Source organism: Paroedura picta, chromosome 14, assembly GCF_049243985.1.
Source record: "Paroedura picta isolate Pp20150507F chromosome 14, Ppicta_v3.0, whole genome shotgun sequence".
Lineage (NCBI taxonomy): Eukaryota > Metazoa > Chordata > Lepidosauria > Squamata > Gekkonidae > Paroedura > Paroedura picta.
In genome coordinates, this window is record NC_135382.1 from 27,626,151 (window position 1) to 27,698,239 (window position 72,089).

The window sequence follows — 72,089 nt, forward strand, 5'->3', positions numbered from 1 at the left end:
GGACAGTGACTCTTTCTGACCCTAACCTGCTTGATAGGGACAAGTGGCAGCATGTTGCGTATTGCGGCAGATGCATTTCTTCCCATGCTGAGCTCCCGTAGCCAAAGAGATTTCTTTCCCTTGGCCCATCATATATGTCACTGCTGCTACTGAAACAGAGAGAAGCTGAGTTTCACAACACCAGCTGGTTGGTATTACAAATAAATTTCTCCTCAGGTAAGAAATACAGAATACGTTCCTGCCTCCAGAGTGCACTTCTCTCTAACTAAATCCTCATCAAGCATCTAGAGAATGACAGGAGTGTCATAATGATATCTCTCTGTCAAGTACAGCTAAAATCATACTCCCCTCCGTACCCTAAGGGAAGGCAGATTGAATGAAACCATTTTAATGCTCCTGAATTGCTCATGAAAACGAAAGCAATCAGAGTCGCTATCTTCTTATAGTGCTCGAGCTGGCTTGGAAGCCGAAATTGGAATGTGGGGCTTCAAAATTTGCAACCCAACGAGCTGAATTCTGTCTGTCAGTGGCAGATAGTGGCCAAAGGGGGTCTTGCTAAAACCATCTTTCTCTACTGACCATATACACATTTTCATTGCCTTCATCTTAGGGTAGTGGTTAAAAATGATGGCTTCCAATCTGGAGATCTGGATTTGAGTCCCCTCTCTTCCACATGCAGCCAGCAGAGTGACCTTGGGCTAGTCACAGTCCTGATAGATCTGTTCTCACAGAGCGGCCTTGTCAGAGCTTGTCAAATGCAATTTGGATTGCGGTTCATGGCAATGTCCAGTTTGTGAACAATAAACCAGCATGAATGTTTAGGGGCTAAATGAACTGGTTTGATTCATGAGGTTCGTGATCCCATGGAGACACCAACTTCACAGGAAGTCTCCAACTGATGCTCATCTATTTGCCAACCAAGAATCTTGAAGTATAAAAAGAATTTGGATCAGTGATCTTTTTAAATTATGCTTGCAGGTAACACCTGCTATTTGAAAACAAATCATTTTCTGAAGGGGAGGCAGCTTGTTTCACACCCAACCTGAACTTGGGGGAGCTTAAACTTTGGAATACACCAAAGTGAATCTGTCATTATTAAGGCAAGAACATCTGACACAGGTAATAAAGGCATATCTCCTCTCTTGCTCCTGACTATGATTCCTGACAAACCTTTCATTAGCTTCCATTGAAGGCTAGTGAAAAATAAGCCGTGTTCCCTATTTCTTATCCCAAGGAACAGCACTTGCTGTATTAGGCAGATAATCTTAACAGGAGAACTGAAGACCTGCGTCAGACGCAGGATGACGGTAAATTTGAAACAGAATCAGCAAATGGATTATGCAGCCTTTGCATTATCCAGGTTCTACTTGTGGGCTGGGAGAACATTACATCCAAGATGAAAGAGATGTCAGCTTTCTATATCATGAAGCAGGTAAGGGGGGGGGGGAGCTGCAGTTAGTTTCAGCCTGGAGAAAAGGAGGCTGAGAGGGGACATGATAGCCCTCTTTAGGTATTTGAAAGGTTTTCACTTGGCGGAGGGCAGTTAGCTGTTCCCATTGGCTGCAGAGAAAAGGATGTGCAGTAATGGGTTTAAAATACTACAACAATATAGGCTAGATATCAGGAAAAATATTTTCACAGTCAGAGTAGTTCAGCAGTGGAATAGGCTGCCTAAGGAGGTGGTGAGCTCCCCCTCACTGGCAGTCTTCAAGCAAAGGTTGGATACACACTTTTCTTGGATGCTTTAGGATGCTTTGGGCTGATCCTGCATTGAGCACGGGGTTGGACTAGATGGCCTGTATGGCCCCTTCCAACTCTATGATTCTGTGATTCTATGGACTATTATATCTTTCAGCACAGCCTTCAGTAAAACATAGGTTTGCCAACTTCTAGGTGGGGCCTCGAGATCTTTCAGAACTGTAACTAATGTCCAGTTTGATGGAGTGGTTAAAAGTGGTGGCATCTAATCTAATAATAATCACATTATTCCCTCTGTCACCACCTCTAGCCAAGATTTAGCTACTTCTCTGGGGTGCTGGGTACAGAGGAAATAAAGTAAGTTTGGGAAGAAATTTTTATAATGCCCAAATACAGTGTGTATGTGTTATATTTTTTGTATATCCTTGTAGCCAACTTAGCATGACAGCCAGTTTGGTATAGTGGTTAAAAGTGCAGGCTTTTTAATCTGGCAAGCTGGCTTTGATTCCCTGCTCCTCCTCCATATGCAACCATCTGGGTGATCTTGGGCTCACCACAGCACTGACAAAGCTGTTCTGATCGAGCAGTGATATCAGGGCTCTCTCAGCCTCTCCTACCTCACAGGGTGTCTGTTGTGGGGAGAGGAAAGGGAAGGCAACTGTAAGCCACTTTGAGACTCATTTGGGTAGAGAAAAGTGGCATATAAGAACCAACTCCTCCTCCTCCTCCTCCTCCTCCTCCTCCTCCTCCTCCTCCTCCTCCTCCTCCTCCTTCTTCTTCTTCTTCTTCTTCTTCTTCTTCTTCTTCTTCTTCTTCATTACAGTCTTCAGTCAGCCATCCTTTGGCTATCCTAGTACTTTGGTTGGCCCATGTGGTATCCACCAGAGCCCACTGCTTTTCCATTGTGGCTACTGCTGTGTGGAATGGGTCCCTGGAGAAGTGAAGGAGTCCCCACCTTGAAGACCTTCAGGAGACACTGCAAAACATCTGTGCTTGCCAGGGCATCTGAGTGGATGATAGGCATATTTAAAGGAGGGAGATCTGTGGGGTTATAATTTTATTTCCGGCTTTCATTGGAAATGTTTTCATCAAGAAGAAGAAGACCCATTCTGAATGTGGTTTTGAAGGAAAGGTTGTACCATTGCAGCTTGGGGGGGGGCATGTAGTAAATCCAGAGGGAAACTGGGAGATGACAGAAAGACCCTCAAAGTCTTGCTGCCTTTCTTCAGGGAGTGGATGATGCAAATCCTCCGGATGGAAACTATCTGAATGTCCCAAGGAATTCAGTTTTGACTTCAAAGTTCCAGGTTTGAGAACCAAACAGGGGCTTCGTTCTCTTGGATCCTTAATCCCCTCAGCAATGGAACATTCCGATGTATCACACCAGGGCAGCTGACCACCCACGGGCTTCTGTGCCACCCATGCCTTCTCCTGGATGCTTGCTCCTTTAAGAATGCCAAGATTGTATTTCACGTTTCTAGCAACACAACAACCCAACATTCCCATTTTACATATTTTGCTGATTCCTCTCCATCTCTTCCTGCACCCTGCAGAGTGCTCGAAGGAGGCTGCATGTGTTTGTTATCATATTATGATTCCAAAGCTGCCATTTTCCTGCCCACGTTGGATAATTAACATCAAATGCTTTGTGTCTGCGTGACAAGCGTGGCTTAATCAGGTAGTCAGAACAGATTGCTTTTTCCCCGAATAAGTTTTAACAACAACTTTGAGATGAGAATGGTTAATGAGAATCTCCTGGCTGCCCGTGGCACAGCCTTTTCCCTTCCCTCCTTTGTTTGTTCTTCTCATTGCATGGTAGAGCCATAGAAGAGGTTCTCAGGGCAGAGTGGTCTATTTAATAAAAAGATTACACACATTCTTATTTCAGGATATTTCCCTGGGAATAATCCCACTGAAGAGACCGAAGGAGGATTCTGCGTAGACATGCTTAGGATTGCTCTGCCAAGTAACTGCCAGGTTTGGGAACGTCAGTAACTTGAAGGGACCCTTTATAATTCATGCCAGATGTTCTATGCTGGATTTAAGAGGTGCAGTCCTCAGAGCTGCTCCTTGTTGTGCACGCGTGCTACATGGCCATTTCGAGCTTCTGCCAACATGAAGAACACCACCAGCTGCTCCAACGCAAAAGCAGGACCTGTTCTCAAAAGATGGGTGGTGTTCAGTGATGCAGGGCTTGCTTGTGTTGAGGCCTGGAGAGTTGGGTATGTAGTGTGGGAGGGTGGAGTGTTAGGAAGGGACAGGGCATAAGGCCATAGAGTTAACCATCCAAAGTAGCTGTTTTCTCCAGGGGAACCGATCTCTGTAGATGTCCCAACATCACTTGCAGGTTGTCAAAAGAACTTAAAATATAAGTGGGGGCTAATTTAAGAAGGAAGCATAGGGGATCAAGGAAAGACCTGCATACACAAAGCCCAGGCTTAGACAGCAGAACTTAATGTTGGAACCAAAGAGGTAAAAAGGGTCTTTGGCTGTCTCTCTGAGACTTTCTGCATGTTTCTAACTCTGTTGCTGATGCTGCAGTTGGGACACTTGATGTTACTATGGATCTCCAGAGACTATGGCTCTCTTAGGGCCTCTTCTCAGGCTATTCTGTTCTCCACACAGAACATGATGTTTCCTTTGGTGGCTTTCCTTTCTCCTTTCTTTTCCCCATTCAGAAATATTTCCCCCTCACAAATTTCTTTTCCCTCAGGCCACTCCTGCATCTTCCTCCAGAGGCAGAAAACCTTCCCCTCGTCTCCCACAAAGGGCTAGACCCAAAGAATAAATGATGCATCTTTGAATTGAATCAGACTACTGGTCCATTTTCCCCATCTTGAAGAAGGGCTATGAGTATCTCTTTGAGCAACTGCCTTTTATGCAAAAGATTCCATGTTCAGTCTCCAATATCTCCAGTTAAAATTATCATGGAGTAGGTGACGGCAAAGAACTTTGCCAAGACCCTGGAAAGGCACTATCAGTCAGAGTAGCTCATGCTGGTATTCACCTGCCAGTGGTCGGGCTCAAGATAAAGCAGCTTGGTGCACTGATGCACCCAAAGCTGTCTACTCTGATTGGCAGAAATTCCTAAGGCTCAAGTCAAGAAAAGGTCTGTAACCTGGAACACTTTAACTGGAGGTACCGTGAGTATTACAAAGCATGCACTCTGCAAAGCAGAGCTACAGCCCCTACTCATTTCAAGGAAACGTCATCTCAAGACATTTCACTTATTTCCAGGTAGGTGAAGGCTTCAGCACTGAATGATGGTTCCTTTGGATCTGACACGAGCAGAGTAGAATCCAGTTCAAGCAAAGTATCCAACGGCATAAAGAAAAGAATTTTTAATGATCCGATTAGCTCGGATCATTTTGTCTTTCTATTACGTTGGGGAAAATATTTTAATTTTTTTTTAAACAATGTATCTCTGCTTTCCCTGCAGAGGCAGAGTGTCACTAACAAATACATATATATATTGTCACAGAGAGCAGAAGCTATTAAACAGCAGTGCCACAGTATAACAATCCAGGCTTAATGGAACATTTTTTTAAATGTGCTATTACTGATATTGTTCGTTTAAATAAGCTATTACTGATATTGTTTCACTATCCATTTTCTTGCACATGGTTTTCATGCTTAAGTGACCCCTAAATTGGACTCCGGAAAATTGTTGTTAATGGGTTTAGAATGTCGACATGCTGTATAACATTGGTCAGGGAAAACAGGCCAACAAATCTTTATCACAAGAGTTTCCTCTCTCTCTAATTCTTTGGGAATGCTATAATACAGCAGTATTATTCAATGGGTCAAATCCAGACAGGTTTTCCACTAGATTTAACCTGATTTCCTTCTCCCCTAGAAGATCCATCTTGCATGGCTTTTGTCCATGGGGGCCCATGAGCCCTATTGTACTCTGAGTAGAGGTCAAGAATGGCCCTTCCTTCTTCTTTTGCTAATGGGAAAGCTGGTATTGAACTTGAGATGCAAACTGAACTTTAGATGCAAGCTGCAAAGTTTGCCTTTAGATGCAAACTGCAGGTCTGCTTGGTGAACACTGTTGTCACCACAGTAAAGTAAGCATATTGGTCACTGGAGCAAATTGGTGCCATGGGAGGCACATCCCAAGGCCATCAAGGACCCATGTTTATGTGTGGAAAGTGTCATGAAGTTGCCAAATTATAACAACCACAGCAAGGGGCTTTCAGGGCAAGCAATTAAGTAGAGGTGATTGGCCATTGTTGTCTCTGGCAGAGTCTTCCTTGGTGGTGTCCCTTCCATGTACTGACCCTACTCAGCTTCCAAGATCTTACCTGATCAGGCTATTCCGTGCCACCTCCTCTCCCCTAGAAATACACCAGTAGCCAAGTGTTTGATTCGAATGGGAATGGCACACAGAGGACTCCCCCCCCCCTCTGTCTTTTTTCTTTTTTTATCACACAGGTTGCTCCGTCTTGCTCTTCTGCCTTTTCTGAGGCAGACTCCCCCCTCTTTTTTTCAAAGTCTAATCACTTCAGCCAGATTTTCTTTCACAGCAGACATGCTGAGCATGTCAAAAGCCATGTAAGTAGGAAATGGGAAGATATCACTGCTAAATCCCGAGCTAGGACATGTAGCTGTGGAGTATCTAGTTCTTGCATAACACCAAATGGATTCATATTGCATTTCAATACAGGCCCCCTACTGCTTGCTCAGAAGTGGCTGAGGCAAGAGTCCCCCCTCCCCAATGCCATTTCCTCTAGCCATGCCTCAGCGATTATTTCCGCCATTTGAAAAGGGAGGGGGGATATTTAATATGTTAAGCATGCAGTTTTGCCCAAGACTTGGCAAATTTATTCAACAGACACATTGTCAGTCATTTGCCCGAGGTAAGATTTACTTCCTTCTTTTGTTTCCCATTAAGTGTAAGCATAAAGCAGCTCCTACCATTGGCTTGCCCATACATAATGTATGGTATTTTGAACCCCCATCTCTACCTGGGGTGGGGGTGGAAAAATCCTTATCCCTCCCAGGAGAGAGTCTCTCACACCAGAGCATGAGTGTATTTAATGCACAGATTATGTTACCTCGTAACCACATACCTCGTAACTTCTCCCTGGCAGAGAAGGCCAAATTTGTTGCCATGTCTCAAAATGACTTGCTTAAACACACACACACACACACACACACTTGATCCAGTGCATTCCGGCATGTTTGGTCAATATTTTTGAAAAGTGAGATACAGAGAAAAGAGCTATAGACTTATAATAACAGCTAAAGATTTGCCATGACTTCCAGAAATCTGAGGGAAGCCTGATTCTGTCAGCTCTTGGAAACTAAACAGGGTTAACTTTGGCTAGTAGTTGGAGGGGGGGGCTTCCAAGAAATACCAGGGTCATGACTCAGAGGTGCAGGCAATGGTGTACCACCTCGGAATATATCTTGTCTTGAAAACCCCATGGGGCAACACAAGTTATCCATAAGAGAGAGAGAGAGAGAGAGTCCTGACTGAGAGAGAGGGTTGAGTGGGGGGTTTTCATACATATATAAAGGAAAGCTTTATCTTTTGATCTGAAGCTGAAAGGTTGTGAGAAGGTAACAAGCCTTACATGCACTCCTAGGTGGCAAAGTGGTTGTCTTGTTTCCTGTGAAGGGAGCAGGTTTCAACAGGAAACCCTTACACTGATTTGGCAGCTGACAAGGCCTCTCTTTATATCTTATTAATGGCCCCAGTTAAAAAAAGAGCCTGCTCTGTCTTGTACAGAACATCCCGCATGTCTGCTGCAGCTCCATCTCATGACTTTTCTCCTTCCTCCTGAGCTACTGTACATTTGTTGGCAGGCCAGGTGCTACTGGAAGGATGAGAAACTGTAACAGCCCGTGCTTGGGGAACACACAGTGAGGGATGAGCTTTATTGCTCATCCGCGCTTCCAGCCCCAAATCCCCATTTCGATATGCATTCCCCTTCAGCGAAGCAAGCTTAGAGTCATTATGGTTGCATCTGTCTGTTTCCTTGTACTGCCCCCCCCCCCCGTAAAAGGTACCTGTTTTCCAAGGTGGTGTGTCAGTAAATCTTCATTATGCTTATAAAATAAGGTATGTGGCATGCACAGAATTGTGGAAAGAATGTAGGGGGGGAAACATGCTACATGCATGCTAAATGCAGCCTGATCTGTGAAAGAAAGAAAGAAAGAAAGAAAGAAAGAAAGAAAGAAAGAAAGAAAGAAAGAAAGAAAGAAAGAAAGAAAGAAAGAAAGAAAGAAAGAAAGAAAGAAAGAAAATGAAAATGAAAATGAAAATGAAAATGAAAATGAAAATGAAAATGAAAATGAAAATGAAAATGAAAATGAAAATGAAAATGAAAAGTATCCTATTAATGAGAAAGTATAAATACATTCTTAACAAGAAAGAAATGAAACAGGGAACGTTCTCTAACCACCCCTCTACCACCACCACCTATAAACTTTTTATTTAGCAAGATGACCTTTTACTTTAGGAAGTACAACTAGGAATATTGTGAGTCTTTTCTTGTTTTAGGTAAGCAGACTTTGTTACATCCAATCCCACTGCACAAATCCCGGCATTCTCTCGCAGTGGGGCCAGGCTAGCAACCAACAAACCTTGTGCTACAGAACAAGGTGCCAGAGACCCCTTGGCAACTGGCTGGCTGTGGAGTGAGGCCTTACTGGCAGGAAAATCAGGCCTAGGCTTTTATTGCTGGTAATGGGATGATGCCATTTTGGCTATTTTAATTCATGTTTTTTCTTTAAAAAATCATTTTTTTTCTTTGTTAATTTACATTGTAAACTGCCTTGCATTCCAAAAGGAAGAAGGGTGGTTAATAAATGCTTTAAATAACTAAATAATAGATCTTCCACTCCATCAAATCTATAATCAGTTTTCCCCCCTGACAGTAACTAATTCCTGTTATCTATATGTTGATGGAATTCATATAATTAAAGTGGCAAGAAAGCAGACTCTGAGATTCTGCTCATACACCAAGAGCTACAGGAAATTATGTGAGGCTTTGCGTGAAGAGTCCAGGGCTGAATCTGCATGGAGCTTTTATTCCAATCCCATGTCGATTCAATCCCTGCCATCTACACTGAATGTGATTTCCATTTTGATTTGGGCCGATTTAAATTTTCCCTCTGCAACAAGCATGCTTGATCCGGAGTGACTCGACCTTTCCCCCGCATTATCTTGGAGTGGACATAGCCCCCTGAGAAGAGGAGGAATATAGAAACCACAGATCCTATCGAACTATAGACACTGTTAGTTTCTCTGTGGGATCCGAACCCCCGCTCCCTGGCAACTCAGTCAAGGAGCTGGTGGAGGACTGACATGCCAGACTCTGCAAAGCCATTGACAAGATGCCCTCTCATCTCCTGCCAAAATCCAGCTCCTTGGTATATATAGGAGCTGTGCAAGAGGAAACAGGAACTGAGATGGCTAGAGTGAGTCTGGTGGTAAACCCCTAACGAAATATCAACAACATCTTATAAGACACTGATGAATTCTGATGATATGGAATTAGTAAAGGCCACGAAGAAGGAATTCTAACAGCCACCACGATCTCATGTCCAGCATAATTGTATAAAACAATTAGATCACTGATGATCCTTAGTTTCTTCCCAAAGTTTGAAATTGATCTCTATCATCCGGAGTTCAATTGTAGGCGTGGGATATCTCTAGGTCCCACTTGGAGGTTGGCAACTCAGCTACTGAGCTGGCTTCCACCGAGTTCATCGAGCTGTTTGGTAACTTAGAATAGCAGCAGTTCAGAAAGCATAAAGCTGTTTGATTGTCAGGAATGTTCTCCCAACAGTGTGCCTATGGAAGGTAGCTGGATTTATTTTCCTTAGCATCAGTACGAAACATTTTTTCTGAAACTGACAGTCAAACAAATGGGGGATTTTGCCTATAGTAATGCAATTTTTAAAGAAGATTACTCACATGCAGAACACCTTAACCAAAGTTTTACTCGTTTTCTGTGGATTTTCCCTAAAGCAAACAGGCACCTTTCTTCACAGAGAAATAATCTGAGACATTTTGAGGGGAGCTAAAGAGTTTTGATAAGTCTTATGAAATGTTATTTTTTTTTCATACATAGGGTCTAGCTGATTGCCAGCTATACGCATGGTACACTGAGTAATGTTTGGGAAGCTATGTGTAGATTAAATTTTTCACAGCAGCTTTCTGATAGAACTCAGCAACAGAACAAATTGGTTCAAAAGCATGTAGGTTTTTCAAAAGCTGGGTATCCCGGCTTGGTTCCCTTTCCCATCTTGGTTCATTAACCAAAAATAAGTCATTCACTCATTTAAGGTGAGTTGCACTAACACTGCTGCTAGTTTAAACAAAGATGGGCTATCTTTGGCTTTCATAAGGATTCTAGGCAATGAATATCCCAAATGTTTACCACCTCTTTTTCTTTTGTACATACACACAAATCAATATATGCATGTGCTTAAATGCATATCCAGGTGCACAGTGGACAGTGGACTTCAGCAGGTGCTTCTTCTTCAAAAGAAGAAGAAGAAGAAGAGTTGGTTCTTATATGCGGCTTTTCTCTACCTGAAGGAGTCTCAAAGCGGCTTACAGTTGCCTTCCCTTTCCTCTCCCCACAACAGAAGAAGAAGAAGAAGAAGAAGAAGAAGAAGAAGAAGAAGAAGAAGAAGAAGAAGAAGAAGAAGAAGAAGAAGAAGAAGAAGAAGAAGAAGAAAGCAACTAGCTAAGCCTGCTTCATCATGCAGGCTTTTCAGTGCAGCCATTCAGGCATAAATGTTGGTCTGCAGAAGAAGACCAAGATTCAAGTCTTGTGGTGCCTCAAAGACCAACAAGATTTCCAGGGCAGAAGCACCCTTTGCAAGATACTTTACGTCCTTATTTAATTTTATAACAGGGGTCCCCAGAACAGAAACCATAGAAACCATGGGGACCATGGACACCTTTCCTGGTACCTGCCAAAAGTTTTTAGTAAGTGAGAGGGGCCAAGTGGGCTTCTTCCCAGCAAGTCTTATGATTGACCATTGAGGTTTTGATTGGCTGAGTGACTGAAGGAAAGCTATGGCCGCCATTTTGGGGCTGTGCTCACCACCCTGTATCAGAATTCCAAAGTTGGTGGAGCTGCTGGGGACACTGTCATGTCATGTCATGTCACTAGCATGTCATGGTGGGATGGAAATAGTATGTTTTCTTTCAGCTGCATAAACATGAGAAGACTTACTCCAGTGATGGTTGTACATATGCCAGAACTGGCATTTAATAACTGTGTACCTAATGTCAGTGCTTTCCTTTTTACGCAAACATACAAAAGGCAGAATGAAAGCTGTCAGCTCCATTTTAACTTAAGCAGCCAGCTTCTTGGCTTGAAGCCATTGACTTTGCATTAGGAAAACATTGTGTCAGGATCAGATCTATAAAGATTTACCTCTCCTCCCTTCAGTTTCTATGTCCTAAGAGAATTTTTCCATTATATGATTTGCTATTTCACACCCTCTTTCCCCCCCTAAAATAACCGACCCCTATATTTCTGCAACAGTGTTTTCAAGATATATATTTTTGTTCCGTTTCTTTCACATATTCAGTGGAAAAAAAACCCAGTTCCAAACTTCCAGCAGTTCAGTACAATGCATCCATAACGAACAAGTATTGGTACTACGAATTTCAGAGTCTCATCTAACAAAAGAAAGCCTTGGAAAATAAAATATAAAAAATTAATAGAATGATTGTAGAGGCACACAGTGCAAAGAGAATAAAACAAGAGAACTTACTGTAGGCCTATGCATTTCATGTTTATTTAATTAAAAGCAAAAGTCAAATTAGCAAACAGATAAGGGGGGAAACCTGGGAAGATAAATAAAAAATAAGGAAACAATGAAATTTCAGAATTTTCCCCCCTTTTTTACATTTTCTTTGATAGTTTTCAGTGTCAGTTTTCTTTCCTTCCCTCCCCCTGAACAAAATAAAAGAAGAATTAGCTCAGATCATAGAATTTATGTTGTGTTTCTTTGTACAAAAAGATGGTTTATATCTTAAGGGAAGTATATTTTACATGACAAAAAACCCGAAAGCTTCTGGGAAAAGCAATAAACACAATAGCAAAGCCGGCGTCACCCTTTTTTAATTTTACTGCAATATGTAGTCTAACGAAGATGCCTTAGATCAAGCAAATAATTGCTTGTCTGGAAAGTAGTCACAAATCTGGTCGCAAAATTAAACAGCCCTGCAGTATTTCACGTTGGCTTCTATGGATCTATAAATCACAGGAACGTTGAAAGAACTTTATATAAATAGAAAGCAGCCATAAATTTCAGCATAGGCTTCTGACTCTCATGTCTATAAATATACATTATGGATTGGGGGACATGTCTCTGACCGATTCTGCACCAGCGACACCTCTCCAAACCACTGCTGATACATTGCAGTGCAGTAGCATGCTCCACCACTTCCTACATCTCCACATGGAAACTATTTCCATGGTAAACACTTATTTCCATGGGTCATCCCAAATTTCTACATCACCACAATGTAGCCAGGGCAGAAATGTTGTGGCATGTGGGATGGGGTGGGGGTGGGACATTATTTGCACAAAGGTGGGATTGTGTTGTTTAAAATCACCTCATCAGGTATTGACATGGTGGTGGCCTTCTTGCTTGGCCATAAGTTGCATTAGAAAGCCACGTTGGACTCAAAGGTACATTTCCTCTTAGAAAAGAGATCTGTTTTTAGCAATGGATGGGGTAAGTCTCCACTGGAGGCAGGAGATCCTCCACAGGTCTTGTTCCCTGCTGCCACTCCGAGTGGAAATGCAGCCTCATGTATTCACTGGAAGTTGACGCAGAACGTGACAAAATTAGTTCTAGGAATTGCAAAAATCTCTATGGCAAAACCACAGAATTCCTAGTGGTTCCTAGGGCAACCTTTGTCACTTCCTGGGTCAACATCAAATGAACACATAAAGCTGTATTTCCCCCCAGAAAGCTCTGCCCTCCCCTGTCTACCTACCCACCAGTTCCATGGCAGCTCTAGGAAGCCTCCTGCACTTGTGGCTGGACACTTGCTATGAGTGGAAGCACATCCTGGAATCAAATCTCACTGTTCAAATGTTGCCACCCCATGTTGTCGTATTTGAACAGGGGAAAGAAGAGAAATTATTTAGTTATGCAGTGTCGCAGGGACCAATGTGATTGCAATGAAGGATGGTGTTTTTACTTGTTCCTTAACAAGTCCATGGGAAATATCCCCTAAGAAATGCAATATCAAGTAACGCGAGTTGTGACTGTCTCTGTATTTACAGCAAAGTACCATGTTGTTGCTTCCCCCCAACCCCGTGAAAAGGGCTGTCATCAGAATACTGCAACCATAAATGCCAATCAGTTGGGAGAACTTGCCTATCCATCACTTCCCTTGACAGCCCATATTAGAGAAAGGTAACATGAGGGGTAAAGATCCTATGGATTAATTGGAATTCCTGGATGTGTTGACAGATTTCTATGGGAAATCCACTTAGATACTAGCTGAAGCTCTCTGGAGAAGAGAGAGAGAATGGTTAATCAATGGGACAGCCTGACTGTTCTGACAGACTCCCTGATCCTACCAGCTTTTCTGCTGACCAAGGAGACAGGCACACAACAGACCATAGATGCTAGGAATTGTGGGACCCATGTGGACAAAACCCAGGTGGGACAAAAGCCTGAGGAAGGGAAACCAGGTGAAATTTGGTACAGTAATTGATAGTTTGTCTAGAGCAGGGGTAGTCAAACTGCGGCCCTCCAGATGTCCATGGACTACAATTCCCAGGAGCCCCCTGCCAGCGAATGCTGGCAGGGGGCTCCTGGGAATTGTAGTCCATGGACATCTGGAGGACCGCAGTTTGACTACCCCTGGTCTAGAGCCTGTCTAGTCAGAGTTGCCAGTTCTGGGTTGGGAAATACCTGGATTTTTTTGGTGGGGAGGAGTATGGGGAGGGCAGGGTTTGGGGAGGGGAGACCCCTCATCAGGATACAGTGCCAGAGTCCACCCTCTAAAGCTGCCTTTTTATCCAGGGGAACTGATCTCTATTGCCTGGAGATCAATTGTAATATCAGATCTCCAGGCCCCACCTGGAGGTTGGCAACCCTACCTAGAGCCCTCTATGTGTCAGGGCATGCAGCATCGTTATCCCAAATTAATGTCTGGAGGTTGCAAATTGCTCTTGTCATCCCGGAGGATACGTTTAGGGGAGGAAAGCAGATACCCCCCCCCACACACACACACACATACCTTTACTATTTAAGCCACAAGCCCTGAATGCTCTTGTGCATCAGCCAAACACACACACACACATATCCAGGGCATGCGGCATCATGGGAAATGAGGTTTCCTGCAACCCTTTCCCAGAGGATTCCCAACATGACATTCAAGTACGTGTTGACTGAACAGCAGAATTCTAGTTAAACATTCATCTTCGCCACACAGCAAATTTAGACGCAAATCTCCATTACCCGACGACAACGGAATGCACTTCACCATGAAATAAACAGCGATGTGCGTCAGCCCCTGGGCAACATTTTAGCTGTGCTAGATGAACGTAGATCCTGAAGGGGGAAAGGAAGAGGGGGAAAAAAACACCTTTGTGATGTATGTACACTAATAATTGTAAAAGGGAGCGAACCGTGCGAAACATAGGCTTGTGTGTCTTTAGCTGCGGTGGAGATTTCAGAATTGCCTGTCCGGAGTTTTCATCACATTAAAACTGAATATCCCATCCCTGCAGCCTCTCTTTTCCCAACAAGCGTCATGAGCGATGTGCACTTTAAACAGAAATCAATCATGCCAATCACGAATTGGGAAGCCAATTGGCTGTGATTGCAAATCCCATCAAAGCAGAAAAAGCCGTCCCTCTCTCATCCCAGCCCCACCCCGTCTCTCTTTTATTTCGGACGGCTGGTCCAGCATGTCCGTTTCATGTCGGTGGATGGGCTTCGGCTTGTTTATGTCACCACAAATGTCTTCTCATCCTAGCCGATTGCTAATGTAGCCCAAGATCGCACCAAATATGTAAGTTTTGCTTATCGGGGATGGTGCAGAGCCTCGGGTTTGTCAAGGCTGCTGGCAAAGAGTGTGAGTTCATGGTTTTGCTAGATAAATGGTGTCTGAGCTAACATTCAGGAGGATCCAGGAAGACTCATTTAAAGCAAGCCCCGAGGCGAAATGCTTTTTTGGCTTGCTAAAGCGCACACTGAGTGTCGGCTGTTGTGATATGCATTCGCAATGGATTGCCAAGATATCACAAAGATTATGCAGAGAGTTATCAAGACGCTTCACTGGAAAGGAACTTGCAGGGTCTGGTAGGTTAGCAGGCAACATTCTAGAGGAGAAGACCCTTGGTGATGTAGGGGATGAAATATCAAACCAGGAGGATCCTGGGTTCTAATCCTTGAGGACTCTTCTTTGAGTGGAAAGTTGGTATAGAAATTGTTTAAATGCATTTTTTTTTAATGAAGTGTGGTGGTCTTGGTCTGGTTGCTCTGTCAGCATTGGTTTAAGGATAAAGATGACATTGAAAGGAACCATAGAGCAGAGGTAGTCCCATAGAGTCCCATAGAGCAGAGGTAGTCAACCTGTGGTCCTCCTGATGTTCATGGACTACAATTCCCATGAGCCCATGCCAGGAAATGCTACCCCTGCCATAGAGGAAGAGTCTGATAAATGTGTGATCTCTGGATAAAGAGAACCAGATTTAGCCACCAAATTTAGACTACAGCATTATGTGGACATAGGATTGCCAGGCCCCTGCCAGATCAAAGTTGGGAAGCACCTAAAGATTTGGGGAGGGAGTCTGGGGAAGACAAGGATCTCAGTGGGGTACAAAGCCATAGAGTTCACCATCCAAAGCAGCCATGTTCTCCAGGGGAACATATCTCTGTAGTCCGGACATGAATTGTAATTCCAGGGGATCCCCAGGTCCCACCTGAAGGCTGGCTAACCCCAATGTGGACAGTAGGATGAATCAAAAGCCTAAAATATAGAACTTGTCCCTACCATTCCTACTAACTTCTCAGTAATTTGCCAGGTTTCTACAACTGTCACAACATTTGGTGAACTAGTTGTCATTGCTGTTATTATTGTTTACAAAAATGTCGCTTTCGTCAAAGAATGCTGTCAGTTTTGATAGCAAGATACTTTGGGACCCAATCAGGCTACCATGTAATAAAACAACAGCACCAACCAAATGTTGGGCTCATTCAATCTTGTTCCATTTCAAGAGGTAACACACACAAATACTCTCGTTCAGTCTCAACCCACCAACATGTGCTGAGGAAAACATTGGCCTATTGCACAGGTTTGTTGTGACGTCTGCAGCATCTAATGGGAACTAAAGTACTATGCATATTTTTTAAAAAAGTTTTGAGGTAAAGCTCAAAATTTACCTAGCTCTTCTTCTTTATGTAAAGGCAGGAGAATGAATAAAGGTAAAGGTATCCCCTGTGCACGGACCGGGTCATGTCTGCCCCTTGGGGTGACGGCCTCTAGCATTTTCATGGCAGACTCAATACGGGGTGGTTTTCCAGTACCTTCCCCAGTCATTACCATTTACCCCCCAGCAAGCTGGGTCCTCATTTTACTGACCTCAGAAGGATGGAAGGCTGAGTCAACCTTGAGCCGGCTGCTGGGATTGAACTCCCAGCCTCATGGGCAGAGGTTCAGACAGCATGTCTCCTGCCTTACCACTCTGCGCCACAAGAGGTTCTCTGCGCCACAAGAGGAGAATGAATAGTAAGTCTCAATTATGCCAATATTCAAAAATAGCCATAGATGAAAATGTTAAACTTCAGGAAAAGGAGCTTATAAGAATCTCTAATAAACAGCAACAGGAGCTCTTCTGCCAGGCTTTTGGCTGAGGCCAAGCTGTGTACCAGCTGTATACCGGGTGATAAGAATGGGTCCTTCCCCTGGGGCCCTACCATTGCCCCAGGTTTACATCGGGTGGGCACAGCCAGGGATAGAGGAATGGAAGAAAATGGGCCTATTGTGAGTTATTGTGACCGCCATCTATCTTGTTTTATTTGATTTATGTGTTATGCTGTGTTTTATATATTTTATTTTATGGGGTATTATATTTTATTATGTTGGGAGCCACAACGAGCCAGCTTGACTGGGAGTGGTGGGATGGACGTCTAATGATAAATAAATAAAGATAAACAATCTATAAATACTTTTTAAATGTTTGCCTTCCGAGCAATTAAACGTAACTAATATATAACAATTAGTTCTGGCTTATAGAATTCAAGTGAATGCTAAGCAATCATCTTTATGTTAAGCGGGGAAATCAACCGCCCTCTCCAAACAGCCTTCAACATGTTGCCCAGGGCATGTATCATTTTATCAGAGCGATCATATGTTGATAATCAAACATCAATTTGTTAAAAGCCTTTCCTAACCGGAGTAACAAAAGCACACTTTCATATATAACTGTCGGGAGTTAACATTTAGGTTGTTCCTTGGCATCCTTCGTAAAATAAAAGTCAAATATAAGAGATAAGATTCCCTGTCAATTTATTATCACAATTTCAACCCAAGGGAGGGGGGGGGAGTCAAAATGGCAATCAATTAAATAGTGCAGAAAACTGAAATAGCAAAAGCATTTAGAATAACATAAGACATGAACTGCATCATTCTTGGTTGTGAAGCATAAAGATTACTCTTGAGAGTCAGGACAAAGTCCTTCAGACAAGTGTAAGATGATTACTTTGGCAAAATTAGATTCATAAAAATTAGAATCATAATGGACATACAATTCTTGAATTTTCATCAGCTGATTAGTACTGAGTGGCTTCTTAATGACAATTTACTATCAGGTTGTATCAACCACTTCTTCTAAGATATGTTCCTTAACACCCGCAAACAAGTCTAGCTTAGAGATGGGAATGAACCACAAACCATACAGTGTGCTTCGTGTTGATTTGTGAGCCATTTAAAGTTTAAAACCCAGATTTCTGCTCCCCACAACTTTTCATGGGGAGCAGAAAGCAAGGATGTAAATAACTCCCAGACAGTTGAGTGATGGGAAGTGCTCCACTGCTCAGCTGTTTTTTTCATGAAGAGCAGAAAGCAGGGGTTTATTGATACCCTTCTTTCTGTTCTTCACAAACCACCATGAACTGCATCAAAATTCATGAACGTTCACAGCAGTTCTTCAGTTCATGAACATTGCTTTGTCCATATCCTTCCAACTAGCTTCAATTTTGGTGAACCTAGTTGGTATACATAAGTATTTCCCAAACTTTTTTGGATTGCTCCCCCCTTGGCTCCTAGGCCACATTCCTAGTCTCTCCCCCCTCCCCCCCACACACACATACAAAGACACAATTATTTCCTGGTGGTGTTAGGGCTACTTCAAATTCTAAACACACTACATTGCCCACATTTCTTTTTGGGTTGTTGTGCAGCAGCGGAATTTTATTCAGGAAATAAATATAAGTTCTTTGTAAAAGTCATTTGTAATAGCTGCTTTGGGTCCTAATGGGGGGGGGGGAGAGAAGTAATAGAAAATCCCATGGCCATGAGCAAGCAGGAGAGGGCTTTTCTAGACTCCCAAAGATGTAGCCTTTTGGAGAAAGGATGCTAACCTGGTATTAAGAAATTCCTGGAGATCTGGGGTGGAGCCAGGGAAGGACAGAGTCTGTGGAGGGGAAGGAATTCAGTGGGAACAGGATCCCATCCAGCCCACCTTCTGAAGCTGTCATTTTCTTTGGGAAGCTAAGCAGGATTGGCCCTGGTCAGCCTTGGGATGAGAGCTCACTGAGTAAGTCTAGACCCACTACTACCCAGAGGAAGGCAATGGCAAGCCACCTTGGAACATCCCTCACTTGGAGAATGCAGCTAAAACAAGAAGAGTAAGACTGTTGCCCCCCTACTGCCCCCAGATTTCTCACTGCCTCCTCCTGCCCCAAATTCCTCACCACCCTCCAACTGCTCCAAAAAGCCTCATGCCCCTCCCCTGGATCCTTCCAATGCACCTGGGGGGGGGTGTTCTGTCCACTTTGAGAACTGTTAGTATAGATTCCTGCACAATTTGCATCTGAATGCCAAATTTACAGACGTTAGCTGTGTGTTGCAAGCCATCCTTTTCTAGGTTTTCCTTAATAAGAATGGGTATCCGTCTTCATGCCTCCTCCCCTCCCCAATAATCTGAAACATCCCATAGGAAAATGGGTGAAAATATGTCGTTATTGTTGTTTTTAGGTGCGAAGTCGTGTCCAACCCATCACGACCCCATGGACAATGATTCTCCAGGACCTCCTGTCCTCTACAATTCCCCAGAGTCCATTTAAGTTTGCAGAAAATTATATGCATGGATTTATTTTATGCAACACTGCCGACTTGGATCAAAGCGGTGTGTTCCTGGGAATATGCCCAATCAACAAAGAATTTGGAAGCATCCCTGCTGGATTAGGAACTCTTCAGATAACCCCTTTCCACGGCCAGTCTGTGGCAGAGTGAAAAAATTGCCACCAGATAGGAAGACAAAGGTTGAAATCCCTCTTTCGGTCCTCAATCAAATTGTTTTTAATGAGCATTTCCAGTTGGGTGTAAGAACACTGTTTGTTCCCAAAGCATGTGTCAGCTATTTCTTTCCCCCCGGCATCCAAATATGCTTTTGTCCTGAGCCAATTTTCTTTTTGAAAGTCAAGATTCTCCAGTCGTACAAATAGACCGATATTGGCAGCTCTCGGGCGGCTTTTCTTCCCAAGGAGGATAACAGAAGTAATTCCGAACGTATTTCCCAGGGATGCCTGGAGGGGGCTTATTTGCCAGAGTTTGCATCTCTAATAAAATGTCTCTTTGCTATTTCGAAGACCTTATATTTAACATTGGTTGATGCATGTCTAGGAACAAGGTAATAACAACAAGAACAACAACAAAGGGCCCTTAAATGGGAAGGGCTGTCAAGGCAGGCTGTTTACAAGGGTTTTCATCATATTTAAGAAGCATCATTCTTCCTATTTCTCATGAAATTGCGGTATGACAGAAAGGGAGAATGGCTATTAGAGGAACTCAATATTTCACAAGGAGGAAAACACCCTCTGGTCAAAGTGGAAAGCGGATGTCGGTACATACAAATCCTTCGCTCTCTTTTTTTAAATCTCTAGCAAAGTGTCTTGCCTCATCCGTTCCTGCCACTTTGATGCGGCAAAAATGGGGAATGATGGGCCATGAAGGGACAAGTACCTGAAACACAGGCTGATGATGCGGTGGGGGGATAATTAGCATCTGCAAGGCTTTGTGTTCATTTCCTATTCCCCAGGGTCCCTTTGCAGTGCAGAGAGGGTGCTCAACCATGTTTAAATCTAATTTGTTTTTTTCAGAATGACAGTGAGAGGTAGATAAATATCGGTTGATTTAGTCTGTCTCGTTTTTTAATTCCAGCCAACCTTCCAAGAAATTCAAGGCAGCACAAGTAATTCTGGATTGCTCCCCTTAAGACTCACAGCAATAACAACAACGACCACGGGAGACTCTGATTGGCCACACGTGATCTCAGGGGAGGGTGGTATATAAATGTGAAAAATAAATAAGTGTATTGGGAATTTTAACTCACTGGTTGGCTTTTGACCAGCTTTTCCTGCTGTTAAAGAGGAAGGAGGGATCTCTTTTGACTGCCAAACAGGCAATCATGGGATCCACATGGATATAAACCATATGAAATGGGAGGAAGATTGTCACCTCTCTGTTTATGCCACCCAGAGGGCATTATGCTCTGCAAACACCAACAAGCTGGTGATCCCTGGCCCCAGGGAGGCTTGCTTGGCCTTGACCAGAGCCGGGGCTTTTTCTGTCCTGCCCCCCCCACCCCACCCCAGTGGAACAAGCCCCTAGAAGAGCTTGGGGCCCTGACAAAGTTAAAACAATTCCACATTTCCACCAAGCACCTCCACCACTCCAGAGCCCAGAGACCCCTCCCATTACCATCTATGTCTTGCCGATGGAAAAACTGAAATTGCCAGGCAGCAAACAACGTACAACTGCTGTATTGTGAGGCTGAAATGTTCTAATTCCAAGTGTGTTAAATATTACAAATTCCACTGTTTGAAATGTTATATGATGATGTTCCTTGTACTGTACCATGAAAAAAATTAATTGTAACCTGCCCTGAGCCACAGGGGAAGGGCAGTATATAAATAAGATAAAATAGAATGAATGAATGAATCTAAGTATTTATATTCCACTTTTCTCTGAAAAGGGTGTGATGTGGCTTACAAGGAAAATTACATAAAATAAAGCATTGGACAGCAATGGGAAGGGGAGCTAAACAAGGATATCACAGGTGCATTTGGGATTCCTTGGGAGGCTTGACTGAAATTTGTAGGGATGCCAGTCTTCAGTTCACCCAGAGAAAATACATATTTTGGAGGGTAGATTCTATGATAATACACCCCACTGAAAACCCTATCCTCCCCAGATTCCATCCTCAAATCTCCAGAATTTTTCCAACCTGGATCCGGCAACCCTATCCCCCATCCATCTCCATCAGTGGCCAGGCTAGACCTGGCCACCCAAGTGCAGACTGCAGGCCACAGAGATAGGAACCAGAGGACCAGGAGACCTTTTGCTTTTGCCCTTCAGCTCACTCCTCTGGCCATTCCCAATAATGAATATGAGACAGGAAGAAGGAAAACAATCCTCAGGAAAGGTGTTCCTCTTCTGGCTCCTTTTCTCCCGTCCTTCTAAAGAACCTGCAGCCACTCCCAAGGCTGAATCCTCAACACAATTTTTGCAGAGACGCCAAAGATGTTCCTCCTCACACCCTTTCCCTCCCTTCCTGAGACCTGGCCAAGACAGAGTGAAAAAGCTGGCTGAATCCAACCCTTTGCTTGTGAGTGTTTTCTGAGGTGTATTTTGGGAAGGGATTCAAAGGAGGAAGAGGAGGAGGAGGAGGAGCTGGTACTTCTATGCTGCTTTTCTCAACCCGAAGGAGTCTCAAAGAGGCTTACAGTCACCTTCCCTTTCCTCTCCCCACAACAGACACCCTGTGAGGTGGGTGAGGCTGAGAGAGCCCTGATATCACTGCTCGGTCAGAACAGCTTTATCACCGCTGTGGGGAGCCCAAGGTCACCCAGTTGGATGCATGTGGGGGAGTGTAGAATCGAACCCGGCATGCCAGATTAGAAGTCCGCACTCCTAACCACTACACCAAACTGGCTTGTGAGGAGTGTGGTATTTCCTTCAAGGAGGCAGTTCCAGGCATGTGACTGTGAGGGAGAAAGAACAGAAGCATTTGAGGGAGCTTGAAACTGAAAGCTTGGCTGTTTTAGTTGGTATTAATTTAAAAGCTGCGGTATTGGAAGGGGTAAAAAAAAAAAGGAAAGGAAAAGAAGCAAATAAAATAAATAAATCATAGGCCACAATATTTTCACTGTTTCTTGGATGTGCTCTGCTGTTTCCAGCTGCCACATTGTACATTAAAAGTTAATTTACATTGCATTATTTCGTTGCTTGATTATTTTCTCTATGATTCTCTACCATTCCTCTTCATAATGTTCAGGATATGATCCATATGGAACAGCCAGCAACTTTCTTCTGGTATATTGAGGAGAATAAATAAATAAATACATAAATAAATACATCAGTCAGTCAGTCAGTCCGTAAGTAAGTAAGTAAGTAAGTAAGTAAGTAAGTAAGTAAGTAAGTAAGTAAGTAAGTAAGTAAATAAATAAATAAATAAATAAATAAATAAATAAATAAATAGTGCATCTTAAAGCCGAACTGTTTTATCTTGCCGCTGCTTTCCTCAATAATGGAGCATAGACAATCAGCTACGTCCTTGGAGATATATTTTATACAACTTTTTTTTTTCTAGCTTTGGGTCTGCTGACATTAATTTCCTTGAGTTGGAACAATGGAACTCCATGAAACAATTTCTTCCAAGCCAAACCTCCTTAGCTCAAGGTAGAAAGAAGTGGTTTATTTCTCGATTATTTCTTTGTTTTCATTCTAATCAACCCTGTTATCATCTTCAACAGTAAGAACTGAATGCTCACTACCCTGTGAGGTAGGTCGAGCTGAGAGATCTCTAAGAGACTTGTTCTTCAAGAACAGCTCTTTGACTAGCCAGCTGGCTGGAGGAGAGGGGACTCAAACCCATTTCTCCAGATCAGAAACCACCGCTCTTAACCACTACACCTTACTGGTTATGTAGGTCATGTGATCTTGGAGAGAAAACAAAAGCCAGAACTTCCAAGATGTCTTTTTTATCCTGCTAGTATCACATACAGGGCCAACGAAACAAGCTGAAGTTAGGGTTTTCAAGGCATGGTAGATTTGTTAGGGAGTGGGGCACAGTTTTGGGACATGCTGACCCAGTACAAAGAGACTGAAATGGAACCAGAGTGCTAACAGGCTGCAGACTGGCTTTCATGGAAGAAAGCTGCCAGTAGAGCACCAGATTCACTATGTCTTCTTCACCCTACGAGGAGATGGACTAAGTTGTCTGTGTAGTCTACGAGGGGATGGATTAACAACTGAGCATGAAAGTGAGCTCGGACTTTCCAGCCGGTTAGAGACCAAAGGGCCAAAAGGTTATGTGTGCATATTGAAAGAGCTGGAAGAAAGAAACAAATATAGGTGTTTGTATGCAAATAACAGAAGCCTCCAAGCTAAGATGAGAAAGCAGCTGCAGGGGTGTTCGCTCCACAATTAGAACATAAATACAGGGGGCTACTTTCTATTTCAGAAACCTTGTAGGATGCCGTGGGGAAGTGAGACACAGCCATTCCTAGAGATAAACTTTATAAAAACAACTGAAAATAGCATATTAGAAGTGTCTGCAGTGTATGTCCGAGAGGACATAGAGCTCAATAAAAGCTTAAAAGGGAGGGTGGTACAGCGAGCAGGAGCTGATGGGGAAGGCATAATTGACACATGCAGGCTCATACGGGGAGAGGCAGCCCTTCAGATGTTCAATCCACTTGGGAATAGGCAATAATATAATATGGGATATGTTAAGCGTACGTTTCAAAGGGATTATTCTAGGTATTACCCTACTTCTATTTCACTGTTTGCCACCTCTGTAATTCCACTTACTGCATTGTTTATCATCTATTGCCTTAGGCAGCATGTTGTTCACGTTGTCTTTTAATTCTGTACCATTGCACTGCTCGTTGGATGTCTTATGACAGGGGTAGTCAAACTGCAGCCCTCCAGATGTCCATGGACTACAATTCCCAGGAGCCCCCTGCCAGCATTCGCTGGCAGGGGGCTCCTGGGAATTGTAGTCCATGGACATCTGGAGGGCCGCAGTTGGACTACCCCTGTCTTATGACATCGGAGCACATTACTTTCATTCCATAACCTGCTTTGAATCACATGCAAGAAAGGGAGGCTATAAGCAAGCAAGCATACAAAGAGGGTTGCATTTCTGATTCATTTGGGTTCAAACCCTCAGAAAGACCAATGAGCCCTTTATGGGGTGCACAATTGGATATGGAGTCCCCCCCCCCGCCATGTGAAATAGTCCTATGCAAGTTGCAGATTTGCCTCAGTTCCCATGTTTGTGGCACCCAGTTTAGATTGTGACTGCAGCACCCATGGAAAAGAGCTTCAGCTTTGCCTCTGGTACAGTTTCCTGACTTGAACCAGTCTCAAGGAGTACTACTCGGCCTGTGAAGCAAACTGATGTGCATACTTATAGGTTTTCCTAAGGGGAAATAGTAGCCATTCCTTCAGGCTGTTTTGGATCTGAAAAACTATGCGAGGAGCTGAAGTCCCTCCTCCATGCAGGCTAGAATTGTGAGTTGAATAGGGCACTGCACATGGGGAAGCTAAGGAGAAATGGACTCATGTCCAATTGATTTGGGTATGTGTGTGTAAAATGACATCAAATTGAAGCCAACTTATGGTGACCCCTCATAGGGCTTTCAAGGCAAGAGATGTTTAGAGGATGTTTGCCATTGCTCTCCACAGCGTATGGACTTCTTTGGTGGTCTCCCATACAAGTATTAACCAGGAATGACTCTCCTCAGCTTCTGAGAACTGACAATGACAGGACAGAAAGACTCTATACTGTGTTCTCTGTAATGTCTTATTTGACAAATGTTTTATATCCATCCATCCATCCATCCATCCATCGTAAGCTTATTTCCAGAACTAAGGTTACCAACAGGCCTGGAGAAAAATCCCCTGTCCCTTTACTAATGTGTAAGAAAAGGTGGCTGGAACTAAATAAAATTATTTGGTAATAGCACCCATTTTTTCTCTAAGTAATTAGCATTAACTAACAGAGAGCTTCTCAAGCCTAATGTATATCCACAGATTGATTAAGATGTGGGATTTGCTGCCAGAGGATATAGTGATGGCCAAAGGAACAAATAGATTCATGGAGGATAAGTCTATCAGTTACTACAGACCATGGTAATAGGGGGAACCTCAACATCCAGAGACTGAGCTGCTGAATTACAGAGCCAGGAGGCAACATCTAGGGAAGGCCTCAGCCTCTATGTTCTGTTGTTGGCCATCCAGAGAAACTGGTGGTGCACTGTTTAAGACAGAGTGGTGGACTAGATGGACCATTGGTCTGATCCAGAAGGGTTCTTCTTATGTTCTTATCCAGAAATAGACAATTGAATGCTAGTACAGGCATTGATGGTCTTAGCGAAAATATATCAAAGGAATCATAATGTTTATTTATATATTTATTTATTATTTGATGTATTACTCCCAGACTCCCTGGTGGGTTACAAGGAGGACCCCCACAAAAAAGCATTAAAAAAAAAACATCCCTTAAAAGATAAATCTGTTTTTATTCCTCAGGCATGTTATTGTTATTGTTATTGTTATTGTTATTGTTATCGTTATCGTCATCGTCATCGCCATCGCCATCGCCATCGCCATCGCCATCGCCATCGCCATCACCATCGCCATCGCCATCGCCATCGCCGTTATTATTTTCAGAGCCAGATATCTGACTGCAATTTGAGAACTAGCCAACTTCTTGGGAATTGCACAGGTATCTTCACAGGACTCTTGCTGTTCCAAGTGACACTGACTTTGGGATCTGAGTTGATGTTATTTGCTGAATGGCCAGGTGTTTCTTGAGACTTCTAGGCACTGCTCCAAGGAATCCAGTGACAGCTGGCACTATGGTCACCTTCTCCCAGAGGTGCTCTAACCTCATGATCGTCTCTTTTTTTTTCTTTCCAATTTGTTTTATTACTAACAATAACAATCTTCACAGATGGGGGGGGGGGAAGCCCCATTAGGAGTGTGGCAAAATTGTTCCTTTAGTTTCCCCATGGCCAAGGGGATTACAAGCTTGTAAACTCAATGTGAGCAAGCTTCTCCTTTAGAATTCCCCCCCCCAAAGTAATTGGAATACACATTAATGGAATTTGAGGAGGAGATGGATAGGAGACTCTTCTGATTTCATTAATCACTTTACCAAGCCCTCCCCTAGAGGAGAAAACTTGTGTAGTAGGGGGCACATGCTATTAATTACAGACTGGGAGAAGCTCCTTCCAGCTGAAATTAATTAATCATGTTCCATTGGAGGGGGGGAAGGAATCTAGTTTAGCAGTGGAAATTCAGGGTCGTGATTCCCTTCATCACTTCTGAAGCAGAATGTATTAGGCTTGATGAGATTTTCATTGAAAGGAGACTCTCACTCAGCCAATCATGAAGCTGCTCTTTGCATATTCCCGGCATAATTTACTGACAATTAGAACCTTTACAAGCTACTAGGCATGGAAAGAGACACCTGCTTTATTGGATCCATTTATGCCAGAGAAATTGCTCCAGACCTGCATATTTTGGGCCTGTTTCTGTGCATTATTTTTCAGTTTCAATTACAGAGCAGACAGAAAAAGAGGGAGGCTTCTTAGTCCACGTGCTTCCCTTGCAGTTGTGGTGAAGTAGCAAACAACAAGTTACTTGAAACTCTACTAAAAGAACATCAAATACTAAGTATTCCAAAGGACCTCTCTCTTCCCGAGTCTATGGGGAAGATGTTAGAGAAAATACCAAGCTAAATCAGCCAATGACCCTGTTTTATATAAAACAGCTTTATATGTTTCACTAGTGATAGCAGAGAAACCTTTCTTCATGGAAAGTTGGAAGTGAATTTGGAAACCTCCTCTTTGAGAGAGATCATAGAATCATAGAATCATAGAGTTGGAAGGGGCCATACAGGCCATCTAGTCCAACCCCCTGCTCTATGCAGGATCAGCCCTAAGCATCCTAAAGCATCCAAGAAAAGTGTGTATCCAACCTTTGCTTGAAGACTGCCAGTGATATCACATGATCTTTAAGAGATTGGGAAAGGGGGCCTTCTGAATCATTGCTACCAGTCTTAATCTTCAGTGAAAAGTGGTGGATGCTTTAAGATTTATTGTTCAAGGATACACCTATTAATAAAACCAGGTCAGTTTTAGTTAGCAAGGATGGATATCTGAAGATTTAGTCCTCGGTTCTTTTGGAATTCCACCCTGCACCAGGTTTCATTGGTCCTTTTTTCTGGTTTCACTTGAACAATGGATAAAATTCTTTCTTGATTTGGACTGTGCTCATTTTTACCCTGGCTTGAAATGGTTCAGTTCAATCACATCTTTCTCTGTCTATACTGTGTCTGCAAACATCATAATTCTCTTTGCAATTTTTTTTATTGAAATGCATCCCGACAAGAGCATATAATCCCATGCAAACGTTGATACAGCCTCAAGCAAAAGTAAATAGACCACCTGAAATGGTTTGTTCACAAACACACACGTTGTTGTTGCAAAGGGTATGGAAAGATGCAAAAAGGAAATGGAATTGAAAACGGACTCCATGTGCAAAGCGATAGTTCTGGATAAATGAAGTATTCCCGGTGCATGGAATCCATGTTGGAAGTACTTAGAATAGACTAAGATCTGCAGAAATACAGGGGAAAATTTAGATAAGGAGAAATGCAGAAACATCCAGTTTCAATAGCACTAGCGGAATGATGGAATGATGGAATGATATGTCACAGCTCAACTAGATAGATCAGGCTTTCTAAACCAAGGTTTTATTATTGTTATTATTATTGTTATTATTATTGTTATTATTATTGTTATTATTGTTGTTATTATTGTTGTTATTATTATATCCCACCTCCCTCCGAAGGCTCGAGGCGATTTTGTGAAACCCTGGGGTTTCTTGATGGCCCTGGAAGGGTTTCCTGAATGGGTGGGAGCTAATTAATTTTCTATATATTTTTAAATATTTGTTGAACATTTACTGTGATATGACCAACTCCCCTCCTAAAACGGCCAATGATGGGCTAGGAGGGGCCCCAGGTGGGTGTGTACACAGCCAATCTTCGCAACCATATTCTTCATGATCATGCCACTTCTGGGGTTTCTTGAAGCCTGAAGAATGTTTCAAGGGTTTCTCAGCGGTTAAAAGAAGTTGAGAAAGGCTGAGTTAGATCTCAAAAGCAAAGCAGGGGCAGTACTTGGATGGGGAACCAAAAAGGAAAGCTCTGCAGGGTAAGGTAATAGAAAACGACTTCTCCTTATCCTCACTTGGTTTGGAAACCCCTTGCTTGTGTTGCCGTAAGTCAATTGTGACTTAATGGTAGATCCATGCATAGTGAAATGGCTAAGCTGAAGATCCATTGCCACCATAAGGAACCTCAAACAAAAATTTAGACTAAGTTCGAAACATCAGTAGAAACATCAAAGGGATTTCAAGGGAAATCAGAAGAGTTTGGGTAAGATTACAAAAGTTCTCAGGAGGGTAGTGCACATCTCTAATTGAAAGCCTCAGCTGGTGTGATCAATAATTAAGTTTTAGGGAGTGAAAATTGCATATTCACATCTGTGGATAAGTGCCCTGAATGGAACAACAGGTTTCCGAACACTGATGGGAGATTCTATTTTTAAAAAGGCTGCCTTTAAAGCATACCAGAATGATACCTCAATGACATACTACAAAAAAGTTCCAGCATGTCAATGCTTTGAATAAAGTTTAACAAGCTAGTATAAAACAAAAGCCATGTTTTATTGGGACCAGCCAAAATGGCACGAACCAGGGTGCATGTTTCCAGATCCTCTAGCTTTTTTTATAAGGCTGGATATTAATGGGTGGGAGGGTAAAGTGGGGGTATGCAACCTTATAAGAATCCTAGGTGGAATCTCAAACAGCTACATAGAAAATAAATTGGCAACAATAACATTTCTCTTTAGCACCAAACACTGGTCTCTTAAACATTTGCAAACAAGTCTCATTTGGAGAAGGGTGGGGGGCAGTTCCTGTTGGCAGCAAAGAGGACCGGCAGTAATGGGTTTAAACTACATGCAGAGTGGTGCAGAGCCTCTTGTGGCGTAGAGTGGTAAGGCAGCAGACATGCAATCTGAAAACTCTGCCCATGAGGCTGGGAGTTCAATCCCAGCAGCCGACTCAGCCTTCCATCCTTCCGAGGTCGGTAAAATGAGTACCCAGCTTGCTGGGGGGTAAACGGTAATGACTGGGGAAGGCACTGGCAAACCACCCTGTACTGAGTCTGCCATGAAAACGCTAGAGGGCGTCACCCCAAGGGTCAGACATGACCCAGTGATTGCACAGGGAATACCTTTACCTTTACCTTTTTAAAAAGCTGCATTTGTAGTCCTTAAAGGCTCATACCGAGGAGGAGATATTATATTTCCTTTGCAGGCATAAAATGGGAACAGGCTGGGGAAAATGTCAAACATCCTTTTCTTTTCCTCGATGGTTATAGTGTGAATTGCTTTGTTTCAGAATGTTTTGGGTGTGTGGACTAAGAGTTTTCATCAAGGAGCTGACACATTCAAGGGGGAAAAAGAGATTGAAGATGCAGCCGCTGGAAAAAATCTTCCTTTCTCTGAGAGTCGGGCTGCCCACTGGTAGCCACGGTCCGTGGAGAACGAACGGCCGAAAGTTCGGAATCCCTCGAGATGGGGACTTGGGCTTGATAATGGAAATGCTGGCGGAGCCATTGTGAGAGCGGCGTGACTTCTGCAGTGATTATTCTTTATTGCAATGGCATTTACTGCGGGAAGTGTGGTGGGCAGCTCCTAACACTCAAAATTAATGTGCAGTAACAGCCTTACGTGAGTAGTAGCCCAAGGTGCAATGTCTTACAGCCGAATATATCAAAGAGACTGCACTTCACCACTGAAGATGGTCCGGTCGCTCTCCAGATAGCCTGCTGTTGCAAAGTTGCTTTGAATAATTTGCAGAATAAATCTACCAGAAATGGTTAGATGGGGGGGGAAACAAAATATAAGACATCTGCATGAATGGTGGCGCCGATGCTGTCCAGGTTTTTTGTTTTGTTTTGTTTGTGTGAGAACTGTTCAAAGCCCCGAGGAAGAAGACACTGCTATTCATTTGAGATGTTCAAGTGTGGATAGTAGAACTCTAGCCAACTGAGAGAAAATTCAGCTCGATGAAGAATTATTTGAATGTTCTGATTGTGGGAAGATGCATCCAGAAGTGAAAGCAGGGGAACATTGGGGGGGAATATATATAGGTATAGGCTCATGACAGTATTTGGGAACCTTGGCTTTTTATTTTCTGTGTATGGTTGTTTATATGCCATCTCTCAGCTATTGAGCTCCCAGTGAAATTAACAACACATTGACAAATCAATAAAAATGGAATCAATTCATAACCCAGAGCAGCACCTAGTATTCAGCAACAAAACCCCCCAGTAAAACCAGAACCAAAACATATGAACCAAAACATATATCAAAGAAGAATGGGGGGAGGGGGGTCCTAGAATCAGATACGGCTGTCCAATTGCTATACCACACTGTGTATCAAAATGATCTTACTGGACCTCTGAAACATAGCTTGGGCACTCGCCCCCACAAATGAAGATGCCAGAAGGAGAGATGGAATAAACTGGGTTGCATTTTCACCAGTCATTTTCACCTGTTTCAAAGCTCTGGCTGGCAATGTTGTCACACCTCATATTTCCTCCCCTACACACCAGCACTGTGACAAGAAGAGATTGTCCTCACCTTCCCCACCACTATTATCCCAACATTGAAGCTTGACTGATGGCACATTAGTCCTGAAGGTGTCCCTTGTCCACCACCATCCACCCCTGGATTCAGATGGCAAAGAGATGCTACTTTCTAGATAAGTTTTCCAATATGAGATTAGGAAATTCTGGAAATATGGGAACAGTGCCAGGGAATAAGAGAGTCTGAGAAAGGAAGGGAGCTCAGTATAGATGTGTTGTCCGCCCTCTAAAACAGGTATTTCCTCCAGGAGGATTGTTCACTGTAGAATGGAAGCCATTTTTAATTCTGGGAACTCCTGGTGCAATATTCTGGTGGTAACATTAATTGTAGAATTTATTTCCATAATTCAATGTTTCAGAACGCTTGCTGTTTCCCTCTCTTTTGTAGTCAAACATTTCAGTGTAGTGAATAATAACAGCAGCTTCTAATCTGGAGAGAAATGTTTCATTCCCCATCTGCTCCACATTCAGCCAGCTGGGTGACCTTGGGCAAGTCACAGTCCTGTTAGAGCTGTTCTGTCAGAACTCTCAGCCTCACCTACCTCACAGGGTGCCTGCTAGAGAGAGAGGAAGGGAAAGTGCTTGTAAGCCACTTGAGATATAAAAATCAACTCTTCTTCTTCTTCTTCTTCTTCTTCTTCTTCTTCTTCTTCTTCTTCCAAACTATGACTGAATCCTCCAGCAAAAGCCTCAGCGGTATAAAGAAACAGGCCTAATGAGCAACAGTGAATTTTACTCCAATCCTACAGGGTGAAGCAGGCAAATCATTACCATCAAGTTCATCCCAGCTGTAGAGAGAGCGCCTTATGATACAACCTGAAGCCGAGTTATAACTTTGAACTCTATAGGTTGAAAGGCATGTATCTCCACTTGGTATGGTACTGAGAGTTACCTGTCGAGATCAAGTGACAGGCAATTAAGACTAGAAAGAAAGAAACTCAAGAAACACACTTATGGCAGATCCATATTAATTTGATAAAGTCACGGTCCTTAGCCCAGCCATCTGTCTCCCATGTCTTCTTACTGGAGGTCTGTGGAGAAGGAGAAACGAGAAAAGAAAAAAGACCTTCACTATCACAACAACCTGACAATACAATCCGCACAGCTAGATCAGAGCTAACTCAAATACCTTACGTGAAAACAGTCGCTGCTATGTTTTAACATATACTTTGCCCTTAATAAAGTATACTTGTTTGCTTTGTAAACCAGATGGCTTCATTTAATTAATTCTTATCAAGCGAGATTTTTGTTTTTTTGCATGGTACATCTATGACAGATGAGCAGAATTACAGACTTTCTTTTGTTTATAGGGTTGCTAACTATATTTTGAGCGAACCATCCTGTTGTAGTTTTCTCTTAATCTCTTCCAACTACCTTGACATTTCATCGAAGACATTTTAATATCATTGTTATTAAATTTTAATTAAAAAAATGATTTCAATGCACACTAATGCTCAGGAGGTCAGATTTTTAACCTTATTGGATATACTCCTGTAAAATTAAAACATCGAATGCATTCGACTAAAGTCAATTCCTGAATGTGAAGGTGGAGGTGGAGAGGGAGAACCCTGTTTGTTTAGAAAGGGAGTGTATTATCTGTCCCATGTAAGAAATATTTAATTTCTGTGTAGAACAGCAAAAGAATTATTATGATATGCATAAATTATGCATAGTACTCTCGCCTGACATCTGACCTTGATATATTAAATATTCAGAGTCTCTTTTTAAGGGAGACAGCATTCCTATATGTTGCCAAACTCTACACAACCAATAGCAGTACTGCCCATAAAGGTTTCCAGGTTCTGAAAAACAGCAGAGGATAAACGTCTTGCGGGATGCCAACTGCAACTGGAAATGTGACGTTTCTTTTTTGTAAAGTCAAGTTCGTATTAAAGGGCATTCAGTCAGAAGTGCTATCATTGTGTTTGATATATTGTGCAAATGGACTACATGAGACCATTTGCATGAACTGGACCATCTCATAATATAGGTCTGCAAGGTTGTTTTCCACTCCCATTAAACTATGCCCTGTTTCCCTTCTTAGTGCAGTCTCCAGATGATGTGGTTCAGATTCATGAACATCCTGTTATATCTAGCATAGGCCTTTGAGGTGGTCAAATGTGACCAACCATCCTTTCCTTTTGCACTAGCAGAAGAGCTGGCTGGACCCAATCCAGTGTTTCCCACACAGTGCCCTCCTATGTTCTGGACCTACAATGCCAATCTAATGCCATTTTGCAAGTGCAACCTAAAGAAACACTGGTTGATAGAGGATGTAATAATCGATTGCCTGAGGACGTGGTGAGCTCCCCCTCACTGGCAGTCTTCAAGCAGTGGCTGGACAGATCCTTATCCTGGATGCTTGAGGCTGATCCTTCATTGAACAGGGGGTTGGACTAGATGGCCTGCATGGCCCCTTCCAACTCTATGATTTATGTATTGATGGAAAGTGGAGAATTATATCAGCTTTCTGAATCATAAAGCATAAATTAGGTTTTTTTTCCCCTCATCTTTGCAGCACATTACTTAGTTTTACTTTTCATTTGCTTATTGACTATGGCTATATTGCAATCACAAAAAAATCCATGAGAAAAAAAACCACAATAATTTATAGACTATTATGCAGAGCCTTTGTAGCTGTATCCTCCTCATAAAGACACACACTGCTATAAAGTTCACCAAATTCAATTCAGTTTATCCTGCATAAATCAATATTAATACTTCTCCCATCACTCAAAAACAATAATCATAACTTACAAGCACTGCACTCGGTGAAATCTAAATTAACCGGAGCATCTGACACATGAAGCATAAAATATAAAATGCAATAAGGCATCTAAGTTGGACTCCTTTAATTTGAAGAATAGGTGGATGGATGGGCAGGTAAACAGATTAAAGAATTGAGCAGGTGAACAGAACCACAAGGGTATGTAAAAGGTAGATGGGGAAAAAAGGGTGAGCTGAGGTGGACTTCTTTGGTCAGAGCACAATGAGCTTGCAGTCTCTTGTAGATAAGGGAGGGATGCCTTAAACTGTAGGTAAGAAAAGGCAGTAGGTAGAGTTGATAGGCTGGGTCTTGTCAGCTTTTTTGCTGGTGAAAAAGGAAAATGACAGCACTTCTGATCACCAGTTATTCTGTGTTAACAGACTGTGCAATCCATGTAGAGAATCACCTTGCAGAATATGATTCAATGATTCCCTTCCGTGAGGATACCCAGCAATGAGAAAAAGAATCATGAGAAAATGAGTGAAAAACCTTATGAAAATCAGCCAGATTCTGGTCTGGAAATAATTTAATGGTTCTCCAATTTTCTTTGTCATTTTTGGTGAAATGCCTTACACTGTCCATGTTGAATGTGGGAATCACCATGCCAGTCTTTGAAACTTCAGAGTCCTAGAGGGGTTAATAAAATTTTAAGAGATGAGCATAAACCACATTTTTGCAGTTCGGTTCATGTCAGCTGTTTAAAGCTTAACCCCCTGCTTTCTGCTCTCCATGAAAAATGGTGGGGAGTCGAAAGCAGGAATTTAAATGGCTATTAGCCATTTAATCCCCAGGTTTCTGCAACAAACAAAAAAGCAGGGGGGGAAATGGTGGGGAGACATTTAAGCCTCTGCTTTCTAAAGGTAGCAGAAAGTAGTGATTTAAATTGCACCAAGCCATTTATACCCATTTTCAGTTCTTCATGTATCAATATTCATGGTGGTTTGTCATGGCTCAGTTCACAAACATTGTTTTATGAACCATGAACCAGCCAAATTTCATGAGAAACTTTAATTCATGTGCGGGTTCATGCCCATCTTTAGCAATTTTGCTTTGAATGAAATTAAAAATGAATGTGAGTTCTATGTGAAGCATGTTAATGGAGGGGGAGAAGACTAATTCTTCATTAGAAGGGCTGGAGAAGTTTATATAGAATAGAGATTTGAGCTGCTCAATTTTCAGGGTAGGGCATTTTAAAGAAAACTAACCCAAATGCCAGTCTTCATTAGGAATATAGACATCTCACCCCATTTCATCTTCAGAAATATTTTTTTATCTTTATTTTCCTTATAACATGTGTTTATTTTCTGTAATGCATTTTTCATTTTTATTGATTTCAATAAGGCCAACAGCTGCACTTTCTTCCCCTCGACCTGGGATACATTTCTTAGGGAGTGTAACATTCTCCCAAGAAATCCTTCCTGCCAAATTGCCAACAGAGCAGAAAAAGCATCCCTGTTTTACAAAGCTATTACATTTCTCCTTTGCAAACCAGGGACATGGAGGTATGCAGATAAGTAGAGTAGTAGTGAATAAGTACACGGCAGATGGCATGAAAAGCTCACTAAACACACCTATTTCAGCCAACAAAGACCCTAAACATTGTTGCAACATTCTAAGTCAATTGAAATCACTGTGCTTAGAAGGGTGAAATTCTATTTAGTATTGCGTTTTTCAGCTTAAACAGGTGGGATCTTCCTATTATTGTTGGGAGCCATACCCAGGTTTTGAACAAAACACTTAAGCTGATTTGCAAGATCTGTAATATAAAGTTAGAGCTAGTTCCCTAATGGCTTTTATTGGATTTACCTTCCCAGAAGGATATTGATACACCAAAGCTTCAGCTTATTTCAGTTTTATTGGCGATGACACATTTGTGTATTGCAACAAACTTGAAAAACTTGGGAATTTATGGTCATAGAGACGGTTTCTTTACTGGTTAACCCTACAGATACAGATTCTACATTATCTCCCTTTTTTTGGTAAGTAGATGCCTCCTGTTTCCTATTTGGAGGGAATGAAATGTCGTAAAGGTCAGAAAATACACTCTTGTAATGATTGTTTAATCTATACTTCCTGAAACCCTGAGTCTAACATTCAAACCCAAGGAGGGAGATAAGCTCACAATCAGGAAGGTATAAAATGTGGGTCCACACTCCGTCAAAGCTTCCAGTATCTAAACCCCCTCGGCTCAGTGCTGAGCAGAGAAATGGGTTCAGCTAATGTCTAAACCCTAGCAAGGAAGAGGCATTCATAGTCAGGAGGGAATAAATGAGCGTGCTCTGCTAGTCAGCTTTCGACAAGTTCCCCGCTGCTCTGTGTAACTGCAATGCAAGCAGCCAACAGACAGCTTTCTGATCCCACTGAGCAGAATGGGAACTCTGTTATTGGTAGCCAGGAGTGCCTGTTAAGCTACTGGTGTTCCAAGGCTAGAGAAGTCCTTGTTGCCTTTGAGTTTTGTAAACAGTTTAATTCCATGGAGACCGTCTGTCTGGAAACGTATCCAAGGCCAATGGTACAAAATAGGTACACATATTTTATTATTCCGTTTTTAAGTCTCCAAAATTTCCCTAGGCATTTCACCAGCAAAATAAGTCTTCCTTAGAAGAATCTGTTCCTCTTTCAAAGAGTCCTTTCTGATTAATCCCAAAAAAACCAAACGGATTCCCCTTAAAGAAGTGTTTTTTGGTGAAACGAGTAGGAAATATTTGGAGATTTAAAAAATGGAGTAATAAAATAATTTAAATTGGGTGTTTTTTTTGTATGACTGGCCTAATTTTTTTATACTCAGTGACTGGTGTGGCTATTTTCTTAGATATGTATTCATTCATCAACCACAACAAACAGTGCTGGAGCCCCTTCCACGAATATCACTTTGCAAACCGCGAACTGGCCAAAATTTGTGATGAACTTTACTTTGTGGGCCAGTTTGAGCCCATCCTTAGTCCGTTTACACTCTGGAAGTTTCATGCCAGGCTGCAGACTGGAGTTTTAGTCATGGCAGATTGCCCCACCTCTTCCTGCACCCACATTGGGGAGCATTTAGCTTGGTGCATCTCATCCGCCCCCGATTTGTGTTCTTACATGGAAGCTGGGGCAGTGAAGTCCCCAGTGCATAAACGGTCTTAGTTTCCCTTGCAGCGTTCTAAGTTTTGCTGGGCTCCACCCTCCTACATGATGCACCAACAGAGTAGCTCAGGGCTATCCCATGCAAACCTCTTCTGTAATCAACATTAAGAATCTTTCAAAGAAACTCAGCTTTCTAATATGTGAGAAGATTGTCTATTTGAAAAATTCAATACAAAGTTAATGAGAAAAAAATGATTGGAAGGGGTTTTGCAGATGTTTTTATATGTTATTAATAAAATGTTCACCCATAGGCAAATCCTGCTTTTTATTTATAAAATGGGGGGGGGGAACGCTCCACAAAATTATATATTGACATCTCTCAACAACCGGCTCCAGATCTTTCTAAAGATCATTTCCTCTGTAATTCCTGACAAGAAGTTACAATTCTGCTTAAATACAGTTCTATTTCCCTTCCGGCTTGCCTTATTTGTTTGAACATGTTGAAGACCCAATAACATGGTTTGGGGTTTCCTTTTCACTGACATTGATCTCAGTGGAGACACATTCCTTTTCTGATGCAAACAGCTGATATTTCACCTTGAACTTGTGTCAAGTTACATGCAAAAATAAGTAAATAAATAAAGTTTTCGGCTGGTATTATGCATATGAAAGATGAATGAAGTTTTTGACCTTCTCAGCTGCAGTGATTTATAAGGAGATACTGTCTACTGTATAAATCCTTTATTAATGAGACATACTGCCTTCTGTTGATCTGGTTACTGGGCAAACACATAGAACAGTGAAAACATTCTGACCGGTAGGATCTTTAGCAACATACATCAGCACTTGCCCACCAATTATCACATTAACCAACGAAGAGATAAGCTACATAATATTTACATCTGGGGAGGCTGATGGTCTGATTCAGTATAGAATCATAGAATCATAGAGTTGGAAGGGGTCATACAGGCCATCTAGTCCAACCCCCTGCTCAACGCAGGATCAGCCCTAAGCATCCTAAAGCATCCAAGAAAAGTGTGTATCCAACCTTTGCTTGAAGACTGCCAGTGACGGGGAGCTCACCACCTCCTTAGGCAGCCTATTCCACTGCTGTATAAACCCACTTTGTTTATATTTAATTCATTAAAAAAAATCCCAGCCTTGTCTAAGGAGTTCAGGGTGGAGAATATTGTTTTCCCTTCTCCATTTTATCCTCACTACAACCTTGTATGGTAAATTAAGATGTGTGTGTGTGTCTGTGAGAGAGAGAAGTGACCCAACATCACACACTTAGCTACACAGTCGAGTAGCAATTTGAACTTGGGGCTCCCAGATCCCAGGCAGACACTCTAACAGCTACACCATGCTGACCTCTTGTCTGTTAGTGAGACTTAGGGCCATTTCGCACAGAGCTCAAAGTTGCTATTTGGTTGCCGTTTGTGAAAGCGCTACTTCAAGTAGCGAAATGTAACTAGCCGTGCCCGTAACGCACAGCTGCGGTTTTTGCGGAATTTGGCACTTTCACTTCTCGCCACTTTCGTAACCCACAGGCTTCCGGTTCTCCATCTTATCGCTACAAAGGAGGTCCCTTTTTAGCGCTTCTGGCCTCCCGTGCCCGTCAATCAAACTGCAGGCACACCTTTGACCTCGACCCTGAAGCCGAACTTGTCGGGGTTCCCTTTTTTTTTAAAAAACCCAGGAAACCCCGTAGCAACGCGTTATCGTCCAATCATTGGCGCCCTTGGAACGTGTTTTCTATTGTTTTCTAGGAACCAGATGCATTGACATGTTTGATTGGTTAATCCCCGCCCACAGTACACGCCCACAGGTTACCTGCTTATATGCACCTGGGCAGACACGCGGTCGGCCTCACTCTTTTGTTTGCGTAGCCTACTGCCCGCAGCACAGGTCAACGTTGCAATGGAGAGGCTTATTTTTCAATTGCTGGCTTACATGCTCGCGGTGGTCCAGCGCATGAATATCGCCTTGTCGCGTCGGACGTCTGCTATCGCGGAGTACCGAGAACGGGTGGCCGGAACGCTGACCAGCAGCAGAAGACGTTCTGTAAGGGTAACCATGGCGGCCAAGAAACGCTGGCAAGCTCTGGCAGAGGTCCGGTTCCCCAGACAGTTCTGGGTGGACGAACGATCCTCTGACTGGTGGGAGAATTTTGTGTGGACTCGCTGGGATGATGACCACTGGATTGCCAACTTCAGGATGTCGAGGGGGACATTTTTTGAACTCGTGGAGGCTCTACGTGGACGCATGGAGAGGCAAGTCACTGGCATGCGGCGCCCCGTTCCAGTTGAAAAAAGGGTGGCTGCCGCATTGTGGTACTTGGCCACCCCTCAGTACTTCCGGACAGTAGCCCAGCAATTCGGACTCGGAGTCACTACGGTTGGCGATATCCTTAAGGAGTTCTGCCTCGCCATGGAGGCGGAATTGTTCAGCAAAGTCGTGTGCCTCGGAGACCGGCTTGGAGCGGTGAGTGTCATTCTATCCCCTTTGCCCTTTAAATTTTTTTTCTTGTTTGACAGGTCAGCAACGAAGACGCGATACACCCCACGCTGACATGCCATGGCTTATATTCTTTTCTTTCCCTTATTCCAGAGTATGGACGGGTTTGCCAGGCTTGGATTCCCGCATTGTTTTGCGGCCGTCGATGGAAGCCACATCCCTATCCGTGCCCCCGGGGGAAGCATAAAAGAGTACGGGAACAGGAAGGACTTTTGCTCTGTTCTCCTGCAAGGAACAGTGGACTTCTCCGGCCGGTTTATCGATGCCGAGGTGGGGTGGAGTGGCAGGAGGCATGATGCCCTTGTTTTCAGGGAATCCAACCTCAGGAAAGCCATGGACGAAGGGGTCTTTGTTCCAGGAAACCCCACCGCCACCATTGAGGGCGTGCGTGTGCCGGCGTTGGTCCTCGGGGACGGAGCCTACCCATTACGACGCTGGCTCATGACTCCCTACAAGCGGCCAAGGACGGACGTGCAGAGCCACTACAACCTCAGTCACTCCCGGGCAAGGAATGTAGTGGAGCGTGCCTTTGGACGTTTGAAGTCACGGTTCCGTTGTTTAATGTCACGACTCCATGTACATATTGACAATGTGACTCCGCTGATAATCGCATGTGTGATTTTGCACAACATATGCGAGGACAAGGGACATAACATCCCCTTCCCTGAGGACGAACCTGAACCTGTAGTCCTTCAGGATACACAGGACATCCCTGAAGCAAGGAGAAAAAGGATATATGCTGAGGGGTGCAAGGTTCGGGACGCCATAGCCACCCACATCTACAGAAACAGGAGGCGTGTTTAATTGTTTTTCCTACTCTGTTGTTGAATAAAGTTTTGTGTTCTTTGTTTAACCTTGTCTTGTGCGGTTTGTGTACTTTGCCAGCAAAAAAACGGGGATTCTCTGGTCCAAAAGCACTTTGACAGCCCTAAATGCTAACTCCCCACTGAAATTGACAAACACAATACGGAAGCGCTGAATGGGGAAAGTTCGGGGAGGCGGGTAGCCAGGAAGTATTGGCGACCCCTGTCAAACCGGAGGATCAATCCACTCATGTTCCAAGGAATAATTTTATTGGTGGGCAGCTTTGATACATTTAAAAAACGGGGTGGTCGATCGGAGCAACGCACGTTCGTTCCCTAACCGTCATTCCGAAGATGCCGAAGCCACGGAAGGGCTCCTTCTGGCAGCGCGCCGAGGCTGAGGCACTTCTGGAGCTTGTGCTACAATCAAAAAGTGTTGGCCGCCTAATGGCCAGCACCCATTGCCACACCAAGGGTGCCTACCTGGTGTTGGCTTCAAAGCTGAGGGAGAGGGGCTACGTCCGGACCTGGGAGCAGGTCCGGACAAAATTCAAGCGCCTTAAGCTGGACTTCCTAAACAGTCTGGAACAGTGGGGGGGGGGATCCCGCAGCCAAGTGGGAGGACGGTCTTCCACGACCAGATGGTTAAAATATGGGAGAAGGCTGGGAAGCCCCCCCTGGACATGAGGAGGCATATGGGTGAGTGCTGCCCTCGTTGTGTTTTGCCCTTAAACATGCATGGAATGACTAGCTGCCTCTTTCCCCTACTGTCCCCAATGAAATTCGAGAAAGTATTTAGATGCTGTCAACCCCCTCAGACTTAGCCAGCCAGTACTGTAGAACCACTTTGGTTATGCGCTTAGACTCTAACTGTGGTGTGTCCACCAGCTGTGTTTCATCTCTGTTTTGTGTGCTTTTAATTATGATTTGTCTTTTTCTTTGCCCAGCCACACAATCACCATCCAAGCTGGCAACAGCACCTGAGCGTGAGGAGGGGGAGGAAGAGGGACCTTCCACCTCGGGACAGGCTGCAGGTGAGAGTTTTATGCCTGTGCGGGAGACCCATGTGTGTGTACCCCCATGGAGCCATATGGGAGCCTGCTGTGATGCTCCCATTTGAAGTGTTATTAAATTCTTTGTTTGATTTCTATAGCTGAAACTGTGGAGGCAAGGCTGCGTGCCATGGAGGCCAGAGTTACTTCCCTGGAGGCTCAAGTGGCAGAGCTGAAAGGGGAGATTGAGCAGCACAGGCAACAGAGGGAGGCGGAAGAACGTAGGTTATGTTCCCCACTGCCCAACTCATCTCACACTGTGGCTAAGGCCACTTAAAAGTGTATGCATGTAAACTAAAGAAATTTGAAAATATGTGTGGTACTAATGTGTACTTTTTCTCCCTCCCCACAGTTAAGAAGAAGGAGGACGAAGAGCTCTTCCGGCGCAAAGTTAGGGGGACCGTGGGACGGCTGTGCAGGAGAGTTAGGGCGATGGAAGGGGCTGGGGAGGGGAGCGGTGGGAACTGAGTTTTGTTTCCTGTTTGTGTTTTGGGGTAGGGGTTGGGGGGGGGGCTCCAAGTTTCATTCCCTAATGTTTTTCCCCTGTTAAATGTATACCTTTGTTAAAAAAAATAGGTTTTCCAGGGGGGTGGGGGGGGGTGGTGCTGGTGGGGCTCCAAGTTTCATTCCCTAATGTTTTTCCCCTGTTAAAATGTTGTTTAAAATAAAATGTTATTACAAATTTTATAACAAGACTCCAGTGTGACTTCTTAAACTCGCACATATTTAACCCCACACCACACTCCTAAAACTCCTTGAACTAACACCCCTCCAACCTCCAACCCACACAGCAGTACCACAATATACACAATCACTAGAGAGGCCGCTTTCAGCCTTGCAGATTCTACAGTAGGGTACACAGAGACAGAGTCAAAAATATAAACTTTATTCAACAAACAACAAAACACAGATAACATGAAATAGAAAAAGTGGGCAAAACTAGGAGGGGGAGTACTTGTCTGCTGGTTTAATTTTTCTCTTTCCGAGAATAGTCCTCCTTCTTGTTTGGGTGGAGGCATTCTGAGAGGGAGTTGGTGGGGTGGGTGCTGGAAGTGGTGGTGTTGGTGTGGGTGGTGGTGGGGGGGCGATTTGTGGAGGGTAGGCCCTTTCCATGACCGCTACTGCCCTCTCCATGAGTCTCCTTATCAGTCGCACCTCCTCCACGCCTTCGCGTAGGATTTGGTTTGTCTCTCTAAGGACTGCCCTCAATTTTCTCCCCTCCTGGGCAATGAGTGTGAGCATGGCTTGGTCAGCGGCCGCGGCACGCCGTGACTCCTCATAGCAGTGCTCAAGGAGCCTCTCTCCCACGCTTGTCAAGACGGAGACGCGCCTCAGCCTGCCGCGTTCCCTCGTAAGCCTCTCCTCTGCTGGGAGCGCACCTCTAGGTGGTGGGCTGCCTGGAGGCAGGGGTGGTTCCTCCTCCTCATCTGAAAGAACCTCTGTTGGCAAAAAATGAGAAACAAAACTGTTAGTAACATCAAAAAAGTCAAAACACACCATGGTGGACATGGTGTCCTTTTTTGTCCCCGTGTTTTCCTGCCAAGAATTTAAACAATCCCCGGTGAGCACATGGCTATTGTTTGTTTGCCCATGTTGTGCTTTTACTTTTGCCTACTTTCACAGCAGGACTCTCAACAATTAAAAGGGAGCACATGGTTAGTGCCTAGCGACATTGTCCTGCAGCTATGGCTCGAAAGGAACAGGTCATGCACGCTCACCATCTTGAATCTGTATCCGCCTGCGCCGGGCAGGAGGTCCAAGCACCCCAGGCTGTTCCTCCTCCTGTGTTCCGGGTATGAAATCTGCAAAAAAAGGAAAAAAAAAAGATCTAGGACCAAAGGGTGGCAAAGCCAGCTTCAAAGCCTACACCAGCAACGCAGAGGGACTCTCTTCTTTCTCTTAGCAGTGCTGCTGCCCTGCACAAACAGAAAAGCACAAAGCAGTTAAAACAGCCCCCCCCTATTTTTACTAATACTTACCAATGTTAGTTGATGCCCCCGAATCACTATCCACGTCAGGTGCTGCTGGAGACTCTAGGGGCCCCGTCCCTGGCAACTGTGTCTCTGTGGACAAGAGCAGAAAATAGTGAAAAATGAGCAAGCATACACCATGAACCACAAAGCAAGCTCCCAAAGTAGTGAGCCAAAGTACTGCAGAAGGCCTATGGGCGAGGCATGCAGCAAATATTTTGGGGCTGTGGGTTAAACATGACCGTTTAAAATACTAACCACATCAAGCACTCCACAGCCAACCATCTTATTAAATCTTTTAAAAATTAAAATTAAATTATAACATTAAAACCGTTTCAAATAGTAACCACAGCAAGCACTCCACAGCCTACCTTCTTTTAAAATCTTTTAAAAATTAAATTATAAAATTATAAAATTAAAACCGTTTCAAATAGTAACCACAGCAAGCACTCCACAGCCTACCATCTTATGCGTTGCAACGAACACACGAGAAAACGATGCCCAAACGTCAGAACACACATTTGCTCAAAAGGAAATATAAAATAAAAAGAAAATCACTTACCGGAGGCAAGGGGCGTTTGCTCAGGAGCCTCCTCTTGCTCCCCAGGAGCGATGGCGATCAGGTCCAGCGTTACCGATTCCGCGGCTCGTTGCTGGACGGGGGGTGGAGGGCGAAAGCTGGACGAGGTTCCCTCGCCGGGATCCTCCTCAGCGGGTGGTTCCTCGACCGGGGCAGCCGGCTTCCGAACCACCTTAAGGCTCCGGCCGACGCGCTTCGGCCTGCCGGATCCTTCCCCGTCCCCGTACAGCTGGCGCTGCTCCTCGAAGTAGGGGCAGGTAACCTTTTCGTTGCCGGAACCCTTATTATGGTTCACGGCACGCATATACTCTGCCCTCATTGTCTTGGTCTTCGACCGGCATTCAAGGCCGGTCCTGTTGTGGCCCAGGGCGCGCATCTTAATAGCCACTTGTTCAAAAACCTCCCTATTCCTGTGGGAGGACTGGAACGCGTCCTGGATTTTCTCCTCCGAGAAAATCCCGATCAGGTCCCTGATCTCCGCGTCCCTCCAAGTAGGGCCACGGCCGGTTGCAGGGACGGACGAGGCTTGAGAAGACGATTCCATGTTGCTTTCGCTAGTAGCTGAGCAAAATGGTGGTGGGAGGTGCAGGGTGCAACGGATCATATACCTTCCCGCACACAAAGACAAAGGGACTAGCCGGCTCCTGATTGGTGGAGGGCAGCAGGGGACACGCACATTGGCCACATCAGGTCACATGTCACGTTCAAAACTCCTCGCGCGGGAACAGGATCTGCTCCTAATGGCCAGATTGGCGCCCTTGTTGTTTGACTTAACGCATGCGCGTATTCGTTTACACGCGAGAAGAGCAGTTTGAACATGCAGCGGGAGCCATTTTAGGAAAATGTCCGCCATTACACAAACGCATGCCGGTGTTCAACCGAGAGCAAGTGCGGCAGTACTCGGCAGTTCCCCAATAATATTCACCAGCCACAGCATAAATCAACCAAACATGACATGTTACTGGCGTACGTTCGTTGGCACGCTCAGAGGAATGTTTTTTAAAATGAACGGGGGACGGCGACTCCGCTTGCCGGAGGTCTAGCCGCCAATGGAAGGGGTTGTCCGCACCCAAGCACAAGCACGCACCGGGAACCACACAAAGACCCACTACACATAAGCCGCCCCTCATGATATCACCACGAATCATGTCTATTGAACCCCTGTAAGCTAAGCAGGAGACCGCGAGCGGCGACCGTTCGTTGGCACGCTCAGAGGAAAATTTTTTAAAATGCTCCCTGTACGTTGACTCTGCTAGGACTGGCCGATGGTAGACGGGGTTTTAAGCTTTGGGCAAATTTTGGGAACGTGACGGTGTGTGCCACTGTGCTTGTGAAAAACTCTTGTGGTGTCCGGGCAGAATTTCCGAAAGTGATCGTGCTTGAAAGCCAGTCGCTGTCCCGTTGCCTCGTAGATCCCCGCTCGCTCGGAGAAAAAAAAAATGGCGAACAGTTCGCCGGAAGTTTGGAGGACAGGCTCGGGAGGAGGGACTTTGAAGAACCCGCAACAATGGTAACGCACAGGTCTTTAGCGCTAGTGTTGCAGATTGGTTGCAGGAGTGTATCGCTATCCGGAGGGTGAATCCAGTTTTCTGGATTCCCCTAGAAGCGCTACAACGAAGCGCTTTTGGCGGTTCGGTTTCAGGATTGTTGCAGATTGTTTACGACGTCGTGCGTTATGGCAAATTAGTAGCGTTTTCAATCAGCTACCATTGTGCTATTTTTAAGCCGTGGGAAATGCCCCTTAGTTATTATTTGTGTCTCGCATTTATACCCTGCTCGTCTTCCTTCATGGAATCCAGGGAAGCACACAATTTGCAGATGACACCCAGCTGAGTCTGTGGATAAATACCCATCCATCTACACCCCAAATTCATTGGTCAGTTGTCTGGAGGCTGTGATGAACTGGCACAAGTGCAGCTGACTGAAGGTGAATCCAGCCAAGATGGTAAAAAATAACTTCAGTCACCATCAAAAGCATGGGTGTGATCCTGGACTCTTCTCAATTGATGGAGGTCCAGGATATTACATTGCCCTTACCACCTGAAGATAGACAATAGGATGCATCGGAGTGATTTAAATGTATAATTGAATGTTATTATTATAATGAGTAGTTTGTTAATTTATTATTATACATGTTGCTTATTACCATGAGCCTCCAGGGAAGAGAGGTTATAAATAATTTTTGCACTACTACTACATTGGTTAGATCTATTGGTACAAGGGAAGAATGTCTCCCCTTTGCTAGAGATTGTGTGGTTTGTATGGCCAGGGGAGGAGAACTGGGCAAGACTAAGAGAAAAACCTGGCTCGATCCAATCTACAGGGCTGTCTAGAAGTTCCGTGCCATGGATGAAGTGAGACCTCAACCTGGTGAGCTTCTTCAATGATGGTGCATCACACCCCTTCATATCATACCCTGGAATATGAAAATATTTTACACTTTAAAAAAACAAAAGGAGATCAGAATGCCTTTGAATGTTCTTAAGTGCTATGTAGAGGCAAAACATTATTATTCATGTTAATCCCAATAATCTTGCTATCTGTAATTATCTCTTTTGTTTCTACCTTTGGTCTCCTCTACCTTTGATCTCTCCCATTTGAAGCTCGATGCTGTGATCCCTCACTAACCTACTCAGCATGCTTTGTAACCTTTGCCAGGTGCCATTTCCCTTCCATTTAATCTTTTTCACACATATTACATCCTTGCGTTCCACCCACCACCCCCACCCCACACGCACAATTTCCCTGCAACCTGAGGTTTCATAAGGGAAAGGTTGCTGCTAATCCCCTCTCTCTATATCATCCTCCTTTTTTTGAGTGTATTTTGTTCAGCCACTTTCATCTCAAGACATACGCTCTTATTCATAGACATTTACTCAGATTCTGAAGAAGCCGCTTCCTTAAGCCGCTTTTAATATATTTTGAGTGTTGTGATGTGTTGCCGGTGGAAACATTCCCTTCCAAGAACGCAAGCGGTTGTTGCTGGAATCTTTACGCAGAACAGTAGAGCCCATGTAGCTTAATGACTAGGGCTTGCGCTTCAGCTACAAACACTAGGATTCATATCCCTAACTCATTTGGAGTAGTAGTTTAGGAGTTGGACTAGGATCTGAGAGACTCAGCTTCCATTGTCTTTTGGGCCATAAAGCTTGCAGGGTGACTGTGACTCTCTCACCCCTTTGTCACTCGGTCTATCCTAACCTCCTCACAGCATTATTGTGAAGGTAAAATGGAGGAAGGGAAATTGATGCATGCTGCTTTCAGCTGCTTCGAGAGCCAGCATGGTGTAGTGCAGGGGTAGTCAAACTGCGGCCCTCCAGATGTCCATGGACTACAATTCCCAGGAGCCCCTGCCAGCGAAAGCTGGCAGGGGCTCCTGGGAATTGTAGTTCATGGACATCTGGAGGGCCGCAGTTTGACTACCCCTGGTGTAGTGGTTAAGAGCAGCGACTTTTAATCTGGAGAACCGGTCTTGATTCCACGTACAATCATCAGGGTAACTTTGTGCCAGGCACAGTTCCCTCAGAGATCTCTCATCCTCAACTACCGCACAAGGTGCCTGCTGTGGGGAGAGGAAGGGCAGGCAAGTATAAGTTGCTTTGAGACTCGTTCGAGCAGTTAAAGTGGGGAACAAAAAGCCAGTTTCTCCTCCTCTTCTTCTCTTGTCCTATTAAATGACAAGAATATCGGTTGGCCACGAAGCTTAATAAGCAACCTTGGTGTAGTTGTACTTAAGTGTAAACTATCTCACAGTAGTCTTCTGATGAGAAAATTGATGACCATCAACCTATACTATTCTGTGACCCTGGGAGGAAGAGGAAGGTCCATACAACAGTTATAAATAACATGTAATCATCAGGGAAGTGACAATTCCCCCTGTCACGTTTTTGTCATTGTACTTTGATTTCTTTCTGTGCTACACATCAATGTCCTGAATTCTGATGCAATCAGAAGTAATTCTGAAAGGGATTCTGGAAACAGAGAGACATAGGTCTTTTTCAGGAGTTGTGTTTCATTGCACATATCAACATGCAATACATTTATCTTGCCATTTCTTCTGACAGGGTCAACACATGGTCAACACTCTTGGCATCCATATACCCTAGTTTCATCTCCAGTCTGGTATGGAGAGCTGTAAATCCATGTGATGACCTATTCAGAAGAAATTCTGGTCCCATTTATAGCAAAAATAGCACGTAGCATATTCATTCCATATATGTGGACATAGTGCAAAAACAAAATAACTAAAAGGGCTACTGTTTACAGCTGTCAATAGTTTTAGTTCCTTTCCATCTCTTCACAGACATACCTTACAGAAGGAAGGTCCCATCTTCAGTCTCACCCTCTTGTTGTTGCTCAAAGGGGTATGGAGGGAATTGGGGAGGGAGCAAAAAAGTATCCTGTGATGCCACAATGGCTGTGTAATCAAATGTTAGAAGTGATATCAAGGCATTTCATGATACTGTTTAGGTAAATCTTTACCCCTCCTAAGGTTTGTCTGATTTGTCTGGTAACACCTATCCTCCCAACATATGATCATTAGTAGTATAAAACCTTGATGAAATGGCTTTTCCCCTCAATATTTTACCTTAGTGTGGTGAAAAATAGGATTGGATTATATGATTATACTTTTTTTCACACACAAAAAAAAATCCTTGTATCTGATACAGACTCATCCAGCACAAGGTGAGCAACAAAATGTTAAGTGCACTTTCTGGGTTGAACTACTTCTTTTTCAAAAAAAATGTGCCTTTTCCTCCCTGCTTAGTTGTAGCCAGTTAAAAGCTATGCCTAGGGAGATTGTCACATACAATAATTTAGAGTCCGTAATGGTTTACAAATGTCATTTCAATTAGCCATTTAAGGAAACCATGCCCATTTCCTCAAAATTAAGTGAAGTGAATCCTTAAGTACTGTTAATTGCGATTTTGTATATTCTTGTTCAGCCTCATTGGAAGCCGTCAAACATTCTGAAATGTTCTTCAGATGTAATTGGTGGTAAATGGAGATGAGATCCAAAGGCCACTGGAGTCAACTAGACAAGACTCCCACTTGGTTCAGAGAATGTGAAGTATGACATTCAAGAGATGAGGTAACAATATTTTCCACAAAGGGACAAAAGAACGCCTGAAGGATTATCCGTTAACAATTAACAATTTACACATACACAAAGACAGGCCTGCCTACCTGTCTGTCTACTTCATTTATTGGTTACCTTCCTCACTGAAACTCACCGCCGTTTACAGCAATGCAATGAGAATCCGTTCCACTTAATATTTCTGGTAAGACCTAGGAGGAGGAGCTGGTCTCATGGGTTAAATGCCACTCAGTGCTTAACACCCAATCAGGGTGGCTGTCCTGCCCCTGAGTGCCTCCTCCTCCAACTGGCTTGCCTGTCAGTCCATCAGCCAGCCAATTAACTTCTGTCCCCCCACCCCTGACCACCTCCTCCTCCTTCTACTTCCCTCTGAGGTTCAGAGGCTACAGATCCCTACTGCGTGAGAGCTGCCCCTGCCAGTGAGTTCCCTGCCTGTGGGTCTCCAGCCTGCAGCATTTCCAAGTCCCGGGGGAGGGTCAGGCCATCTGCAGAGTTCTTCCACCACCACCCACCTATCTAGCACCTATTGTATTCCTGAATGCAACAGGTTTTGTCTCCAGTCAATATAATAAAAGTAAAAAAAACCACACCTGGATATAATTTTTTTTAAATCCAGTAAAACAGCATATTTAATCACAAACTGAATTTTAGAACTGAAAACAATGATCCAATGAACAGGATTTCATCCATTAAACAAGATTTCATCCCATAAGATCTCCCGACACCACCTGGAGGTTGGAAATAAACAGGATTGCTGCCTGCCTGCCTGCTGCCTGCCTGCCTCTCTATCTATCTGTCTGTCTGTCTGTCTGTCTGTCTGTCTGTCTGTCTGTCTACCTACCTACCTACCACACATTCATTCAGTATTAAATCTGGTATGGCAATTCCATAAGAATTAGAAAGCATAAAAATATATATAAAATGTATAAAAAGTATTAAAAGTATAAAAAGTATAAAAACTTTCAGAATAAAACTCTGTATCTATACAGTTTGGGGGAGGGGGGCTTGTACCCTTTGAAACGGTAGTCATGGGGATGGATCCTGCTAGCATTTCTTCCTGAATGTGCCTCATTTTATCCCTCACTAGAGTATCTATCGTATGTGGCTTCCATTCAAATATCTCCTACATTCCAACTGCTGAAGAAAACTCATAAAAAGGTTGAGACAATGAACAGTTTGTTTCACATGGGATAACTGAAGGCATTATCACTGAATGTCAAAAGAAGAGCAGGCAATCCCACAGAAGCGAAGGAAATTCTCAGCACTTATTTATGATGTTGACATTATTTCTATTCAACCACCTCACATGAAACATGAGCGGTATTTAGGGTTTTTGAAATTAAATAATGCATTGTCACCAAGCCGTGCCTAAGCAACTAGGAACGTGGAAAATGTGTTCGGGGGCCCAGAGGCAAATCCTCAAGACGTTGCTTCTAGGGTGAAGTCATTTCTATATTTATGAAAACTGTGGGTGAGGAGGGAGGCTCTCTTACATTTGGGGTACAACCCCTGAGAATTTCATTCTAATTATAAGGTAGAGAACAGTTCTCTCATTGAACCAGTGGAAGTGTCACTCCACACGGCTGTAACCTGGCCATCTCATTACTGCACATATTGTCACATTAACGAAAAGCAAACTTCGGGAGTCAGCACCAGGAAACTTGGGGGAGCTTTCTGCTGGTAAGATTATCACACACACAGGCATGAACCCTGGGTGCCACTGTGATTAATTTCCTCACATTTCCTCCATTTCATACATTATTAAAGCCACATCCAGGTATCCCTCGAAGAGCTGGCAAGAGCTGGTGTACGGAATTGTTCCAAACAAGGAAATAACATGCAAGGAGGTGAACTTTTTTTTTTTACCCCTCCTGCTGTCTTGTTGTCACTGAAAAAGATCACCCCCCAAAAGGCTATGCTGGGGATCATGGGACCCAACATGGGAAATAGCCATATTGGTGTGGGGGGGGGGGCGCTTATAAGAATGAGCAGAATGAGCCAGATGGAATGAAACAGCTGTGTGCAGCCAAGCTGTTGTTTTGTTTCCATCCATAATCCGCATCACTATTCACATGTGGATAGCTGTACTTACGGATAACGGAGTTCCCCATGATGATGCTTTTAGACTATTAGAATGATCCTCTTACATAGAGAGATCTGGACCCTCTTTGCCTTGCTCTGCCTGTGTGTGTGTTTTGGGAGGGGTGTTGGGGTGTGTGTGAGGAACTGCAGCCTCTGTTCTGAAAAAGTGCAAAGGCCAGCTAATATTTTTTTTTTTGCTCTCCCCTAGAGGTTTCATGCCGGGCTGCAGGCTGGAGTTTTAGTCGTGGCAGGTTGCCCCGCCTCTTCCTGCACCCATACAGGGGAGCATTTGACCTGGTGCATCTCATCTGCATGGGAGCTGGGGCAGTGAAGTTCCCAGTGCGTAAACGGTCTAAGTGTTACAATAGCTCTTTCCCTTAACACAAGCAAAACCCTTTTTTAAAGGTGCCAGATGTGAGTGCCCTGGAGAAACCTCTGCTTCTCTGCCCTCTGGCCTTCATTCTCCCAGAATCTACAAAAGAAAAAGAGGGGGGGGGAACACTCTCCTACCATCCTCCAAGTCCCCCCTTTAGCCTAAAGAGCCTAAAGAAAACAAAACAAAGCACCTTCAATTCTCCTAACACCCTAGAGCTAAAATACTACTCACATATGCTTATACAGAGTGCCCTAACCTGGGGTGGCCAAACTGTATCTCTACAGATGTCCATGGACTACAATTCCCATGAATCCCCGCCAGCATAACCCCCCCCCCCGGAGCATCACTCCCATAGGATCAACTGAGGGGCTTCCCCCCCCCCTTTGTTTATTTTCAGGGGCAGAACTGTCATCTGGTTACACTCCCAACACGTATGATTGCTGCCTCCCTAGACCCATGAACATGACACATGAATACCCAGTCAATAGATAATGTTAAAGCTCACATATATTCTGGAATAGACCCCTGGTTTTATTTGTGAAGTACAAACACATTGGTTATTTCTTATAAACCGATGCATGGTCATGCCTTTGCTATAATCTGTGGATGGGACAGAAAGCCTTCCGGAGACGTTTGGGCGTGATGTAAACCTGGTAAAATACCTATAAATCCCCATCCTTTACAATGCCACCATAAGCCAAATTCAGTGCATTTACAATAGTAAATACAACAGGGCTTAGGAGGGCGGCACTGCTTGTATCTTAAAAGTCCCCTGCCAGTGCCATAGCTTCCAATTTGCTGACGATCTCGGCTGCTCTGCATATGTTAATTTAATTTAATTATTTTCCCCGAGAATCAAACAGCATTTATTGCTGACATGTCTTGGTACATATAATTATGTTGCTACTTGGCGATTTCCCTTCTGGTCCTTTGAAACAAATCTTTTTCAATGGATTTGCGGGGGGGGGCATTCATGCAAATCCATTTGCTTTGTCACTGTGCTTGGCGGGTGCCTCTAAGTCATAGCAGGAGCAATCCGTCTTTTCTGCATCAGGTGAATGGCTGCAAGAGGCTCTTCTCCCTCCCTTCTCCCCTTTCCCTTGATCTTTCCTTTTCTATTTCAGATAATTAATTCCGATAGTTGTAGCTAACTAAAGTGATGCTTATGCAAATTGCCACTTGGCTCACTTTCTCTCTCTCTCTCTCTCTCTCTCTCTCTCTCTCTCTCTCCTCTTTTTCCAAATGAGTCCAAAATTAGGAAGTGTCATTATGGAGAAAGGATCTGAAGTGAAGTGAACCTACAAATGAGAGGCAACACAGGAGTGGTGCTTAGCGGTTACAGTCCATTTCTGCACTGTAAGAGAGCACATATGTTGCAAACAAGGGACTAGTATTATCTTTAAAAGTACATTGTTTAATCCCTGTGCTAATGCAGTTAAGTTCAGTACTAGTATCTGAGTGGGACATTTCTAGGGATGATTGTCTTCCATACAGGGTCATCTTCTTTTTGAGTAAACATGGTGCGTCCTTTTGTCTCTTTTTGATTTCCTATCCAATCTGAGGTGTTTCTTTTTTTTAATTTCACTTTTTTTGTTACTGATTTCCCCTAATTGTGTTCTTTTCATGCCATCTGAAGCCATTTGGTTGGTTGGTTGGTTTAAACATTTCTGAGTCCTTTTTCTATCTTGTAGAACTCACCGTGGATTACTTGGTTATTTTTTTTAAGACCATAATTTAAAACCACAATTAATACTGCCGCAGTAAATAAATAAACAAATAAACCAAAATCAAGACCAAAATGTTTGTTGGGGGGAGAGAGACACCATCTATCTATCTGTCTGTCTGTCTGTCTGTCTGTCTGTCTGTCTGTCTGTCTGTCTGTCTGTCTGTCTGTCTATCTATCTATCTATCTATCTATCTATCTATCTATCTATCTATCTATCGTCTGCCTGCCTGCCTGCCTGCTTCATTTATTGCTCATCTTCAAGGCGGTCTACAGAACTATTAAAGCAGCGTAATGTGATTCAATGTAATGCAGTCCTAGAATAAGGCAATAAAACCGAGTAGAGAGGCAAAGAAAAAACTCCAATGAAGTCAGCATATCACATCACATAAACTGGACTTCACAATTGAAAGCAATGATCCAGGAAACAGGATTTCATAGCTGGAACTGTGCAGTGAAGTCAGGATAGTATATCTTACCCTGATCCAGCCGATTGTAAATAATTGACATTTTGAGTTGAAATACAGAATAGGAAATGAAACCATATAATAATAGTATCCTATTTCATCGAGATTTTTTTTTAAGATGGAGGAGAGCTCTTTGTTACCAACAGTGGCCAACTTTATGTCCCCTTTCTCCATTGCGACAGTGCCACTGTACTTTGTCCTCCTTGCAAACCCTTAGTATAATTTTACAAACTGTTTGGGGCCAACAATTCTGAGATATGCCTTCTGTCTCCCTCTCTATCACCACGGTGGTCTCAGTGGACATAATTAAAAGTGAAGCTGTTTTTCATCTTTAACAAGAACACATTTATACCTCTTACAGCTCTTTTCCAATTAATAATTCCCTCTGTTAAAAACAATAATGTTTTCTAATATAATTATATTTTGTCTCCCATATGGCCAGAAGGCAACTGCGAAATTATGGCGGTTTCTGTTTTGTTTTGTTTTTTAAAACCTCCCAACCCCTTCCCTTCCACTGAATGCCCACCGCGAGCCTGGGTTGCATCCATTAATAACAGTTCTCAGTTTGACTTACAATTTCTTTGGGGACATTTAAACTTAAATTGCTAGGGAAAGTTCTCCTTGATCTTGCTCTTTAAAAGACACCTCTGAAAGCTTTGACTACAATAAAGGAGAGGGTCAGGTTTGTACATCGCTTTGATTATTTTAATTAATTGGGAGGAAAAAAAGCTACACAAATGTTTTCCAGATTATAATAACCTCAATTTAAAAGACAGGGAAAAGGGCCTTATGAACAGCTTGGTTCTGCCACATAGGATTGGGAATTGAACTCGTCCCAAGTCACTAGACTTCAATGAGGGATCCCCCTCACCAGCATGATTTCACTGCCCCCTTTTCACCATCAGCCACTACTGGAGGTTCATAGAAAATGTGCCAATGTAGTACACTCGCAAAAAAAATCATGTGAGCAATCTAACCTTAAGTGGGGTTTACTCCCAGAAAAGTGTTCCCAAGAAAGGTTGCATCCCAAATTTATTTGTCTTTTTGAGAGCTCTTCTTTGAATCAGGAAACCATTTTGATCCAAGCCCTCTGAAAAGCACAGGAATCAACTGAGAATCGATAGTTTAACAAAAATCACAAAATTTCCAACATTTGCCACTTCTCAACCTCTTTCTACCCTGACCTGGATGGTCCTCGGCCCATTCTGCACACATAGGATAATGCACTTTCAATGTGCTTTGGCAGCTGGATTTTCCTGTGCGGAACAGGAAAATCTACTTCTAAAGTGCATTGAAAATGCATTATCTATTGTGTGCAGACTAGGCCCAGAGCTACAGAGAGTCAGCCCTGGTTAGTATTTGGTTGGGTGATCACCAAACAAGTCCCGGATGCTACACAGAAACAGGCAATGGCAAACCACTTCTATTATTGTCTGTCTTGAAAGCCCCACAGGGTTCCCAGTAGTCAGCTGTGACTTGACAATGCTTTATACACACAAACTGCTTTCCAGGTTTTGTTCTTTTGAATCAATTTAGGTTGCTGGAAAAGCCCACTGTGCTGTGTGGCAGCGGCAGGTGTGGGGGGCACCAAGCCCCACTGCACAATGGCAAGAAAGTGGCATGCTGGTATCCCACCATCGTGGGGAAACACTCCATTCAGTTCCATGCCTCTGCGGAGCTGACCAGGGTGTTTGGTGTCCATGCAAGGACACTGTAGGTTATGTACAGGGCTAACCTGGCCTAGCCTCTGATGGTGACTGCTGCACCATGGGGAATGCAGAATAATCCGCATTCCTTTACCAAGGGCCATCTGAGGGCCTGAGTTGGGCCAGGATTGGGAGGGGGCCAGGATGGTATAGGTGTCATGCACAATCGGGGATTTGTTCCACTGCCGCTGACAGCCTGGACTTCCCGTCCCATGCATAATTGGTCAAACAGGACTAATGGGCAGCATTGGGCAGATTTTCTCCCCTTTCTTTCAACAGTGGGAGGAATCTAAACAGAGGTCTCAATCCCCAGATTGAATCCAGAAGAGATTGTTCTTCTGAGATATTTAGCCCCAATTCAGGAAACAAATACATACTCAAGTCTTCAAATGCAGAAGGAAAAAAGGGGGTGCTGTTTCTAAGTAGACAGATGTAATGCTGATTAGAATGGCATCTTAAAACACCAGAAAAGAACAGAATCTGTATGACTAGTTCCTTCTGCAGGGGATATCTCTTCTCGCCTTTATTTGAAAGGCTTCAAAGCAGTTAACACAATGCAAACAGGAAACAATCCGCTAAAATTAAGAAATGCATAAAATAAATAGCATATCAAGCAATGAAAATTGGCACACTGACAAAAGAAGCAAGCCTCAACTATCCTCATGGACTCTTAATAAGAATAAGAGAAATTTAGCAGTGCTAAACACAAGTCTTATTGATGACTAGAGGGGCCATTGGACCAAGAATCCAAAATGATACCAACACTCTTTTTTAAAGAAAAAAACCCCGAACATCAAAAACTCAATTGCAGAATATTTAAGACAGCCCCCACCCTGTCAATGTAAAGATTGTAATAATAACCCAAAACCCTCACTCTCTGTCTTGCTTGAGCTCATAACTGGAAAATATTTACAGAGCAAATTTAAGCAAATGATTTTAAATGCATCTAATCCATTTACAACTATTATCTGGTAAAGTGAACTCATTGTTTGTATGGCTGTTCTTTTTTTGCAATTGAACTGTAATCATGTGCAAACTATGTGCAGTCATGTGGAGCTCATCTGCAATTTGCTACCCAAAGAGTTTTCACGATCTCCAGTTGCATCACCAGGAATAATAGACTTCGACAGGGAAGAGTTTGGGGAGCATCATTGAAAAGTCACATGAACGGAATAAATAAATCGTGTTCATAGGTTCAGAACTATCATAAAGATCAGACACTGCTATAAAGGCACCAGTGCTATTGTGTTAGCACCAGGGTCAGCATTAAAAAAAAATGATATCTCCAATCTGACTTGTAGCAGCTGGAACAGCCCATTTTAGCCCAAGCTCATCAGATCTTGGGAGCTAAGTTGGGTTGGCTGTGGCCACTCTCTGCATCGAAGACCACCAAGGATGACTTGGGTTGCTATGCAGAAGAAGGAAATAGCAAACTACCTCTGCTCCTCTCTGGCCTGAACCATCCTATGAATGGGGACACCATGAGTTGGTTGCAACCCAATGGCACATGCTGTTTCTCTTTGGAGGAAAAAATTGTTTAGATGGTTTTCCTATTAGGAATCCAAATGTTGACTAATTGAACTGGACTTGTATGCACCCCTATCTCAAAATCCTGGGGGAACACTCATAACATGTTAAAACACAAATCCTTTGCATGAAAATACCCATGCATAGAGATAAAGAGGCAGCCAAAGGAAAAGGTCAAAACGGCACGGATGAGAAATTTAAAATAATTCCTGATGGTTGACATGACGGCAGTGATTCACCATGTAGACGTTGCAGCAAATATAGTAGGTGAGAAGAAGTACCGTGGTTTAGGGGAGGGGCTGTGTCTCTGTTACAGAGCATCTGCTTTGCTCTGTAAAGGTTTGGTTCCCAGCATCTCCAGTTAAAAGACTGAAATGCTTTTCCATGCAAAATACCTTTCTTTCAGTCAGAGAATAGCCTCTGACTCTGTAGGAGACAACAACAAGTGCATGTGGATCCTGCAGTACTTTTGTGCTAAATGGGGCAGTTCCTTGAAGCACAGGGAGACTGGGGCTAGTGAATGACTCTATAAGGTGGAGGAAAATATCACCATTTGAAGAGTTCCATATGAACTCATGGACACCCAAAGCTGGCATATACAGAACCAGACCAGCAATCTATCAAGGGCAGTTGTCTGCTCCGACTGGCAGCAGCTCTCCAGGGCTTCATCCCTTTCCATTTTCACATCACCTACTACCTGATCTTTTTAAGTGGAAACGCCAAGGATTGAACTTGGGGCCTTCTGCATAACAAACCATGGCTCTTCCCAGTATGGACCAGTGTACGTCCCCTCCTGGTATTTAGCCCAGTATGTTCACCAACCCAGTGTTTGCCTTTTGGTTAGCTCTAGAGATACACCTTAACTCACATCTACCTTTCAACTTTCCTCTCTCAAGAAAAATGTTGGTAGAAGAGCCTGGAAATGCTTCAAGTCATGTCAGCCTTTATTGGTTTGGGGTGGGGAATGGAAATGAAATTCCTCATGAATGGCATTTTATTTCAAGATTTTCCCTGTAAAGCAAGTAGCAATAAAACTTCATAAGGCTCATGGCATGGTACAACAGTTTTACTGGTCTTCACTTACCATGACCCATATAAATCAATTTTAACTTCTCTGCATGTGCGGCATATAATCAGCTCCAATACTCCCCAATAAAAGTTTTATGCCAAATCACACTTTTTATGTAGTGTCTCCCTCCTCTTTTCACAGAATTGTTCAGGTCTATTGATTTGCACCGCAACGACATACGCCATTTGCAAAAAAGAGAGAGGGAGAGAGAAACTGCATAGCACAGTTCATTCAACTGTACAGTTCTGCTTAACATCACTCTTGACTCAATACACCCAAGAAAAAACAAGGGGAAATATCCCTTCCTCCCCCCCCCCCCGAAATACATGGTGATGATCATTAACCTTTCAGCCAGCTAGCACTCCTAGGATGATGTAGAAATTATAATGTCCATCTCATGGTTTCCCAACCATGGTCCTTTGCCTGCCCCGAAGCCACGGAGTCGCCCAGAAGGGGGGCGGGTGGGGAAGGCTTCGGGGTGGCCAAAGGGGTAACCCTGCTGCATCGCAGACATGGCGGGGCTGCTCCTTTGCCCGCCCCAAAGCTGCGGAGACTGGCAGGAGGGGGGAGGCCTTCTAGCACCCATTGTATCCCTATATACAATGGGCTTTACATCTAGTACATTAATATTGAGGGTATTAAAAAAAAAAGAAATTGAAACCCTATTTCTTCACCCTGGGTTTTCCCATTGAAATTAATGTATTTTTTTTTTCAATTTGTTTTGCATCACTGATAAATGCTGCAGAAAGAAGCCATTTCTTTTTTTTAAGAGATCACACAGAGCTATCTATCCATCCTTTCTCCCTCTCTTTCCCTGTCTCACAAACAAGGCATGATGAGCTGTCTTCTATGAATGAAAAATGTCACAGGGCAATAGCCGGATTCTATTTTTAAAATGTCAAGGTGTTGAGCAGTCATGTATCAAACCTAAACACTAGGATGAAAAAAAATCAAGGAGGAAATTATTCATCATACAATATCCTCCTGTTACAGAGACTTTATATTCTATACCACCACATGATTGATGCGAGCTCAGTGTAATATGTCTTTTTAGCATGCTAGGGTATCAATTGCTCATTGTAGCAAACAGTTGAATTTCTATGGACTCCAGCTGAAGTGTTGTGTGTGTATTTGTTTCAAGTCAATCTCATTTTTGTTTCCCATCCATACGTAAATCAAGGTAATTGGTTGTGAATTGAAGTCAATGTTCACCAGCAAAACAAGGGCTTCCACCCATTGGTCCATTTTTCTTGGCACCATTAAGGGTGTTTGGGGGAGTCACATTTGCCAAAGGCGATAAGAGAATTTGGCAGAATGCAAAATAAATGGGTGGGGAAAAATATAAGATTATCTGCAAAGAGCTGCACAATCTCCACAAAGGTGAGTGCTGTCAATTTCACAATATATTTATTTACTAAACTAGAAGAAGAAGAAGAAGAAGAAGAAGAAGAAGAAGAAGAAGAAGAAGAAGAAGAAGAAGAAGAAGAAGAAGAAGAAGAGTTAGAGTCTTATATGCTGCTTTTCTCTATAAGAAGGAGTATCAAAACAGCTTACATTCACCTTCCCTTTCCTCTCACCACAACAGACATCCTGTGAGGTAGGTGAGGCTGAGAGAGCCCTGATATTACTGAAGATGAAGAAGAGTTGTTTCTTATGTGCTGCTTTTCTCTACCCAAAGGAGTCTCAAAGCGGCTTACAACACCCTCCCCTTTCCTCTCCCCACAACAGACACCCTGTGAGGGAGGTGAGGGTCAGAACAGCTGTATCTGTGCTGTGGCAAGCCCAAGGTCACCCAGCTTGTTGTGTGTGGGGAAGTGTAGAATCAAATCTGGCTCACCAGATTAGAAGTCCGCACTCCTAACCACGATACCAACCTGGCTCTTTCTCCAACAAAGCGTGCATTCCTTCAACAAAACAAGCCTTTTCTCTTTCAGGAAAACAAACAAACAAACAGTATTCTCTATCAGAGGATAAACTTTTCCTTTAAAGGATTACTTAAATGAAGATAGTCATAACAGATGGGAGTCACATAACCCAACTTCCAGTGGTTTTGGTCCAGTCAGGTTTTTCACTCACTGGCTCTTTCCACCCTGAAGGCTTCATGCCAGTCTGCAGGCTGGAGTTTGAGTTGAGGAAGGTTGCTCCACTTCTTCCTGCTCCTGCATGGGGGAGCATTGTCATCCACCCCATATTGGTGCTCCCGCATGGGAGCTGGGGCAGTGAGGCTCCCAGTGCAGAAAGAGTCACTGTGGCCAAATTCCAGAACTCATTTCACAAGTTCCGTGTTTCTAGGGTTGCCAGCTCTGGCTTGGGTTTTCCTAGAGATTTTGTTGGTGATGTCTATGGAGGGTGGAATTTAGGCAGGTATATCACCTAGAGTCTATGGCACACCATCTTTAGAGCGAACATTGTCTCCGGGGAATCTAATCTCAGAACTTTGGAGAAGAATGTCAGATGCTACCTGGAGGCTGCCAGGCCTACATTATCCCTAGCATAGCTGTTACGGTAGCTGAAAATGAACTTCTCTTCTTTTCTGCACCAGAAGAGAAGCTAACTATAATAATCTGGTTCTATAGCTGAGATATAAAATATACTGCATCTGTGTATATGTGTTTCAGTATATCCCTCTCCACTCTGTGATGTGCAAGGATTGCATTCAGTGATGGCTTTGCAGTTTGTTTCTTTAAATCTTCCCAGTTCTATTATGATTCTTAATTCTGCCAATGGTAAATCATTCCATGTATTGATCGCATCACAGTTTGATATTAAGACGCCTAAAATCTGTCAATACTTTAGAAATGAAGTCCCGGCAGAAAAAGAAGCAGCAGCATGATTGGCCTATCCAAATAATAATGCAGCCATTAAGAGAATAACATTTTCCAATTGCAATTATATGCCTTCGTTTTAAAGAAGCTATCATTTACGCCCGTTTGGCAGATTCAGTCCATATTTCTTTCACAAATTTATTTCTTCATTATGTCTTCAAACAAATGTATGGCATATTTGTGTTGTAAGAGATAATTCCCTTCGTTTATAGTGAATGGGAATCAGTAATTACAGCCAATCCCATTTTCTACTGACATAAAGTTAATTCATGGGGGTAATTTTGCACAGAATATTAGCTTGTGTTATTTATGATGAAAATGTGACTATGGCCAATACTTCTAGTATAAGATCGTTTCCTTGAAGGACTTGAGAAAAAGGAAAATACTGACTTGATAAGAACATTTGCAAGTGATGCTCCGATGGGCATAGGTCACTAATGGGTTCATTATTGTCGAAGGCATTGTTAAATTGACGTGAAAATTTAACAAACTTTCTGAGCATATGAAGTTGCCTAAAGAAGATTAGCTGAGTTGGCCTACTTTAATGGTCCAAAAACACATTGGTTTGGAATGTTAATACCGGAAAGGTCCATGTTAAATTCCAGTAGATTTTTGTAGAAGGCTGCATTGTTTCAATGCAATCCTAAAAAGAATTCCTGGAAAAAATGTCCAGTTGAATATTATTAATATTTTGTGTAGACCTTCTCAGGATTCCTCTGTTAGTCACATTTTTGCTTAGCTCTTTAAATGACAATTACTGACAGCTGTATCCCTCTGTGTTCCTGTGTAAAGAATCACCCCCACCCCCAAAAAAGGACCAGACTCCATAACATCATAAGAAGAGCCCTGCTGTATTAGACCAGTTGTCCATCTTGCCCAATATCCTATTTCATATAGTTGCTAACCATCTACTTCAGAGGCCCAACAAGCCTGAAGCTGTATTGGGCACCCATGGGTTCAGTAGTATAAGACTCCCTTGTTCAGGCCCCAGCTGGGTTTGCCTAGGACTTGTCAGAGGCCCTTGCTCTCCTCCATGCCCCCAGTTAATGTCTTGGCTTGGCAAAGCTCCTGCCCCTGCTGCTATGGACAGCTGATGGGCCCATCAGACAGGTTCTGACCATTCACATGATCCAAACCAGTCAACATTAGACTCATACAGTCATAGAATTGGGATATGGAATTATAGAGTTGGCTATACAAGCTGTCTAGTCCAATTCCCTGAACAAAACAGGATCAGACTAAAGCATCCATGATAAGTATCTGTTCAGTCAGTGCGTAAAGACCGCCGGTGAGAGGGAGCTTGCTACTCCTTAGGCAGTCAGCAGTTAGCTTAAAAATTGGCACATCATCTTGATGCAAATATCGTAGTATATAAAGCACCGTATTTGGAAAATGGAATCTGGCTGTGAAGGTAAGTTTCACAGTTTCCTAAGGTAATAAGCAAAACTGAGAATTTCACATTGTAATCAATAGAACACGAGAGACCTAGACCTGTTTTGCTAAGCACATGGAAAGAGGAATTATTCATCACCTTTCCAAATGAAAAGAAGCACTGCCAAAATACAAGCGTACAAATTTATTCTGCTGTCTTTTGCATGGTACTGCTTGTTTTTTTAAAAAAAGCAGTAGCAGCTATAACAAACTCTTTACTACTCTTTGGCTGTTAACAAAGCCAACAGATTATTACAGATATTACTGGCAAAGAAGACCTGGGTTGACAAAAAGCAAATCTGAAGTCTATATCCATGGTGAGAGGTCAAAACCCATTTTGCTATTTGTTCCATTGTCAGAACTTCAAGTAAAAGAGCTGCCATGGAATCAAGAAAACCAGAAAAATGAATGGGAGCATAAACAGTTCCAGCTCTCTTTACATGTTACCTCAACAAGGATCTGCAATCAGTCAACAAGTAATTGCCTATAGAGAATGTGGTTTCAACCTCCTTGTAGTGACTGGAGAACTTCTTGGAATTCAATGGATCTTCACGTAATAGAGATCAATTTGACAAGAAAAGCAGTGTCCTCAGGGAACCAAACTAAAATCTACATCTCAATCTGTGCTTGGTGTACCCAAAGCCCATCTACAACCATTCCCTCCCGTTTCCCAAATCTTGACAAAGTCCATGTTGTTTGGCTTAATGCAACTTGAAGACTTCATCTCATCTGTTTTGCACTAAAGACCTTTTGCTGCACAGATGCTTTATTAAAACATCCTTCTGAGAAATAAATGCTGTGGTTTCACCAAGAGGAAAAGCAAAGAGAAATGACAAACTTTTGGCTAGCTGGTATCCACAGGGAATTGGGGTAAGCCTAAATTGTTTTCCATATGCTTGTACAAGGGGAACTTGCGTTCTCCCAGCTGAACAGAAGGAACACAAATCTGTCATTAGCCTTTATATCACACAGTGATTCCCCCCTCCCCAAAATGAGAACAGTGTATTATATCTCTACCATCTCATTAACAAGCAATGAGCTTTGGTGAATTCTTGATGTTCAGAAATGAGACCATTACTGAGCATTTAAACTGTTAAGACTGAATTACTTGTGGGATAGTTAAAGAGAAATGTTTGACCTCGAGGAATATCATGGAAATTATGCTACTTAATCTATTGATTGCTACTCTACCATCTGAGTGGAAATATTTATTAAACAGTTAAGATGATGTGGTATTTAAAGTCAAGGAAGCATATGGGACAAGAAATGAAGCTGAGTGTTTATACAGCACTTTTGAATGTACAGCAGCCTGAATAGTTGGGTTTGAACTCATCAGTGCTTGGGAGTTAACCAAGACTGGCCGTGGTCTGTCCTTGGAGGGAAAACCACCAAAGAAGACTAGGGTTTCTATGAAGAGGAAGGCAATGGCACACCATCTCTGCTCATCTGTGGTCTTGAGCACTCCATGATTGGAGTCACCTTGAGGTGAGGGTGGCAGGAAGTTGGGGGCGGAGAGCTGACTACTTATCAGCCCTTCCTGGCTGAGGGCTCCCTCCCAATAGGGGCTTAGATACAGGGGACAGCCATTCCTGTCCGAGGGCCAATCAGGTAGCGAGTGACCCATCGTTTCAGAAAATATATGGTTTACTGATGATTGACCTCTGAGGAAGATCAGTATGATCAAAATGTGTTAGGTCTTAACGTATTGAGATGAGTGGAATACACACCAAGATGTTTTATGTGTGTCCAATAGATAACACTATATTCTTTTATGGCTTTTAAACATTTTGAGCTCTGGTAAATTATTAATATATTTCTACATATGGTTGTATTCTTAACCTTTGTGGTTGGGTATTTGTTTCTCTTTATGCTGATCGTTGACTCTAATCATACCTGGAAGTGAGCCATGAAAAAATACATGTGCCCTGCCAAAGTCCTTTCTAACAGCCAAAGTCCTTTCTAATGTTCTTTTTTCTCCAACAGTGGCCAAATAGGGATGAACCAAAATGTTATCATGTGAAACATATATTCTCTCACAAAACATTCCTATTGGAACAATCTTTTGTGAAGCACTCTAACTAAGATGAAGCTGTCTTCAGCATTGCAATCCAGGAGGGTTAAATTGTGTATAATGCTGTGAGACCCCTCCTTTCAAGTGGCAGTTCTAGGTCTATTCTGCACACAATAGATAAAGCACTTTCAATGCACTTTAGAAGTAGATTTTCCTGTTCTGCACAGGAAAATCCAGCTGCCAAACCACATTGAAAGTGCATTATCCTATGTGTGCAGAATCGGCCCTAGTCACTATAAAGAAGACCATCTGCAACACAATACCCATTGTAATCCCTTCATAAGAACTATGACAAAGACTGTAAATTCTCAGGGGGGGGAGGAGAACATTTTTAAAAATCTGGGTAAGTGCTAGTCTTTCACAGTCAACACCGCATACCCTTCAAAATGTTGCCTCCTGGTGCAGAAAAAAAAATGAATCCCACCAAATAAAGTCAGGGCAACTCTGAAAGGACTGAAGGGAGGACATAGTGTAGAATAGCCATTCATAGCTTTTTTACCATTGAGAAACCACTGAAATGCTCGCCAGGCTTCGAGAAACTGCAGAAATTGCACGATTGTGCAGAATGTGGTTGGGAAACATAGCTGTGTACATGCCCACCTGGGGCACCTCCCCTTCTCACCCCCTATAGGTCAACCATTGGCCATTTTGGGAGAGGGAGGAAACAGGTCAATATTACCATAATATGGTCATATTACCTAATAGATGTTTAACTACATATCTATATCTATATCTATATCTATATCTATATCTATATCTATATCTATATCTATATCTATATCTATATCTATATCTATATCTATATCTGGCTACATGTAAGTTATTATAATTTTGTTCAGAGGGAAGCCCTGTTGCTCCACAGAAGAACAGCTGGATTAGAGTCCAGGAACACCATGGGGACCAAACCATAAGAGCGTGAGAATCATAGCTCTTGGTCTCAAAATGTTTAGACTCCAGTCTAAATGTTTTATTATCTTTGTGGCCATCTGAATTTTAATTTTATATTAAAATAAAATATATAGGAGTGTGAACACAAAAAAAAAATAATTTGGTATGCAGCAATTTCACAGTTGTAATGGTTCATCTGGGTTGATTCCCCACTCGTTGTCCATATGCAGCCAGCTGAGTGACCTGAGGCTAGTCACAGTCCTGTCATAGAGCAGTTCTGTCTGAGCTCTCTCAGTCCCACCTACCTCACAGAGTGTCTGTTGTGGAGAGAGGAAGGGAAGGTGATTGTAAGCAGCTTTGAAACTCCTCCGGGTAGTGAAAAGCAGAGTATAAAAAACGACCCTTGTTCTTCTACTCAGTTGTCTATTTTAGGAATCTAGGGAGACAAGAAGACAAGGTCGCACATAAGCAAAGTTTTCTAAATCAATAAACACCTACCAGACTTCGGGTTGGGGGCTGTGTGTGCACATGAATGAATCCACACTGTTCTGCTTCCTTATTTCTCCTGATGCTGTCTCTTTAAATGCTTTTATGAGTGTTTACATGTTTCACACAACTAAACTATTTAGCTGAATTGCTGAAGTGGGGGATATAATGCACACAAGAGAACATCTGAGTTTAAAAAAAATACATTCCATCTAACTCTATAGCCGGTGATCATGCATTTTAAATTCCTAACTGCGCTGGATGCAGTGATGAAAAAAAAGCTTTTTATTTTCCCGCTTAGACTGTAAGCACCAAGCTGTGAGTGCAGCATCAGCTTAAAATCTGTACACAGGCTGCTTATTTTTCAAAATGAAACATATTTTTCACTTAATTGCCTTGTGTGGGAGAAGAGGGGAGTGTTATTAAATTTCAGAACCAAAGACACACACACAAACACAAAAGGAACAATGCTATCGACACCCAAGTAGCTAGGATACTGTCCTTTCTGCTCCGCAACGAACTTTTGATTCTGGAGGGACGGGAACTCCTACTTAATATTTTTAGACAATCAAAATCTTCAGACCGACAGCCTGACGATTCCCCCAGGACAAAGCTACAATGGATTCTGCTGTCAGTTGAGCTTCACATTTCTCAGGGACTGAAATTGCAGCTTTATACAGCCAGAGAGGATCCTATTGGCTCCTTGTATCACTTGATTCCTGCTGGGCTGGGAATTGCAGTACCAGCCTATAGACATCTGTAGTGGCCGCACTCAAGTATAGACCTTCTGTCCCCTCCATGAAGGGAAGCAGGGAGACCAAAGGTGCCACCCTAATCATCAGAATGAATTTAGAAGGGTATAGCTCCTTAGGATGACTAAACAGAATGATGCATGTGTACTTGGAGCAAACCAGTAAACCTGAAAATGGAAAAGCGGGCAGATTCCCAGAAGCTTGGGGAAACCTTTATATTATTTTGACTGTCTACATAGGAAAACTAAAAAAGGTACAAATTAAGTCGTTGAAAGAGAAGCAAGACAGAAAATGTTGCAATGCGGGGGGTTGACTACAATGACCGATCCATAAAAAGTGTATGAACAAACCATGGGAATTGCAAAGTGATTGACTATAGTGTAGCCCGAGGCATGTTTCTCTTTCTCTGAAGTGGGCCTCTTCAGTGCATTCCTATGAACACTTTCCTGTGAGTAATCCCAATGAATAGACCAAAGTAGGCTTCTGAATAGAGCTGTTTAGAACTTCTCTAAATATCTTCTACTCTCAATATCTTGTTATTTTATTATGTCATTAACATTGTGATTTAAAGCAATGATCTTGGCATTGATGGATCAAGAAGTTAAGCCACCTGCAGTCTTTTATTGTTGATTTTTTTAGTCTGGATGTTTTAAATGGAGGTAGGGATGGAGGAATTAATATAAGCTCCTGTCCAAATGGGTAGATAATTCGTTAGTATTCTCTGCAAGAATCTTTCAAGTTTCCAGTATGTTAGAGTTGTTGGTGGGGAGGCACTGAACAATTTTTATTTGGCTCGAGTGAAAATCAAAGATGGTGGATTCTTGTAGCTCATGAGAGTCTCAGAGGCAGAGCATGGAGATGCATTATTCCATTGATCTGGAAACACAGCACAGAGCTAAAGGTCTTTAAAATGACAGGAAACTCTTCACACAGGAAAAAAAACGGAAACATCACAAGGGCTACATGCTTCTAAAATGGGTAGGATCAATGAAAGCAAAATACAAAAATTAAGAGGAGGGACAGCTGGACCTCATAGAAAGAACACGGACCTCTGCAGAATAACAACTGGTTCCTATAAAACTTTTGTGGCTGAAAGAATACACACAGCAACAGCTAAATTGTCAGGAGTGCATTTGTGGGAAGATCTAGCTATCTTATTGGGGGGGGGGTTGGACATTGGAGGTTATTTTTATGCATGACATGGAAATAGTCCAATACAAAATCAGTCCAATTCAAGATATATTTAGCAATCATGTTTTCAGTGGGACTGTATCTAGACTAACTGTACCTGTGATGGTGGCTTCATCATTACTATGGCACCCTGAGTAGGCCAGATGGAATGATGGAGAGTAGAAGAAGAAAATTAGGTTTTATACCACCTACCTTTATACTCCTACTACTTATATACTGTTATACCACTTGAGGAGACTCAAAGTGGCATACAATCCTTTTCTTTCCCCTTTCCCTTGTAAGGTAGGTAGAACTGAGAGATTTCTGAAATAACTGATTAACCTAAGATCAGCCAGCAGGCTTGGGGAATCAAACCTGGTTCTCTACTTTAGAGTCTGCTGTTCCTGTTACACCAAGTTGGCTTAGTTTGATCCCCCAAACCCTGATTGGTCATATGACTTTGGCCAAGTCCAGCTCTGAGCCCGAGCAAGGGCCATTGGAAAGATAAAATGGGATAACACGAATCCACAGAGCTGTAGGCTCAGTGGGTACATTGTCCCACCAAGAACAGTGATCTGCTGGTATGCAAAAATACTTCCTTCTGAGGGAACAAGCCACTTGTTTGCAGAAAGCTCTTGGATTCATCTGTTAGCATTGGGGGCCAGTTGGGAGGTGAAAACAGTGGACTTTTCTGCACATCTTAATTTTAGCATTATACTTACCCTTTGAAGACACTATATAGTCTGGGAGCTCTACATGATATAGCCAACCTGCCATGTCTGGCCAGCAAACTGTTCACTATATCTGCCATTTTAAAGCACAAGTTGGTGAATCCCAAAAAGTGGATTCACCAACCTAAAAAGTGCTATCTCCCAGCAGACAACCAGTAGGCCACTAGCGAAGAAGCACTACCTCTGCCTCCAATGTTCCATCCTTGCACCTGCCTCCCTCTCCCATCTTATGGGGGATGGCAAGTACTTTTTTAAAAATGGAAAACAGTCTGGAGCAACAAATAGGTGGGCAAGTGTTCAGGTGATGCCAGAAATTAAAGTATTTTTTCCAAAGTTGTGACACAAAGCATGCCTCTCTAAAGTCCCCCCCCCAAATCCATTGATGTTCCTCTATATATTTATGAAACAGCTGATGAGCTAAGGAGGGCCTCTTAGCCTGCTAGGCTGTGCCTTCTAACAAGCTAATGAGGGTCACCTGGCTTGCTAAGCAGTGCCTGCTGACGAGCTAACGAGGGCCTGCTGAAAAGCTAACGAAGGTCACCTGGCCTGCTAGGCTGGGCCTGCTAACGAGCTAACGAGGGCCACCTGGCCTGCTAGGCAGGGCCTGCTGATGAGCTAACGAGGGCCTCATGGCCTACTAGGCTGGGCCTTCTAATGAGCTAATGAGGATCACCTGGCCTGCTAGGCAGGGCCTGCTGACGAGCTAACGAGGGCCTCCTGGCCTGCTAGGCTGGGCCTGCTAACGAGCTAACGAGGGTCACCTGGCCTGCTAGCAGGGCCTGCTGACGAGCTAACGAGGGCCTCTTGGCCTGGTAGGCTGGGCCTCCTAACGAGCTAACGAGGGTCACCTGGCCTGCTAGGCAGGGCCTGCTGATGAGCTAACGAGGGCCTCCTGGCCTGCTAGGCTGGGCCTTCTAACGAGCTAACGAGGATCACCTGGCCTGCTAGGCAGGGCCTGCTGACGAGCTAACGAGGGCCTCCTGGCCTGCTAGGCTGGGCCTCCTAACGAGCTAACGAGGGTCACCTGGCCTGCTAGGCAGGGCGTGCTGATGAGCTAACGAGGGCCTCCTGGCCTGCTAGGCTTGGCCTCCTAACGAGATAACGAGGGTCACCTGGCCTGCTAGGCAGGGCCTGCTGATGAGCTAACGAGGGCCTCCTGGCCTGCTAAGCTGGACCTCCTAACGAGCTAACGAGGGTCACCTGGCTTGCTAGGCAGGGCCTGCTGATGAGCTAACGAGGGCCTCCTGGCCTGCTAGGCTGGGCCTTCTAACGAGCTAACGAGGATCACCTGGCCTGCTAGGCAGGGCCTGCTGACGAGCTAACGAGGGCCTCCTGGCCTGCTAGGCTGGGCCTCCTAACGAGCTAACGAGGGTCACCTGGCCTGCTAGGCAGGGCCTGCTGACGAGCTAACGAGGGCCTCCTGGCCTGCTAGGCTGGGCCTTCTAACGAGCTAACGAGGATCACCTGGCCTGCTAGGCAGGGCCTGCTGACGAGCTAACGAGGGTCACCTGGCCTGCTAGGCTGGGCCTCCTAACGAGCTAACGAGGGCCTCCTGGCCTGCTAGGCTGGGCCTCCTAACGAGCTAACGAGGGTCACCTGGCCTGCTAGGCAGGGCCTCCTAACGAGCTAACGAGGGCCTCCTGGCCTGCTAGGCTGGGCCTCCTAACGAGCTAACGAGGGCCTCCTGGCCTGCTAGGCTGGGCCTCCTAACGAGCTAACGAGGGCCTCCTGGCCTGCTAGGCTGGGCCTCCTAACGAGCTAACGAGGGCCTCCTGGCCTGCTAGGCTGGGCCTTCTAACGAGCTAACGAGGGTCACCTGGCCTGCTAGGCAGGGCCTGCTGACGAGCTAACGAGGGCCTCCTGGCCTGCTAGGCTGGGCCTCCTAACGAGATAACGAGGGTCACCTGGCTTGCTAGGCTGGGCCTACTGGCGAGCTTACATGGGCCTCCTGGCCTGCTAGGCAGGGCCTGCTGACCTCCTAGGCTGGGCCTTCTGATGAGCTAATGAGGGCCTTAGGAATGGGCTTTGAAGCTAGTCAAAAATGAGATTAATGTTTCAAAGTATCTAAAGACTCGTCATTCCATTACGGATGGCATTCAAAAAGCACCTTACATCTATGGATAGGCATTTAAATGGGGAAATATTAATAAAAAAGAAAAAAATTAGTAGGCATCGCAGAACCTTTAAAACATGGAGAAAAGGGATTGGCTGCCTGGTCTGATAGACAGGTGTAAGAGAGTCATGTATAAGGCACATTGCTCTCCTCCGCCATTTCCAGCAGCAGTTGTGAAGAGTGAGAAGCACGAAAAGGCGGCAGACAGAGGCGAGACAGCAAAAAAGGTGAGGAGTGGCCAGGAGGCTCGATAATATTTAGTGCTACACCATTAGGCAGGCGTAATGCTATTTTTATTGATGTGTGGAAATGCCCCACCTTTGAAATGGGCCCTGCCACAGGGCCTGACCCTCCCTGAGGGGGTGGGATGAAGAGCACATTGCTTGGCTTGAGGTGCCACTCTGCATAAGGAGAGCTGAGATTGCTGGCTGGAGAGGCCAGCCTATCAACCAATTGGAACTTTTTCCAGTGGCTTTAATGGCCAATCCATCCCTGTTTATCAGGTTTAGAAGAATGAGTTTGCTACCTTCAAAATCCTCCTTTGAAATCAGCCCACATGCATAGTTTGCTTGACTGATGATTCCAACTGTTTGGTCACAAAATTTCAGGATCCTCAAACAACTCTGAGACGGTATTCTTTTGCTTCAATTAGGCTACAGATGCTTTTGTTAGCTAATCTATAAGCGCGTGCTTCATATCATATTTGAAGACACTGAGAGAGAGTGGCACAAAATTGGATACCTTATTTTCCTGGAAATGCTGAGGCAAATAAAACTTGGCCAGGCGACATAAAGATACTCGTATGCCTTCATTTACTGCTGACATGGAAGTAATTGGAGCTTTTCATAGCACAGAAACAAGAAATTGGGGCTCGTAAACAGAAAATAAATACAGAGAAAAGGAGGTGACTGAGGGACAAACTAGAATTGATGCTGGGTAGGAATTATCTGTGTTCATTCAGACATCTTCCCACTGATATGCAAAGAAGAAGAAAAGGGGGTCCTTCCTTCCTTCCTTCCTTCCTTCCTTCCTTCCTTCCTTCCTTCCTTCCTTCCTTCCTTCCTTCCTTCCTTCCTTCCTTCCTTCCTTCCTTCCTTCCAGAAAATTGATTTATTTAATTTATAGACCAGCCCTTTCTGCAAGCAGGCCAAGAGTGATTTACTGCATGTTAACTTTCTATGTAAAATACAATTCCTACCCCCAAAAAATGCTTCACTTACCTGCCACTCAGCTATATCCTGGCTGTAATATCACTGGTCACTATCCAATGGTAGAAAGTTCCAGAGAGGGAAAGAGGGATGTCATTTGATTTTATTTGCTTGTTCTGTCCTGGTGGAATAGTACCATTTCACAGGCCCTGCTGAGCTGATTCCAAGGCTGAAAAGGCCACGACTCTGGTCAAGGACAGATGTATTTCTTTTGGGCCAGGGACCACCAAAATGTTGGCATTAGAGGATTGAAGTGTGCTTTGGGGGGTTACTGAAAAAGGAAGATATGCATGACCCAGACTACATAAAGCCTTAAAGGCGAGAACCAAAACCTTAAGTTTTAAACAGCCTGTATTGTTGAGTAGAACCAAACCGGCATCTTCTTTTCTTTTCCATACTAGGGGTCCATCTTCACACAGCAAAATCCTTGTGTTTGTTGGTGAACAAGAAAAGGACTCTGCAGCATCTGCAGCCTCACCTCTGATGTTCTCTCCTCCTCAACCACTCCATAATGCCATCGATTGATTTATGAAAGTTACATGAAGCCATGGAAGTAATGTGGTCTTTTACAGTGGTGCTTTTACAGAGATGATCAGAGTTCTGAAAATAATCCCACTGGTAGAAGAGGATAAAGTCTCTTTTCCCTGCATGCTGTAGTCATAAGCAGAAGAGCCAATGGGAAGCACAAAACTCCCATTGTATGTGAGTTACAAAGTCCTTTTCTGGTTCTCCAAAGAACCAAAGGACATCATAATGGGTAGACAAGACTCAGCTTGATGTAAGAAGAGCTCTGCTGGATCAGATCAGTGGCCCAACTAGCCTCATACAGTGGCCAACCACTTCCTCTGGAGGGTCAACAACAGGGCATAGAGGCTGATGTTGCTTCCTGGCTCTGGGATTCAGAGGTTTATTGCTGTCATATGTGGAGGTTCCTGCCAGTCACCAT

The 72,089-nt window shown here is 43.6% G+C and overlaps 1 protein-coding gene across 1 annotated transcript; it reads right to left on the reverse strand.

Moving 5' to 3' along the window:
- Positions 1-41,740: 41,740 nt before the first annotated feature.
- Positions 41,741-44,594, reverse strand: LOC143823868 (uncharacterized). Its single transcript, XM_077310558.1, has 4 exons — positions 43,403-44,594; positions 42,850-42,933; positions 42,589-42,672; positions 41,741-42,309 (listed from the first exon to the last, which is right to left on the reverse strand). The coding sequence occupies exons 1-4, from the start codon at positions 44,022-44,024 to the stop codon at positions 41,810-41,812; spliced, it is 1,290 nt and encodes a 429-aa protein (XP_077166673.1). The 5' UTR covers positions 44,025-44,594; the 3' UTR covers positions 41,741-41,809.
- Between the last annotated feature and the right edge of the window lie 27,495 nt (positions 44,595-72,089).

Coding starts and splice junctions, on each gene's coding strand:
- LOC143823868 (XM_077310558.1), bottom strand. CDS start 44,024: ATGATCCGTTGCACCCTGCACCTCCCACCACCATTTTGCTCAGCTACT. Junction 42,934..43,402: donor GCAAACGCCCCTTGCCTCCG/GTAAGTGATTTT, acceptor TCTTGTCCACAG/AGACACAGTTGCCAGGGACG. Junction 42,310..42,588: donor GCGGATACAGATTCAAGATG/GTGAGCGTGCAT, acceptor TTTTGCCAACAG/AGGTTCTTTCAGATGAGGAG.